This window comes from Lampetra fluviatilis, chromosome 61 (genome assembly GCF_964198595.1).
Source record: "Lampetra fluviatilis chromosome 61, kcLamFluv1.1, whole genome shotgun sequence".
NCBI lineage: Eukaryota > Metazoa > Chordata > Hyperoartia > Petromyzontiformes > Petromyzontidae > Lampetra > Lampetra fluviatilis.
Window position 1 is genome coordinate 4,954,855 of NC_136335.1, and position 51,213 is coordinate 5,006,067.

The window sequence follows — 51,213 nt, forward strand, 5'->3', positions numbered from 1 at the left end:
CCCCCTCTGCCTGTGACAATTGTAACGTGTCACCCATGATCCCACCCCCCCTCTGTTCAGCATCACTCTTCGCATGTATCTTGAACTTCTTTCGCACCGCAGGTAGCCAACCAACCGTGCTAATCGGGGGGGGGGGGGTCCGTGACCCCCTGTGAAAGGGTTCCCTACCAAGATCCGCATCTCCCCCCCCCCCCACCACCACCCCCCACTGAACAGAGCTCACCCTCCGTCTGGATCATCTTCTAACCCCGCCTGCAATTAATGCGACGACGCATGGCCGTCGTCTGGGTTGAATTCGATGACGATGGCAGTAATTGCCACGCAGCAAAGCCGCGTCGATGCGTCCATGCCCCTGGGGGGGGGGAGCGCAACACCGCAACGCTGACCGCAGTGACCGAGGCGGCTATATAAGCGACGGCGTAGGCACAGGGCAGTCAGGCAGGGGCAGGGCAAGCGGAGGAGTCAGGATACAAAGTTGGAAAGGAACGCTTCGAGGTGCGAGCCAGAGCCAGAGCCATGTCTCCTCGTGGCGAGGTGCCCGTGGTACCGTCTCTGCTGTCCATGGTGGCGGTGTTCATGGCGGTTGCGGCGATGGTAGCGACGGCTGATATGTTCCGACCGGGCATCGTGCAGGTGAGCGAGCGGACGCACTTTTCTCACCACCGAAGTTGTGTGTCAATATCTATCTATCGATCTATCGATGATGATGATGATGAAAAATAAGTAGAGATTTTACCCTTTCTCGCATTAAAGGAGGAGGTGCTAAGATGGTAGAACAAACGAATAGATGCATGTTCAAGAGCGTCGAGGCTGAAGTTAGCACACGTATTTTGTGGCAAAATATGCACGCAAACATGCTCGATTATATGCATTGTATTTGAAAGTGATTGGCCTACAACAGAGATATAAATCGGGCTATCCCTCTATTGTGAATTATGTATCGTAAAAGTATCGCTTGTCCATTAAATACGTGCTTTAGAAAGGGTTTCTGCATTCTCTCGTGTGATTTTGCATGACATCTTGGAGCCAAGGCGTTTTCCGTAAGAACGCTCCTCCAGTTCTGCGTTGGGCGTCGATGTGGAAATTGCCTTCAACGCACCGAACGAATGGCAAATGCAGTAACTTGATGACTTGCAATGGGTGTCTATTTGGCGTTTGAACACCTTAACACCTCTCGTCTTACGTGCCAGACATGGTAAAACCTCTACTAATGTTTTCGTCGTTGTGATACTGGTCAAAACGTTCCACCACCACCATCATCATCACGATCCATAGGCAAGATAGCCCCGTAGGTGTCCACTGCACCTTTCGTAATTTTCTTCCACTTTCCTCTCTCTGCCTTGCGCCACGATGCTCAAGTAGTGGGCCACATTTTTCTGGAACCGATCTCTGATTGCCGTCGTCGTCATCAAGCCATTCTATGTGAGGTATTCATCTCTTTCCGGTTCCTTCCATTCTTCATTTGTATCCCACCAGCAGGTGGGATACAAATGAGCGGGCGTGACGATGTCGGCGATGACTCTAATGCCCTTGTGGGATTATTTGGTGATCCCTTTTGGTTGTAATTATTGGAGGGTCTGCCTTGTGCTCACTCGCAACTTGGGGCTATGAGTGTGATGGGCCGAACATGATCTAGTCCGTATGAAGGCGCCGACTCACTGACGATACTAGAACCAGTCATAACAGCAACCATACATGATAATTGTCAATATATGTAATATATGTACGGACTGAATATTGGAATGACCAAATTAAATCCACAGGCTGAGAATTGACAAATCTCACCGGCTGTCGTCAAACTCGATTTAAGACGACTAAAATAAAATAAAACATGAAACGCTTATTAATTGTTAATAAATTCTCCACAATGACGATGGTGATTTGGAGTCACTTCTGAACTAACACTATAAAACCATTCCTAATTTTACCAGGTAAGGCCCACTGAGCTATGTAGCTCTTTTTCAGAAGCGACCTGACCTTCATAAATGATAGCCTCAACGAAGTGGCTTATCAAGAGTATGTTTTTTTAAATTTAATTTATTTTCTTTTTTTCGTTACTTTACCGAAAGAACCAAAGTGTAATTCCTGCAGTCACGAAAGCTTCAAATCAAATCTTAACACCTGTTTTGTTGCCAGATAAAAGGGGAACCATAATCTCATATGGAAATGTATAGCAGCAGCCAACTGCTCTAAACGCATGTCGATTATAAATGTGGAGGGGAAACCCCGGAAGACCCGGAGAAAAATCCACGCGACCAAGGGGAAAGAGAGAGAGACATGCAAACTCCAAATATAAAGGCGTACGATTCTGGATTGAACCCATAACCTCCTGTATACCAGGAGAGGTAGTTAACATCTCTGTAGCGCTGCACTGATGCTTTCTCCCCAGGCTGTCCGGTTGCATCTCGCATGATGATACAAATGAACGTTCGGCTTCAAGTTCGACCGATCTTTGTTTAATAACTGCGCCTCTCCAAATAAATTGGCCTCGAAGCGCCGCAGAGGAAACATCATAATATCGGCAATAAAAGTGTACGAAAGAAATAGATTTAAACACAACTATGATGAACATATGGCGATTAAATTTTGTAGGTGTAATAAAAGACTCCGTCAGACACTGCTGGTCTCCGCTTGTCTTTTATTCAGGTTCTTCTCCGCACCCCGCTGGTCTCCTCCACGGACCAGCGTCGTCTCGCGCGCGCCCCGCGCACGCTCCCTCTCGCGTGCCACACACGCTCCTCCGTTAGCTCCTCTACTCCCGCACTCTGCTGGCCGACGGCGTGCTGAGGTCCTTCGGCCACGTGGCCGATGGCGCGGATCTCTCTCTCACCACCCAACGTGGCTCAGACTCTTAACTTCCCCGACTGCCCCGATCTCTTCCGGGCTCCCACTTATATCCATTCCCCCCATGTGACCCTGACTCCTCCCCTTCTGGATCGTCAGATCCGGCCTTCCCATACTACCCCCGCTGGCTCTGCCCCCATTCACCTCGCCTCCCATTGGAGCCGAGGTGAACGGTGGCCCCTCCCACACGCCCCCAGACCAGGCTCCGCTCCCCAATACCCCGGGCCGTGTGATTGGACCAGAGCCCAGCAACAACCACATTTACGCTCGCATTACATAGGAACATTTCAAAAAGATAGGTTTAAAAAAACAAGTGTATAATCTTACTATACATAGATAAACTTGAAATACAAAATATGAAATAAGAGTCATCGGGGGAATACCCGCGGAACCAACGAGGGTGGGTGTCACCCCACGTGGACTGGGACTTCTCTGGGTTCTGCGATTTCATCTCAAGGATTTTATCTCATCTCGATTCATATCGCAGACTCACCTCGCCCCATCGCCTTCCCTCCACGACCATGTTAGATTCCAATAATAATGATAATAGACTCCGGAATAAATTAATCAATCAAAATGTTGTTGTTGTTGTTGTTGGAAGCGTACCATGCTTCGGAAAAATAAAGAAAATGTATTTCTTTTAAATAAAATAAAGATAATTCCTTTCGAATCAGGGGAAGGACACCAAACTGAACACAAGAAGCAGTGCTAAAGAAAAGAGTTTTCAATTTAGCATAGTAGTTCAGTGTATATGTATAGTAGTGTATAGTGTAGTGTATCGCATAGTCTGTGTAGTGTAGTGTATAGTGCAGTATGTATGTTGAACTTCTTTCGCACCGCACGGAGCCAACCATGCTAATCGAAGGTGCGGGGGGAAGGACTAAAAAACCAAACACAAAAAGCAGTTCTAAAGAAATGAAAATGATGATGGCTCTTGTGATTTGTACGTTTTGTTTAACCTCAAGCTATTTATTTTCTTGATTCCAGCAAAACGACGACGAACACATCATCTCTCGACGCAGCCAGGGTAAGAATCCCTGCACGATTCATGATGGCCCTTAGCACACAAGTCAGGGTCAACATTGGGGGGGGGGGGTGGGGGTCACTATTTGCCCACGCACTGACCGATCGAAAGCGAACACGATATGGATCACCGGGGGAGATGCAGGGCTAGATTTGGGTGTCATCGCTTCTGGGACACCACAGCGGAAAACCTGGAAATTGAACAAAACCAAACCTGGAGGTCCAGGACCGGTTCTGAAATTCACCACCGTTATTGGCCATGAAAGGGAATCAAACGCGGCTCGCCTGGTTCTTAGCACCGCGCGTATTACGGTAAATGTTCGACCTATAACGAACTGCATCATATTCGCTCACTCTCGAAGCGAGGGTGTGAGTCGGGGACGCGAGGAGGAACCACAGACGAGAAGCCGCCAGGCGGTAACCCAGTGCCAAGCATTGCCGAAGCCCTCTGTGGTCCCATAATATATGAAGATGTTTTCAGTCAATTAATGGGTATTTATACACCATGCCCAGCCGCCTTTGTCTCCCCAGTGGCAATGTTTTTAAGCACCGCATCAGATACTCATTTGAGGCTGAGTTGACCTAGGGGAGTCCCAGGATCGGTTCAGATAATCGCCGCTGGTGTTGGCCGTGAGCGGGAATCGAACTCGGGTGGCCAGGTTCGTAGCACAGCGCGCTGACCTCCACACTGCCGCTATGCTACCTGCGCGTCTCAGTCTTTGTTCGGCCTGCATCACGCATCTCACGTGTTGTCGTGGACTGTGCTTTACCCCAATGTTATATATCATTATTATAACGCGATTTTTCCACAATGTGGTGTTCTTCAGGAACACAACGACCAGATTATAGGAGAGCAGACAGTAGAACCTATCGTACAACTTTCAACCATTAATCTTTGCTACTTTTGACAGCACGTTCTACGCTACCCCCCCCCCCCCCCTTCGATAGAGCCAAGTGCGATTGTTTATGAAAGGGCCTTACACGTGTCTCGGGAAGAGATGCCGGGTTGGCCACCGCCCTGACCCTTGCTGCCCCCACTGTGGCACTCACAGACTGCAGCAACAAGCAGACGGCCGACGTCTACCTCCTGGTGGACGGCTCTAGCAGCGTGGGGGCTGGCAACTTTCAGCTGGTGCTCAAGTTCCTCTCCAAGCTGGTGGACAAGCTGGACATCGGCAAGGACAAGGTCCGCGTGGGCATGGTGCAGTACAGCGGCAACATGAGGAGCCCCAAGATCAAGACGGAGTTCGACCTGGGGCAGTACGCAGACAAGGGGAAGCTCAAGGCCGCCATCGAGGGCACCAAATACATGCGCGGATTCACGTTCACCGGAGCGGCGCTGCAGCACACTCTGCAGCTCTTCAAGAGCCAGGGACGCCCCGGCGTCGGCAAGGTGAGAACGCAGAGGACAGGGTGTGAAGGGATCCAAGACAAAAGCTCGCAAATCCACATTCACAAATGAATACAAGCGTAGACCCGTGACGTCACAAAGCGACAATGCCACACGTGCCATTCGTTGCTCTCTGGTGTGCTTTTAGTGTAGTAAAGAACGTCGCTTAGAAACAGGTCCGACGTTTTTTCTGCACGTGCTGGGAGCTTTCTCAGGATGATGATCAGACGATATGATGACGATGACAATAATTACGATCGGTATGAGATAATGATAACGATTGATTATGCCGATGCTGCCGTATCTCCCCCCCCCCCCCGGCTCAGATCTTGGTGCTGGTGACAGACGGCGAGGCCAACGACAAGGTGAAGAACCCCTCAGACGACGTGAAGTCGAGCGGCATCGTCCTCTTCTCCGTGGGCGTGGGCAAGGCGGACCGCAAAGAGCTGGCCATCATGGCGTCTCCGCCCATCGACAAGCACATGTTCCACGCCACCGACTTCACAGGCCTCGACTCCATCATCACGGCGCTCACCTCCACCGTCTGCACCGTCGCGCAGGAGGCCAAGGTGGCGGTGCCGGTGACTGCGGCGACCCAGGCCGTCGCCTTGCCGAGTAAAGGTGCGGGTGGTCTGTGCGGCGCCGTCTCGCATTGAAAAAGGCATTTTCTTAAGTCAGTTTATTCTAACTAGATTCGAAGCTTTCGTGACTGCAGGAATTACTCTTTGGTTCTTTCGGTAAAGTGACGTAGAAAGAAATTTTATAATAATAGAATACGACGTTTCGATTGCAACACAAGCAACCATCATCAGGTACAAATGAAAGAGAAAACAAACATAGTAAACTTGGAAATATAATGCAATACAACACAGAGAGTCGGCCAATACAACAGTCAACACTCCACCTGGTTGATGACGTTCTTCCAAAAAATTGCTAAATTTGAGAGAGAGACAGAACATAGACATGGAGTCCCACAGACAGACACACAAGCAGAGAAAGAGACTCACACAGAGACACAGAGAGAGAGGCATACAGAAAATACCCAGGAAGGTCCTTTGTTTTTGTGGGAAGTATGGTAAGACCTCACATATTAGTGGCATGCTCCAGGTTCATCAGACGAGCCTCCAACTCATTAAGAGTGAGCAGCGATTATTTGATCAACATACATAACTAGATTGACCAATACAGAACCACCCCCTCACCGCACCTAGGCATACATCATTATCCCATTACATCTGTACTACGCGGAAATTCATCCAATACAGCCATGGGTAGCCTCTCGAACGACATGGCCAGAGAAGATGTTAAATCGTGTATGGATGGGTAAGAGGACATCGCAAGGTGAACAGGGAACGGCTGCAACTCCCAGCCAGGGGCCTGCCTAACATAATGAAGGTCCTTAACGATTGTGAGCAGAGGGGGTCAGCGACCCCAGAGAACACTGGACTATTGATGGTATCGTAGGCCTTGACCAGGTCAATGAAGCAAGATGTAGGTAGGTCCTGTTTACATTTCCCTACGCCTATGCTGTAGCAGATAAACAGCGAATATGGCATCTGCGCAGGACCTCCCTGGTCTGGAGCCACACCGGGGCTCCTCCACAATGTTGTGCCCTCGACGAAGGTTACGTTTGCCCCCCCCGCCTCCCCAACTCCCACCCCCCTCTAATCAATGGAACTTTGATTAGAGGGGGTGGAACTATGTTGCGAAAGTAAGAATAAGTGGTCGTACGGCTGCCTCGGCATAGCGTCGCACACAAGGCATTGGGATGCTGCTGAATGCTTCTAGATGCTACCTGCGCGTCTCAGTCTTTGTTCGGCCTATGTCACGCATCTCACTTGTTGTCGTGGACTGTGCTTTATCCCTATGTTATATATCATTTATTATAACGCGATTTTTCCACAATGTGGTGTTCTTCAGCAACACAATGACCGCATTATAGGAGAGCAGACTGTAAAACCTATCGTAAAACTTTCAACCATTAATCTTTGCTACTTTTGACAGCACGTTCTACACTATTACGCCCCCCCCTTCGATAGAGCCACGTGCGATTGTTTATAAAGGGCCTCACATGTGTCTCGGGAAGAGATGCCGGGTTGGCCACCGCCCTGACCCTTGCTGCCCCCACTGTGGCACTCACAGAGTGCAGCGACAAGCAGACGGCCGACGTCTACCTGCTGGTGGACGGCTCCGGCAGCGTGGGGGCCGGCAACTTTCAGCTGGTGCTCAAGTTCCTCGCCAAGCTGGTGGACAAGCTGGACATCGGCAAGGACAAGGTCCGCGTGGGCATGGTGCAGTACAGCGGCCCCAAGATCAAGACGGAGTTCGACCTGGGGCAGTACGCGGACAAGGGGAAGCTCAAGGACGCCATCCAGGGCACCAAATACATGCAAGGAGCCACGCTCACCGGAGCGGCGCTGCGGCACACTCTGCAGCTCTTCAAGAGCCAGGGACGCCCCGGCGTCGGCAAGGTGAGCCTCGCGATGGGAGTGTCACAGGAGGCAAGCAGAAAAAGATTTGATCATTATAATGGGACTCCCTCCCCCCCCCCATACACAATTGGGAAGAAGCACTGGAATACGATTTACCACCTTTTTTTGTCGCACCTCCGGTTAGCCCGGTTGGCTACGTACGGTGCGAAAAAAGCTCGACACACACGCACACGAACGCATTTCTCAGTCAGGAAGAGGTCTGTGAGCGAAACCGTGCTCGTGTCCTGTGTGACCGGGACCAAAATTCTAGGTACAAATAAATTCCTGCCACCCGAACGCCGATGCCAATTCCTGAATTACTTCGGGTCAAAGCCGGCAGAGACAGATGGCAACTCTAATTCTGAAGATGCTTGACTCGTGCATGGCGCTCTGGGATAAGCTGTATCCTTGTATTGCCTTTGGGCCGTCCATAAATGACGTCACGCACCTGGGGGGGTGGGGGGGTCAGACATTTGTGACGATGTGTGACGGGGGGGGGGGGGTTGAGAAATGTGACGTCACATCAAAATGCGCAACTTTAAATAAATATAGACAACACGTTCTGCTTAATAAAATAGACTTTTAAATAAATGTTTTCTCCTACAACATCAGAGTGCAGCGCCACATTAAATGCTTACTACAATGACAATAGTGTAAAGCGATTTGAAGCATGTTTTATTTTTTTGGAGGGGGGAGGGGCAGAGCTTTCTGACGTCATATTTGAGGGGGGGTCTGACTTTTTGTGACGTCGTGTGACGAAGCGGGGGGGGGGGGGTAAAAATCGTCCAAAATCGCGTGACGTCATTTTTGGACGGCCCTCTTGGGACATGCGGGGAGGTGGTGGTGGTGATAATGCTGATGGTGACGATGATGAGAATGGGTTGTCACGGACTGCATTGCTGATATAACAGTGCATTGAGGCTGCTGGGGAGCAGTGTGGCGCTCATGGTTTAGCGAACTGCGTTATGAGCCTCGCTACCAAAGTTCGATTCCCACTCACGACCATGACCGGTGGTGATATTCTGAACCAGTCCAGGGCCGGCCATCCCTCTTGTTGAACTCAGCCTTAAACGAGTCTCTGGTGCGATTGATTATGCCGATACAAGTTTATCTCCCCCCCCCCTCCCATGATGATTGATGTAATGAAGATGCACAGTGTTCGACGATGATGTTGGTGATCATATGATATGATGACGATTATGACAATAATTATTATCAGTATGGGATAATGATGACGATTGGATATGTCTATACTGCCATATCTCCCTTGCCCCCCCCCCCCCCCAATGATTGATGTAATGATGATGATGTGTTAGATGAGGATAATGTTGTTGTCGATGATCATATATGATGATGTTGATGACAATAATTACGATTGGTATGGGATAATGATAACGATTGATTATGCCAATACTGCCGTATCTCCTTCCCAATGATTGATGTAATGATGATGCTGTGTTAGATGATGATGATGATGATAATGTTGTTGTCAATGGTCATATATGATGATGACGATGACAATAATTACGATCGGTATGAGATAATGATGACGATTGATTATGCCGATGCTGCCGTATCTCCCCCCCCCCCCCCGCCCGCTCAGATCTTGGTGCTGGTGACAGACGGCGAGGCCAACGACAAGGTGAAGGACCCCTCGGACGAGGTGAAGTCGAGTGGCATCGTCATCTTCTCCGTGGGCGTGGGCAAGGCGGACCGCAAAGAGCTGGCCATCATGGCGTCTCCGCCCATCGACAAGCACATGTTCCACGCCACCGACTTCACAGGCCTCGACTCCATCATCACGGCGCTCACCTCCACCGTCTGCACCGTCGCGCAGGAGGCCAAGGTGGCGGTGCCGGTGACTGCGGCGACCCAGGCCGTCGCCTTGCCGAGTAAAGGTGCGGGTGGTCTGTGCGGCGCCGTCTCGCATTGAAAAAGGCATTTTCTTAAGTCAGTTTATTCTAACTAGATTCGAAGCTTTCGTGACTGCAGGAATTACTCTTTGGTTCTTTCGGTAAAGTGACGTAGAAAGAAATGTTATAATAATAGAATACGACGTTTCGATTGCAACACAAGCAACCATCATCAGGTACAAATGAAAGAGAAAACAAACATAGTAAACTTGGAAATATAATGCAATACAACACAGAGAGTCGGCCAATACAACAGTCAACACTCCACCTGGTTGATGACGTTCTTCCAAAAAATTGCTAAATTTGAGAGAGAGACAGAACATAGACATGGAGTCCCACAGACAGACACACAAGCAGAGAGAGAGACTCACACGGAGACACACAGAGAGAGGCATACAGAAAATACCCAGGAAGGTCCTTTGTTTTTGTGGGAAGTATGGTAAGACCTCACATATTAGTGGCATGCTCCAGGTTCATCAGACGAGCCTCCAACTCATTTTAAGAGTGAGCAGCGATTATTTGATCAACATACATAACTAGATTGACCAATACAGAACCACCCCCTCACCGCACCTAGGCATACATCATTATCCCATTACATCTGTACTACGCGGAAATTCATCCAATACAGCCATGGGTAGCCTCTCGAACGACATGGCCAGAGAAGATGTTAAATCGTGTATGGATGGGTAAGAGGACATCGCAAGGTGAACAGGGAACGGCTGCAACTCCCAGCCAGGGGCCTGCCTAACATAATGAAGGTCCTTAACGATTGTGAGCAGAGGGGGTCAGCGACCCCAGAGAACACTGGACTATTGATGGTATCGTAGGCCTTGACCAGGTCAATGAAGCAAGATGTAGGTAGGTCCTGTTTACATTTCCCTACGCCTATGCTGTAGCAGATAAACAGCGAATATGGCATCTGCGCAGGACCTCCCTGGTCTGGAGCCACACCGGGGCTCCTCCACAATGTTGTGCCCTCGACGAAGGTTACGTTTGCCCCCCCCCGCCTCCCCAACTCCCACCCCCCTCTAATCAATGGAACTTTGATTAGAGGGGGTGGAACTATGTTGCGAAAGTAAGAATAAGTGGTCGTACGGCTGCCTCGGCATAGCGTCGCACACAAGGCATTGGGATGCTGCTGAATGCTTCTAGATGCTACCTGCGCGTCTCAGTCTTTGTTCGGCCTATGTCACGCATCTCACTTGCTGTCGTGGACTGTGCTTTATCCCTATGTTATATATCATTTATTATAACGCGATTTTTCCACAATGTGGTGTTCTTCAGCAACACAATGACCGCATTATAGGAGAGCAGACTGTAAAACCTATCGTAAAACTTTCAACCATTAATCTTTGCTACTTTTGACAGCACGTTCTACACTATTACGCCCCCCCCCTTCGATAGAGCCACGTGCGATTGTTTATAAAGGGCCTCACATGTGTCTCGGGAAGAGATGCCGGGTTGGCCACCGCCCTGACCCTTGCTGCCCCCACTGTGGCACTCACAGAGTGCAGCGACAAGCAGACGGCCGACGTCTACCTGCTGGTGGACGGCTCCGGCAGCGTGGGGGCCGGCAACTTTCAGCTGGTGCTCAAGTTCCTCGCCAAGCTGGTGGACAAGCTGGACATCGGCAAGGACAAGGTCCGCGTGGGCATGGTGCAGTACAGCGGCCCCAAGATCAAGACGGAGTTCGACCTGGGGCAGTACGCGGACAAGGGGAAGCTCAAGGACGCCATCCAGGGCACCAAATACATGCAAGGAGCCACGCTCACCGGAGCGGCGCTGCGGCACACTCTGCAGCTCTTCAAGAGCCAGGGACGCCCCGGCGTCGGCAAGGTGAGCCTCGCGATGGGAGTGTCACAGGAGGCAAGCAGAAAAAGATTTGATCATTATAATGGGACTCCCTCCCCCCCCCCATACACAATTGGGAAGAAGCACTGGAATACGATTTACCACCTTTTTTTGTCGCACCTCCGGTTAGCCCGGTTGGCTACGTACGGTGCGAAAAAAGCTCGACACACACGCACACGAACGCATTTCTCAGTCAGGAAGAGGTCTGTGAGCGAAACCGTGCTCGTGTCCTGTGTGACCGGGACCAAAATTCTAGGTACAAATAAATTCCTGCCACCACGAACGCCGATGCCAATTCCTGAATTACTTCGGGTCAAAGCCGGCAGAGACAGATGGCAACTCTAATTCTGAAGATGCTTGACTCGTGCATGGCGCCTCTGGATAAGCTGTATCCTTGTATTGCCTTTGGGCCGTCCATAAATGACGTCACGCACCTGGGGGGGTGGGGGGGTCAGACATTTGTGACGATGTGATTGACGGGGGGGGGGGGGGTTGAGAAATGTGACGTCACATCAAAATGCGCAACTTTAAATAAATATAGACAACACGTTCTGCTTAATAAAATAGAGCTTTTAAATAAATGTTTTCTCCTACAACATCAGAGTGCAGCGCCACATTAAATGCTTACTACAATGACAATAGTGTAAAGCGATTTGAAGCATGTTTTATTTTTTTTGGAGGGGGGAGGGGCAGAGCTTTCTGACGTCATATTTGAGGGGGGGTCTGACTTTTTGTGACGTCGTGTGACGAAGCGGGGGGGGGAGGGGGTTAAAAATCGTCCAAAATCGCGTGACGTCATTTTTGGACGGCCCTCTTGGGACATGCGGGGAGGTGGTGGTGGTGATAATGCTGATGGTGACGATGATGATGAGACTGGGTTGTCACGGACTGCATTGCTGATATAACAGTGCATTGAGGCTGCTGGGGAGCAGTGTGGCGCTCATGGTTTAGCGAACTGCGTTATGAGCCTCGCTACCAAAGTTCGATTCCCACTCACGACCATGACCGGTGGTGATATTCTGAACCAGTCCAGGGCCGGCCATCCTCTTGTTGAACTCAGCCTTAAACGAGTCTCTGGTGCGATTGATTATGCCGATACAAGTTTATCTCCCCCCCCCCTCCCATGATGATTGATGTAATGAAGATGCACAGTGTTCGACGATGATGTTGGTGATCATATGATATGATGACGATTATGACAATAATTATTATCAGTATGGGATAATGATGACGATTGGATATGTCTATACTGCCATATCTCCCTTGCCCCCCCCCCCCCCCCAATGATTGATGTAATGATGATGATGTGTTAGATGAGGATAATGTTGTTGTCGATGATCATATATGATGATGTTGATGACAATAATTACGATTGGTATGGGATAATGATAACGATTGATTATGCCAATACTGCCGTATCTCCTTCCCAATGATTGATGTAATGATGATGCTGTGTTAGATGATGATGATGATGATAATGTTGTTGTCAATGGTCATATATGATGATGACGATGACAATAATTACGATCGGTATGAGATAATGATGACGATTGATTATGCCGATGCTGCCGTATCTCCCCCCCCCCCCGCCCGCTCAGATCTTTGGTGGCTGGTGACAGACGGCGAGGCCAACGACAAGGTGAAGGACCCCTCGGACGAGGTGAAGTCGAGTGGCATCGTCATCTTCTCCGTGGGCGTGGGCAAGGCGGACCGCAAAGAGCTGGCCATCATGGCGTCTCCGCCCATCGACAAGCACATGTTCCACGCCACCGACTTCACAGGCCTCGACTCCACATCATCACGGCGCTCACCTCCACCGTCTGCTACCGTCGCGCAGAGGCCAAGGTGGCGGTGCCGGTGACTGCGGCGACCCAGGCCGTCGCCTTGCCGAGTAAAGGTGCGGGTGGTCTGTGCGGCGCCGTCTCGCATTGAAAAAGGCATTTTCTTAAGTCAGTTTATTCTAACTAGATTCGAAGCTTTCGTGACTGCAGGAATTACTCTTTGGTTCTTTCGGTAAAGTGACGTAGAAAGAAATGTTATAATAATAGAATACGACGTTTCGATTGCAACACAAGCAACCATCATCAGGTACAAATGAAAGAGAAAACAAACATAGTAAACTTGGAAATATAATGCAATACAAACACAGAGAGTCGGCCAATACAACAGTCAACACTCCACCTGGTTGATGACGTTCTTCCAAAAAATTGCTAAATTTGAGAGAGAGACAGAACATAGACATGGAGTCCCACAGACAGACACACAAGCAGAGAGAGAGACTCACACGGAGACACACAGAGAGAGGCATACAGAAAAATACCCAGGAAGGTCCTTTGTTTTTGTGGGAAGTATGGTAAGACTCTCACATATTAGTGGCATGCTCCAGGTTCATCAGACGAGCCTCCAACTCATTTTAAGAGTGAGCAGCGATTATTTGATCAACATACATAACTAGATTGACCAATACAGAACCACCCCTCACCGCACCTAGGCATACATCATTATCCCATTACATCTGTACTACGCGGAAATTCATCCAATACAGCCATGGGTAGCCTCTCGAACGACATGGCCAGAGAAGATGTTAAATTCGTGTATGGATGGGTAAGAGGACATCGCAAGGTGAACAGGGAACGGCTGCAACTCCCAGCCAGGGGCCTGCCTAACATAATGAAGGTCCTTAACGATTGTGAGCAGAGGGGGTCAGCGACCCCAGAGAACACTGGACTATTGATTGGTATCGTAGGCCTTGACCAGGTCAATGAAGCAAGATGTAGGTAGGTCCTGTTTACATTTCCCTACGCCTATGCTGTAGCAGATAAACAGCGAATATGGCATCTGCGCAGGACCTCCCTGGTCTGGAGCCACACCGGGGCTCCTCCACAATGGTTGTGCCCTCGACGAAGGTTACGTTTGCCCCCCCCCGCCTCCCCAACTCCCACCCCCCTCTAATCAATGGAACTTTGATTAGAGGGGTGGAACTATGTTGCGAAAGTAAGAATAAGTGGTCGTACGGCTGCCTCGGCATAGCGTCGCACACAAGGCATTGGGATGCTGCTGAATGCTTCTAGATGCTACCTGCGCGTCTCAGTTCACGCATCTCACTTGCTGTCGTGGACTGTGCTTTATCCCTATGTTATATATCATTTATTATAACGCGATTTTTCCACAATGTGGTGTTCTTCAGCAACACAATGACCGCATTATAGGAGAGCAGACTGTAAAACCTATCGTAAAACTTTCAACCATTAATCTTTGCTACTTTTGACAGCACGTTCTACACTATTACGCCCCCCCCTTCGATAGAGCCACGTGCGATTGTTTATAAAGGGCCTCACATGTGTCTCGGGAAGAGATGCCGGGTTGGCCACCGCCCTGACCCTTGCTGCCCCCACTGTGGCACTCACAGAGTGCAGCGACAAGCAGACGGCCGACGTCTACCTGCTGGTGGACGGCTCCGGCAGCGTGGGGGCCGGCAACTTTCAGCTGGTGCTCAAGTTCCTCGCCAAGCTGGTGGACAAGCTGGACATCGGCAAGGACAAGGTCCGCGTGGGCATGGTGCAGTACAGCGGCCCCAAGATCAAGACGGAGTTCGACCTGGGGCAGTACGCGGACAAGGGGAAGCTCAAGGACGCCATCCAGGGCACCAAATACATGCAAGGAGCCACGCTCACCGGAGCGGCGCTGCGGCACACTCTGCAGCTCTTCAAGAGCCAGGGACGCCCCGGCGTCGGCAAGGTGAGCCTCGCGATGGGAGTGTCACAGGAGGCAAGCAGAAAAAGATTTGATCATTATAATGGGACTCCCTCCCCCCCCCCATACACAATTGGGAAGAAGCACTGGAATACGATTTACCACCTTTTTTTGTCGCACCTCCGGTTAGCCCGGTTGGCTACGTACGGTGCGAAAAAAGCTCGACACACACGCACACGAACGCATTTCTCAGTCAGGAAGAGGTCTGTGAGCGAAACCGTGCTCGTGTCCTGTGTGACCGGGACCAAAATTCTAGGTACAAATAAATTCCTGCCACCCGAACGCCGATGCCAATTCCTGAATTACTTCGGGTCAAAGCCGGCAGAGACAGATGGCAACTCTAATTCTGAAGATGCTTGACTCGTGCATGGCGCTCTGGGATAAGCTGTATCCTTGTATTGCCTTTGGGCCGTCCATAAATGACGTCACGCACCTGGGGGGGTGGGGGGGTCAGACATTTGTGACGATGTGTGACGGGGGGGGGGGGTTGAGAAATGTGACGTCACATCAAAATGCGCAACTTTAAATAAATATAGACAACACGTTCTGCTTAATAAAATAGACTTTTAAATAAATGTTTTCTCCTACAACATCAGAGTGCAGCGCCACATTAAATGCTTACTACAATGACAATAGTGTAAAGCGATTTGAAGCATGTTTTATTTTTTTGGAGGGGGGAGGGGCAGAGCTTTCTGACGTCATATTTGAGGGGGGGTCTGACTTTTTGTGACGTCGTGTGACGAAGCGGGGGGGGGGTTAAAAATCGTCCAAAATCGCGTGACGTCATTTTTGGACGGCCCTCTTGGGACATGCGGGGAGGTGGTGGTGGTGATAATGCTGATGGTGACGATGATGAGAATGGGTTGTCACGGACTGCATTGCTGATATAACAGTGCATTGAGGCTGCTGGGGAGCAGTGTGGCGCTCATGGTTTAGCGAACTGCTTTATGAGCCTCGCTACCAAAGTTCGATTCCCACTCACGACCATGACCGGTGGTGATATTCTGAACCAGTCCAGGGCCGGCCATCCCTCTTGTTGAACTCAGCCTTAAACGAGTCTCTGGTGCGATTGATTATGCCGATACAAGTTTATCTCCCCCCCCCCTCCCATGATGATTGATGTAATGAAGATGCACAGTGTTCGACGATGATGTTGGTGATCATATGATATGATGACGATTATGACAATAATTATTATCAGTATGGGATAATGATGACGATTGGATATGTCTATACTGCCATATCTCCCTTGCCCCCCCCCCCCCCAATGATTGATGTAATGATGATGATGTGTTAGATGAGGATAATGTTGTTGTCGATGATCATATATGATGATGTTGATGACAATAATTACGATTGGTATGGGATAATGATAACGATTGATTATGCCAATACTGCCGTATCTCCTTCCCAATGATTGATGTAATGATGATGCTGTGTTAGATGATGATGATGATGATAATGTTGTTGTCAATGGTCATATATGATGATGACGATGACAATAATTACGATCGGTATGAGATAATGATGACGATTGATTATGCCGATGCTGCCGTATCTCCCCCCCCCCCCCGCCCGCTCAGATCTTGGTGCTGGTGACAGACGGCGAGGCCAACGACAAGGTGAAGGACCCCTCGGACGAGGTGAAGTCGAGTGGCATCGTCATCTTCTCCGTGGGCGTGGGCAAGGCGGACCGCAAAGAGCTGGCCATCATGGCGTCTACGCCCGTCGACAAGCACATGTTCCACGCCACCGACTTCGCAGGCCTCGACTCCATCATCACGGCGCTCACCTCCACCGTCTGCACCGTCGTGCAGGAGGCCAAGACCCCGGCGCCGACGCCACCGCCCGGTGAGTGATCACACTGTGCCCGCCGGCTCTCGGCATCGTCGTCGTCATCAACCACCTTCCCTTTCCCCTAAGCCATAACGGGTTTTTAAAAAAATATTTGCTGGTTTATTCCAGGATGTTTCTGTTACGCGTTGTCGCTTTAAGATGTTCTGTGTTCATATTTTGTTTGTTGAGGTCGCACCCGACTTAAGAGCTGCATGGCTCATAGGGCTATACCTAACAAATGAACTTGAACATCTACAATCTGAGTACGACGTCTCGCCAGTAATTACAACTAGCGGAACGTCGTACTTGGCTTTGCTTTCCAACACACAACCGGTGCGTGCTGTACTAGTGACGAATTGGCCACGTTCTATTTACGTGACAACCAGAGCCGGCCCAGCCACTAAGCGACCCTTGCAATTGCAAAGGGCCCCGTGTCCAGCAGAGGGCCCCCTAGAGTCACTGCGAGCAAGTGGGTGAAAAAAATCATACATCAAAGGGGCCTCCAACCAAATTTTGCTTAGGGCCCCTAAAGGTCTAGGGCCGGTTCTGGTGACAACCCTTACTAGTTGGCTGTGTCGGGTGGTGGCGGGTTGAAACGACACATTTATATATTTACGCAATCTAACCCAAAAAAAACTCTATTATGGATGATATTGGTCGCGAAAGTCTACGGTGCTCATCTGTACCCCCTCCTTCTCCCCCGTCGCTTGCCGCTTTGTAAGAAAAAAAAACGTCTTCATCACTGCCGTCGCTATCTCCACCGCCAGGTCCGTTCGCCAAGCTGGACGTGATCTTCGCCATCGACGGCTCGGCCGGCGTCGCGGCCGCCGACTTCGCGCTCATCAAGGGCTTCGTTGCGCAGATCGTGCAGGGCCTCAGCGTCGGGGCGGCACAGGTCCGCGTGGGGCTGGTGCAGCTGAGCGGCAAGCAGAGCTCCGAGTTCAAGCTGGGGCAGTTCTCCAGCCAGCAGGAGGTGGTCGCCGCCGTGGGGAAGGTGTCCGCGCACGGTGGCAGCAGGGCCATCGGCGCCACCGTGCAGTTCGTGCTCACGACCGGGTTCTCGCAGGCAGAGGGCGGCAGGGCCGGAGATGGAGTCCCGCAGGTGAAGCAACGTGGGGGAGTGGTGGGGAGGGGTGGGGTGGGAGTCCGTTATTGACCGGGGGGGTCCGTGATTGACGGGGGGGGGGGGGTGGTCCGTGATTGACAGGGGAGGGGGGAATGTGATTGACAGGGGGGGGGGGCGTGATTGACGGGGGGTTCTGTGGTTGGAGGTGACGATGGCGGTTTTCGTTCGCGCTGCAAGGATGATGACGGTAAGTGCCGGTGGACACGACGATTGTGGTGAATGGTCTGTGACTAAATCTTGACTTAAAGTTTTCATGACTGCAGGAATTTACATATTCTATGGGTCTTTCGAGAAAGCCACGTAGATAGAAAATGTCAAAGAATATCACGACGTTTCGATCGCAACACAAGCAATCGTCTTCAGGTGTTCTGTGATTGTAACAACAACTCTCCAAGTCTGACTCGGGTGAGGCCGCAATTCAGAGTCAGGCTGACAGAATGTCCATAATTTAGGTTACATGATTAAATAAGACATCAAACACATTTCGACTGGAACGCTGTCCTCGGGCTAATGCAGCAGCGTGTGGTCGAATGCAGCATCAATCCACATGCATCAGTAGATGATCATCGATTGTTTTTTTTATCTAGATTGAAAACACATTTCTTAAGAACTGCTTTGTTGTTGTTGTCCTTCCTCCGCACCTCGGATTGGCGCGGTTGGCTACGTGCGGTGGTGCGAAATAAGTTCAACACACGCACACACATACACTAAATTCAACATACGCACATACATACACTACATTCAACATACGCACATACATACACTAAGTTCAACATACACATACATACACTAAGTTCAACATACACACACATACACTAAGTTGAACATACGCACATACATACACTTACTTGAACATACGCACATACATACACTAAGTTCAACATACACACACATACACTAAGTTCAACATACACACACATACACTAAGTTCAACATACACACACATACACTAAGTTCAACATACGCACATACATACACTAAATTCAACATACGCACATACATACACTAAGTTCAACATACACACACATACACTAAGTTCAACATACACACACATACACTAAGTTCAACATACACACACATACACTAAGTTCAACATACGCACACATACAATAAGTTCAACATACGCACATCGTCAAGTCTTGACATCGTCAAGTCAAGTAAGGAGACTATCGTGGCCAATAAAAAAACGTCGAAACCACGACACCCGGGGCACCCACCTCAACCTGCAGTGACCAGCGTGCCTGCAGTGTATTGACAGACTGCTGACATGGCAGCGACACCACATTGTGTCAAATGTCGTGCTGCTCCTGCTGGCGATAATGCTGCTGCTGCTCCAGATGCCGTTGCTGCCCCCTGGTGCTGCCGCTGTCCGCTGACCATTCCCACCGCCGCTCCCACTCTGCCCGCAGGTGCTGGTCATCATCACGGGCGGTGCATCGTCTGACGCCGTCGCCCAGTACCGTGGGCTGATGCGAGCCCAAGGGGTGCGCTCCTTCGTCGTCGGCATCGGCGCCTTCCAGCTGCTCGACCTGCAGCGCCTGCCCAGCGACCCCATCGGCATGCACCTCTACGCCGTGGGCGGCTACGGGCAGCTGTTGGGCATCGCCGGCCAGGTCACATCCGTCATCGTCAGACCAGGTGAGGGACGTATTTTTGTTCGTGACTATGTTGTTGTTATTTTCATTGGTAGGTGTCAACTGAGCGACGTAGCTCCTTTTCGGAAGCGACCTGGCCCATCGCGGATGATGGATGGCCAGAGGGAGTGGGTTATCATCATCGTGCCGGACATTTATATCATCATCATGTGGACATTTAGAACAGACAAATACTCTAAATGCACGTGGATTCTAAATGTGGGGTGGGGGGAATCGGAGGGCCCGGAAAAAAATCCATACGGCCATGGGAAGAACACGCAAACTCCAAATATACAGCAGGCATCAGCATGGAGATTGAACCCACGACTTGCTGTAGACCAGGCGAGGTAGTTAACAACTCGCCAACGTGGGAACGAAGCCTTGGGGCCGCGGAGGAAGATACGGGCGTGCCTCGATATACGGGACAGATACGTTCGTGAAAATTTGCCTGCAAAGTGAATAGATTCCGTACGTTGAAGCCTGGTTTCCCATCAGTGTTCAATATACAACTGGAGTAGCGTTCCTATGGAAAACGTTTTGGCTCTGAGTTGTAATAAAACGACACTTGAAAATGCATGCAAACCTTTTTGAAGCACATGTTTAATGGGAAATCGAAAGTCTTACGATAAATAATTCATAGTGCAGTAATGCCCAGATAAACGACGCCCCCTATTAACGTCGTTTCGCAAATCCACCACTACGTGGTTTGCCCGCATTGAAACGGCTGTACGCCATACGGACCTGAAAACCTAATTTCTCCGCACAACAATACGAGGTGAACCGTGATGGGTTGACACGGTACGCTTTCACGAGACACCGCTGTGACATTCACCGAAGAAACGTTCAAACAAAGGGTGAACCCCTGCACAGTGCAGTACGCTATGTTCAACTTCCTTCGCTGCCCTACGCAACAGACCGTGCTAATCGGAGGTACACGGGCGTGATAGGCACGAGGGGACGCAACCAAAACGAGGCCGAGCTTCGGCTGCAATAACTCGGGAAACCCCAGCGCGGCGTGGAAAAAATTCCCACGCGCAAAACCCACCGGGAGAGGCACGAAATGCACGTTCGGAAAAACGATAGGCCGTTCCAATCGTTCGATTTATTCCCCCCCCCCCCCCGACTCCCCGAAAGCATTTGTATTTTTTCTCATTTAAGAGATTCAAAATGCCGTTAATTCGAATTTAACGTAACATCAATTTCGTTCCCGAATTTACAAGTTGCGTTCGAAAGGGACATTCTGCGTATTGAGTGGACGTGTAACGAGGGAAGAACGTCGATCTTATCCACCAGCGCAGCCTCCTGCTATTTCCATCCTTTAGAACTGCTTTCTGTGTTCAATTTGTCGTCCTTCACGCACACCTCCGATTGTCGCGGTTTAGCTACGTGCACTGCGAAAATAAGTTCAACCTTAATTCGAGATTTGAAGTTTTCGTGACTGCAAGGTTTATTCGGCAAGTTCAACATTCCCAGCTGCGCTCCTGTGTCTTTCCAAGTCACTCATCGCCGTTCTTCACTCCCCCATGTCCTCCCGTTGTCTTCTGTCTCTCCCTCGTCTTCTCCCCCCCCCCCCCACAGCGATTTCCCTGGACTTGGTGTTCATGGTGGACGGCTCTCTGGGCGCTGCGTGGGGGGCCGTCAGGGCCTTCGTGTCCCACCTGCTCCTCTACGTGCAGGGCGGTGGAGGTGTCCTGCGCGTCGCGTTTGTCCAGTTCGCTGGCGATGTCACCGTTGAGGTACGCGCGTGTGTGTGTGCGTGTGTGTGTGCGTGTGTGTGCGTGTGTGTTGAACTTCTTTCGCACCACCATACGTAGCCAACCATGAAAATCGGATGGTGCGGGGGAAGGACAACAGACACAACACCAAAATTCGATCTGAAGAGATGTTTTTAATCTAGATGATTTAAAAGCGCATGACTCCAGCAGCAATGCATCAAGGGGCAAGTGCTGTTAGCGAGCACCTATAAAGGCTGGCACGGCACACGAGGGGGTGGGTGGCCAGCACCACGCCTGGCCGCCTTTGTCTCCCCCAGTGGCGATGTTCACACACCGCACCGGGGTACTCATTTGAGCCCGAGTCCACCTAGGGGAGGTCCAGCACCGGTGCAAACTCGTGTCGCCCCCCCCCCCCGCTCCCCGCGCGTCCCGTGCAGCTCTACCTGGACCAGGGCACGGACGTGGCTGCGGTGCTCGCCAAGCTGCAGTCCGTGCAGCAGCTGTCAGGCGCCGGCGGACGCAACCTGGGCAAGGCGGTGAGCTTCGTGGGCGGCACGGTGCTGTCGGCGGCCAAGGGCGGGCGCGGCGACGCCGGCGTCAACCAGGTGAGCGCGACCGGTCACACCACACCGACAGCCGGTGGCGGTAGTCAGGACGTTATCGATACAGGGGGTGCGGCCGATAGGTCAGGTGGCCGCCCCCCGCCCACCCCCCCCCCCAATATTTGATTCAACCACAAATCGGGACACGTCCAGTAGGGGCACGGGGTCAGCAAGTGGCAACAACAAAGAAATCAAAAAGGGTCACCTTCGACGTCCTTAACGTTCGCGTGTGAACACCGTTAATTACCCGCGGCCCATCGGCTCACGCGCACGGAGCCCCTCACAATTCTTACCGGAGCGCCTCTCTCTCACCTCGACGACCGCAACGACCTCCGTGTGCAGGTGGTGGTGCTGTTCATGGCGGGCCCCTCCACGGACGAGCCATCCCAGGCGCTGTACGCGCTCAAGGCGTCTGGCGTGCGGGTCCTGGTGCTGGACCTGGGCGGGCTGGCACTGGCTCAGCTGGGCGGCCTCGTTAGCACGCCCTTCAATCTGCACTACTACAAGCTGTCGGGCGGTGCACAGGTGTTGCCACTCGCACTGGGCAGGATCCTCCACACCTCGCTCTATACAGGTGAGAACTACAGTTGATCATCGATTATCCGACCGGGCGATTATCCGGCTGCTTCCAAGCATTGTCCGGCAGTCCCGGGCCGATCCGGCGAAACCGACAACATCTCTCCAAAGGCTGTAGCCCAGTCCGGCGATCGTCAAACTCATGGTTGTTGAAACAAAAGCGTAGTGCATACATTACCCCATGCAGAGTCTTCGAGATTGGAGTGGTAAGTAGGGTACAGTCAGAAGAGTAACTTTTTACAGAAGGTTATTTATTTTTGTATAGTAAACTATTTTAAATCACAAAAAAACATATACAAAACATCAAGAATGTACATGACATGTTTTTTTAATAATGATGTAGTGATTATTCGGCGTTTTTGCATATTCGGCACCCCCTTCCCATTGAAGCCACTGGCTAATCGATGATCGACTATATCATTGTCGTCATCACGATCCATGAAGCAGATAGGCCTGTAGATTTTTCTCTGCACATTTCGTCATTTACACCATTGGAGCCTCATTTGCCAGTAAAAAACATGATAATTGGTTTTTTACCCTTCCATCTGGCAAAAAAACTGACACCTTTTTTTACAAGGAGTCATGTTTGCATAGACCACAATACCTGCAGTCATAATGCAAACAAAAAACACAACTCTGATAATGTGCACTGTCCTTGAAGTTGATTGGTCCATACCCGAGACAGCTTTCCTTAGAGCCTAGTCTCACATGGGTTGGACCAGATGACGCCTTTTGTCGCCTTTTGGCGTCATCTGGTCCAACCCATGTGAGACTAGGCTCTAAGGAAAGCTGTTTCGGGTATGGACCAATCAACTTCAAGGACAGTGCACATTATCAGAGTTATGTTTTTTGTTTGCATTATGACAGCAGGTATTGTGGTCTATGCAAACATGACTCCTTGTAAAAAAAGGTGTCAGTTTTGTTGCCAGATGGAAGGGTAAAAAAACAATTATCATTTCGTCATTTGTTTCCACTTTACTCTCTGTCTTGTGTCAATATGCTAAAGTAGTGGCCACATCTTTCTGGCACAAATCCATGCCGTGTCAACACGTATAGTTTACCCCGTATTTGTAGGGGCTACTGCCCCCCGATTCCTCTCTGTGAGACATAACTCTCGACTGGCTCCTTAGCCACTTTGTCCATTCAAACACCCTCCGCGTGCCTTCCCTCACACAGCCCCGCGCAGCAATCACACGCTCTGAACGGGGGGTCAGGGGTCGGAGGGCGAATGACGTTGCTCGCACACGCGCGGCCGCCGCGAGCGGGTAATAACGCTCGTTTAAAGGGGCCGTAGAACAGGTGTTTACGGTGGGTGTGAGCCCTCACGCAGCACGAGTCTCCGCGGCGACAGAACGGAGCGCACACCCGCGAAAACACCCACCACCCACGTTACGAGCGCACACACACAGCACCACGCGCTTTCAACACACTCGTAGAATCCATACGAGACTGTGATTAGTTATTAACTATTTATTACCGGCCGACTGTGAGCCACTGTTGAGTCAGTAGGAATCGGCGAGGCAGGCTTACACTATTTCCCGATGGTCTGTACCCGATTTATCTAGTTTGATACGATCTAAGCTGCTTTGGTTTTTAGACTAAATCTCAATACTCTGTTTTTAGACCAAATCTCACCACTCTCTTTCCCTCTTATTATTACTCACAGTTCGATGCGTACGGCACTCCGGCGAGCTCGTCCTCCCTGCTCACCTCGACGCGTCACATGGACGCTCGAGTGGCCGAACTGGAGACCGTCCCGAGGGCTGACTTTATGAGCAAGAGAAAGCTCTACCTGTTTGCGCTCCCCTTTTATCATTAACCTACATCAAAGACAGCCGACCCGAGGGCCTTCTCGGCCAATCAGGTCGCCGTACCGGTTCAGCCGCATTCCCGGTTTCCCTAACAATGGGCCCCCGCTGGCTGCGGCGCCGGCGGTGGTCCACGGGCGCCTTTGCTATGCTAATCAGCCGCGGTTTCCGTAACAAAGGGCTCGCCGTGGGCTGCTGCGCGGCGGCGGTCCCCGAGCACACCCGCTATGCCAATCAGCCACCCCCCTGGCTTCTCCCTTCGTTCGTGGCTGCGGACCCCTGCCTGCCTTGCCGATACGTGTGTGTGGGGGGTGCGTTTCAACCGTGGTGGCTGGACAGCCCCCGCCGTGACCATGCAATCTCAACCCAGGCCACAGCGCCGCGGTGCGAATTAGCATTGGGGGAGATCGCTCAATTCCCTGGCCGCAGGAAACCGTGAAGATTATCCCTATGAGGGCTTTCGGGTGAAAACCTGCCGGCCAGGTGACCTCCCCTCGGAACTCTATGGGGGGGAAATGTGTGGGGGTGTGTTTATGTGGGGGGCGGTGAGGGGGAAGCGGGGTCGGCCCCGTCGCTTGGTGGTGGCGAGGTCGTAGATGGGGCGCCGGCCGAACGGCTTTGCGGCAGCGGCATCACATATTCTTGTGCAGGGAAATTGAGTTTTCATGTCCATACGGCGTACAGCCGTTTCAATACGGGCAACAACATGTTTTTTTTGTCTATTTGCGTTTCTCCCTTGTGGTGGGACTTTGTAGGATGAATGTTGAGATTTATAGGGGCACGGGGTCACCAATAAGGTCTGAATTGTCTTTGAGACTACATTATCAGAGGATGTTTGATTGCATGTTCACCACAAGTACGTGTGATTAATGCAGCACATGATTCCTTGCAAAAGGTTTATATTTGGTGTTTGAACATCTTAACACCACCTGTTTTATTGCCAGAAAGGGTCAAACCTATTCTTATGACACGACACGAATTCTTTCTCTGCTGAAGCCGTCTCGTCGTGGCCAGCAGCGGACCTCGACATTTGCATCGAGCTCCTGAACCACCTCGCCGTTGCACCTCCAATTAGCACGGTCGGCTACGTACGGCGCGAACGAAGTTCAACGTGCGTGCATACATACACGAGGGCCGAACACAATGAGAGCACAGGACGGGAGATGCAACAGCTCCACCAAACGAGATGTGCGTCCCCCCCCCAACCACGTGCTCAGCGTACCCCTCCCTGTCCTCCCTCCACCACCCCCCATCCACCTTGCTACCGACAGGCGTGACGCGCGGCGCCCAGTACGCCGACATCGTCTTCTACCTGGACAGCTCGGCCACGCTGGGCGAGGCCGGCTTTGTGTCCCTCAAGACGTTTCTCGTGCAGGTGCTCTCCTACCTGCAGGTGGGGCGCTACACGGTGCGCGTGGCGGTCGTGCAGGTGGGCGGCGCGCCCGTCGCCGCCTTCCAGTTCGACGCGTACTCCGAGAGGAGCACCCTCGTCGCTGCCATCTCCCAGCTCAAGGTTGTGGGCGGGGCCAGGAACGTGGGCGCGGCGCTCTCCTTGGGCTACACGACCTACTTCTCGCAAGCAGTCGACGCTGGCATACAGGTGCGTCCTGGTCCTGTAGGGATCCTCCAGCCGTCGGGCGGGGGCCCTTTCCCATCGTCCGCTTTGGGTTTTGTGCTTTCGTAATCCAATTGGCATGGTCGGCTACGTTCGGTGGTGTGAAAGAAGTTCAGCAAACAGACGTACATCAACATACATACATACAATTGGCCCACACGCACACGGTGACCTCGCGACCTCTGTGCGTGCAGCGTACCCAGGTGGGGATCCTGCTGACGGGCGGAGCGTCGGCCGACAACGCGGCCAAGGCTGCGGCGCAGCTCCAGGCGAGTGGCGTGCGCCTCTTCGTGGTGGGCGTGGGATCCGGCGTGGACCAGGCCCTGATCCAGGGCGTGGCATCGTTCCCATACGCTCTGCACTCCTTCACGGTGACGGACTACAAGGGGCTCAGCAACGTCGTCGTCACCAGCCTCGTCAAGTACATCTTCCGGCCCGGTGAGACCCCCGCCCCCCCCGAGAGGCCCAGATTCTAACCCTTCGCGTGCAAGGAAAATGGGCGGCACTCGCAAGTTGCTTTCAGACTCCTCCGCTGCCGGAAGGGGTCGTGTATATATATAATGTGTGTATGTTGAAATTCTTTCGCACCGTTCGGAGCCAACAGTGCTAATCGGAGGTGCAACGTATGAAGTACAACAACTTCTATTTGGTCTCCGGCAGATAAATGTTCCCATTACGAACTACCAGTAATTCAGGGCTAAAAGCTGAGATTCGGATAGAACAGACTGCAGCAAGGATGAATGTTTACACGTGCCATCGATTTTAAGCATAGCCTACTGCGTGCGAAAATAATTTGTTTGTCCTTCAAACAACCAGGACGAATATACCATGCCTGTGTTAGACACCACACCTACAGTACACCTGGGTCATAGACCACGCCTACAGCACACCTGTATCACAGTCCACACCTGCAGCGCACCTGTGTTCAATACAGATCACACAAGATTGTCACAGCTGTACCCTGAATGCAACTGAAAATTACCCCCCGGTTCCCGTGTGTATCACCCCACCCTGGCAGTGGTCTCTGGCGACCTCGTGTTCCTTATCGATGGCTCGACAAGCGTGGAGCAGCAGACGTTCCACTTGATCAAGAAGTTTGTGGAACGGATCATCACCCATTACTACTACATAGGGGGCTCTCTGCGGGTGGCCGTCTACCAGATCGGCGGCGCGGGTCGCCTCGAGGTACCTTTGGGCAATCAGAAAGACGTCGACAGCCTCACGCAGACTATCGTCAACATCCAGAAGGTCTCGGGGCCACGGAACCTGGGTGCGTCGCTCACCTACGTCCTTAGCAACATCTACAAGGAAACCACCACCGCCAAGCTCTCCCAGGTGCGTGCAACGTGCCGATACTACACGCCACGGTGGGGAGATGTTAACTACCTCACCTGGTATACAAGAGGTCGTGGGTTCGATCCCGACCCTGACGGCTACATATTTGGAGTTTGCATGTTCTTCCCATGGTTGCATGTTTTTTCTCCGGGTCCTCTGATTTTTCCCTCGACATTTAGAATCAACAGCGTTTAGAATATTAGGTCGCTATAATTTTCCATGTGAAAAAGCCACTTCGCTGAGCTATAAATTGTGGCCACGTTGCTTCTGAAAACGAGAAAATAGCTTAGTGGGCCTTACCTGGTAAAATAAAAAAAATAGGTCAATATCATTGTCCGTGAAATTTGCGATTCACGAGTGTCTCCAGAACCTACCCCTCACGAATAACAAGGGAAACGCTACGCCTCTCAAAGAGTACAATGCTGAGAAAAACATACAACGATGGTAACCCTATGAGACACAATGAGCGGCCTAAACTAAGCAATTTTTCTATTTTACCAGGTAAGGCCCACTGAGCTATATAAATATTTTTAAGAAAGCGACCTGGCTATCACACATTTCAGCTCAACCAAGTGGCTTATCATCACGTGGAAATGTACGGCGGGTCTGATGTTGGCGTGTCGGAATCGGTGTCGTGCAGAGCATTTTCATCATTTCCGGTGGGAAGTCGGACGACGACGTGACGGGGGCGGTGCAACTGCTGCGAGAGCGCGGGATCACGGTGACGGGTGTGGGCCACAAATCGTCCCAGCTCGACACCGTCGTCAGCACCTCGTCTCACTGGTTCCAATTCACGGAATCCAGCACCATCCTCAACAGCTATTACAAGATCATCAGCAGTCTCTTCTTCACGGGTACGTGGTTTAAAGATGAGGATTTGCATTCATAGAGGGGGCTATGTCTTTGCAACTCAAAGTACCTTGCATCGCTTGCAACCATTCCGAAACGAAACTTAATGATGTTTATTTAGCCAGGAAAGGCCCACCGAGCTATATAGATATTTTTCAGCAGCGACCTGGCTATCAAAAATGATAGCTCAACGAAGTGGCTTATCATGTGCAAATGTATTGCAGCCAAATACTCTAAACGCATGATGTTGATTCTAAATGTGGAGGGAAAAAACTGGAGGACCCAGAGCAAAATCCACGTGACCACGGGGAGATTATACTAACTCTAAATATAAAGGAATCAGAGTCGAACCCACAACCTCCTGTATACCAGGCGAGGTAGCTAACATCTAGCCACCGTGGGAGTGTGCATCAGGGGAAGGGAAGCTGTTCCGTACTGGGAGCTGAAAAAGGTTTCGAAATACAAACGAACCTCACCTTACTTGACACTAAACTCTGATCAAGCTAAGTCTGGGACGTGTTGACTGTGTGCTCAAAACGACCTAAAAGACAGCCGGGGTGCATTGATTGGGCCAAAGTGCTCTGCCGTGGTGGTGGTGGTGGTGTTACTTGGCGGACGTTGGCTCTCGGTTGAACTTTGCTCGAGGACGCCGAGAGCCTCGCAACAGCAGTGTGACGTCATGGGTCCGCTCAGCCAATGAGTACGCGCGTTGCATCTGCGAATCGAGAGTTCACAGGAAGGTAGGGCGCCACCCTCGTCCAATTGGCTGGATTGTGACACGCCCCCACGACCTAACGCTCAGCGAAGAAGCTCCTCGGACCAAAAGCTCCTGTTACGATGACGTGTTCTGGGCTGCTCATAATTTGTTCAAAAGAAAAGCACTCTGGAGTGCTCTGCCCATTGATGAACGAGCATTCTCGAATTTCATACACAATGCCAGCTCGAACACAATTCCCTCTATTACCAGATTGGCTAGTCAATCAGCAGGCTGCCTCTAGTGGGGTAAAGTGTGGGTATACCTCTACCAAGATGTCTGGCCATTGTAGAATACCCTCTCGATGGTCCCTTCCTCCGGAAGTGGCATGAACAAGCAATTACTGGGCTTCACCTTTACCTAGCACTTTACGAGTGCGGCTAAAATATTTTCATAGGTGGCAGGCGTCGTGTCGCCGGAGACAATATGAAATGTAGTTCGACCAAAAAACGCGAGTTTGCCCATCCCTGTCCTACTCTTCAGGAGTGCCCTTCTCTCCTTGCCCCCCATGGTGATGGCGTCTTCTTGATTTCACAGTGCCTGTCGTCCCGATACCCAAGACCACGCAGGCTCCCACAACCACAACCACTACCACAACCACTACCACAACCACAAAAGCACCAACGACTACTACGCTAGCACCGACCACTCCAAAACCCACAACGAAGCCTGCTCCCGTCACCACAGTCGTTCCGGTGACTGTTCCGTCACCATATAACATCGGTGAGTGAGGATGTTTAGATAAATGTGCACAAAAGCGTCGGTTTGATGTATGTATGTTGAGCTTCTTTCACATTGTACGTAGCCAACCCTACTAATCTGAGGTGCGGGGGAAGGACAACAAACTAAACACAAAAACAGTACTAAAGAAATTAGTTAAAATCTAGATTTAGAAGTGTGTAGCTCCAGTAACTTCCTAATATCGGAAGAGCATTCCAGGTTGCTGCAGAAGTGCGTCGGAAAACGTGCGATACGTTGGCCATCTTTGTTCGATGGCTTAGCCAAAAGCCACTGCGAGGATGACCAGAGTTTCATGTGATGGTTTATGGTCCTTGACAAGATCGGCAAGGTATTGTGGTTCATTTGCGGTAAGCAATGATGATGCCCGAGGTGCACTGCCATTGTTATTTATTTTGTTACCGGCGTCAGTTGAAACGATGGGGCAAGATTTTTTATTTGTTAAATTCTCCACCCACATTCCTCTTCCCATCAGTATAAATTGGTACACTACAGCCGATCAGCAAGTTGCCTACGTTTCGGTCAAGATGTCGGGACTCCCGAGAGCTTCCTCTAGTCAATGGTCTTCCATCAGCACTGGTGTGAGCAAGCAATTGCAGGGCTGTATCTTTTTTCTGATAGGCCTCATCAGGATGAGGATTTTGAGCAAATAATTTCACTTGCCTGTTTCTGATGTTTGTAGAGTGGATCAGTTAGCCAACGTGCATGAGTACCACCGGACATGCCGGGATCGTTATTCTCGCCACTTTACAGACAATCGCTACGGTGACGTGGTGTTCGTGGTGGACGGATCTTCCGGCATCTCGGCGGCCGACTTCGGGACCGTGCGAACGATCGTCTCCCAGATAATTGCGGGGCTGCAAGTGGGGCCGGACAACACGCGTGTTGCGCTCGTGACCATTGGGGGCACTCCCAAAGTGGACATCTTCCTCAACTCGTACTCCGGAAAGGCCGAGCTGCTGACGGCCGTAGAAAAGTTGGCGCCGGTTGGAGGGCCGCTCAATGTGGGCTCAGCTCTGCAGCTGGTGGTCAACAGCGTCCTCAAGCCTGAGAAGGGCTCCCGCATTCAGCTTGGAGCTCCCACGGTATGATCGGTCTTCCTTTGTACGGGAAAAAGTGTACAGCTCTCCATTTAACTGCTTTTGTCTTTAGTTTGTTGTCCTTCCCCCGCATCTCCGATTAGCGCATTTGGCTCCGTACGGTGTGAAAAAGTTCAACATATACGTACATAAATTAGCTGAATTACATCTGCATTGCTGAGGGTGATGCTCTAACTGGAACCAGTGTCTACTGATCTTCGAGGCAAAATAGTTTGAAGGAGTATTTTCTGGGGCCAAAAAAGTGAATCTTCCTCTCTTTCTAGATAATAATAGCTATTCAAGGATCTGTACGGTCTACTCGTGGTTGATTGGAACTTGCGCAAAAAGAGTACCGCAGATTGGGTAGCCAATAGGAACAATCTTGTCTTGTAGACGAACTGGCCCAGGTTGAAGTTGAGGAATGGACTGGAATGAGGACCAGGGTCTTTTATCCTCAGATCATTGTACAAACTGGAACTCTCAAACCGATGGAGTTGTGGTAATTACGCGGTGCTGAAGTTGACCCGCTGGTGATGTACTGCAGATGCTGGTGACGATCCTTGGCGGCAAACCAGCCGACGATGTTTCGGGGTCGGTGGTGACACTGAACGGGCTGGGGGTGCGTCACGTAGTGCTGTCGGGCGGGTACCAGGACACAAAGGTGCTGAACAGCATCGCCACCTCCTCGCGCCTTGTCAAGACCTGGTCCTCATTCCAGTCCATCCTCAACTTCAACCTGGGCCAGTTCGTCTACAAGACAAGTGAGTTCCACGTTGTCACTTTTGTCTGCATTAACGAAAGCGTCAAGCTCTATAGCGCCGTAACATGGCCAGCCGTTAGAAGGGTGCTGAACAAAAAAAAACATTGAACGTTCATCATGAGTCCACTGCAGTGAGAAAGTTGATGCGGTGACACTTGTGGCTATTCACAGTGTTGCGTAGTCTTGAGCGAGCTTCTGAATGATGGCAGTTGCCCGCGCGCCGGCAACGCCAAAGGTGCGGTTTCCGAACGCCGTTTTCATCTTTCGGAACACGCAGGTCACTGTGTGCAGCAGATCAGGGGGTGCTGCCACAATTATGTCATGAAGCTGTTAACTATTTTCTTTTTATTTTACCAGGTAGGTGCCCACTGAGCTATGTAGCTCGTTTTTAGAAGCAACCTGGCCACAGATTATAGCTCAACGAAGTGGCTTATCATCACGCGGATAATTTCTAACAGCCAAATACTTAAAATGCACGTCGATTCTAAATTTGTAGGGAAACCCCCCGGACCACCCGGAGAAATATCCACACGACCACGGGGATAGCGAGAGACATGCAAACTCCAAATATACAGCAGACGTCAGAGTCGGGACCGAAGCCATGACCTCCTTCTTGCATACCAGGCGAGGTCATTAACATCTCGCCACCGCGGCTAAAATGGCTAGGCGAACAGAAATTGCAATCCAGAGGAGGTTGTCAGTTCGATCTCCTGGCGTGGCAGTTGAAACAACAGGCCCACAGTTATCTTAGATCCCCGCTGCTACTCCCCAGCAAGCAGCATACATGGGTTCACCACAGCCGCAATCAGACATAAGGTCGCGTGTGGCGAGGTAGTCCCACGTCTCCCGGAACTTCTCTACCTGGTGTGGTTACTAGGTTACCCGTACGGTACTCACAACAGCCCCACCAGCAACCTATTGGCCAGAATAGATCTGTGATTGGTGGCGGGAGATGAGAAGATGTGGTCCGAGATGTGACGATGTGTATGATTGGTGGCTGGGATTAAGGTGACGGGGATGAGGTTGATGGGATGGAATGGGATAGGTGACCGAATGAGGGACAGGAGCAGAAAGCTGTGGATGTTGGAGGGAGCTGTCGATGATCTATGCTCGCACCTCGGATTAGCACGGTTGGCTACGTACAGTGTGAAATAAGTTCAACATACATACGTGCCTGCTACATAGACAGGTCCAAATTATCCTTTTGTTACAAAAATACATCATTGTGGTAGGGGGGTGCTCTTTTCTATTGTACCACAGGTAAGTATCTACAAAGAGTTAATTACGTTTTGGGTTCTGTATGTCTGTAATTAAGAAAACACCAAAACCTAACTCCAACCTACGGGCATCATTTATTATATTAATGCATGAGTCTGTGTGAGAAGTCTGCCGATCATGCTGCCACAAACTGTAAATTACAAATGAGAAAATGTGTGTGCGTGCAGAGGAAAAGGCGAGCGTGGTGTTTGTGGTGGACACATCGACCATCACGGCCGATGAGCTCAAGGTGGTGAAGACATTCATCGTGGGCATTGCCCATCATCTGAACCTGGCACCCGACAGCGTGCGGCTGTCCGTCGTGAGCTACGGAGCCAACTACCAAAAGCTGGTGGGTCCGGCAGAGATCAACTCGCCCAAGGACCTGGAGACCAAGCTGGGCAGTGTCCTCGTGCCCACGAGCGGCGCCAAAAACACTGGCAAGGCCCTCACCTACACCATCACCGATCTACTGGCCAAGGAGCCTGCAGATGTTAGCAAGGTGAGTAACGTTTGGCATTGTGAGGTTCATGTATCAGGTAAGCTCCTGACAAACTCAGCCCCTATTTCTACGGTATTTAACATATGGCACTGTACGTGGCAGAACTTAGTCGTCGTCGCAGGAAGAGTGCAGGTAACGGAGGCTCGTTTTATTCCATCAGAGCGTGGTGCTGATAACGAGCGGACCTTCGAGTGACTCCGTGGCCCCCATCCCGGAGCTGTTGCAGAAGAACGTGGTGAGCCTATTTGCAGTGGGCGTGAAGTCCAGCGACCTCAAGCAGCTCCAGACCCTCGTCTCCCGCGGAGGATACTACTACCAGCTCTCAGACTACTCACTGCTCTCAATGATCCAGAGCCAGATCATCATCAAAGCCCTCTACCTGCCTGCCAGTGAGTGTGCCCTTCGTATCTACCCCACTATCCAATGATCTACCACCAATAGGATTCACTTCTCTGCTCATGATAGTAACTGTTCTTCACTCATCGCACACACTCACAGATATATAGAGAGAGTCTCCACCTGTCCTGGTTTACTCTTTTTCAGGGAGATTTTCTGGAAAATCTGTAAGTCTTCCCAGGGACACGAGACGTCCCAATTTGTTGTCAGTTGTGTAAAGGTACACCACTCAAGGCAATGCTAGTACATGTAGCTCTCCCCTCTGCCAGTGATGTGAGGTATTCTTCTTTCTATGATATGTAATTTTTTGTGGACCTCCGGTGACAAACATACTCACATAGCACGTAGAAATGTAGAGATGCTGAAACTTCACTATCAGTTGCCACCAAATTGAAAGGAATCTCTTATTGCGGAAAACGTTCTACATATCTCATGTAATTTCAAGAAATCCCAGTTAACACTTACATAATGTAAGTTTGTCAATAGCACGATTCATCCAGTTATGTTTGATTATGTTGATCCTATCCATTGGTGAACAAAAATGTGATAAGGTCGCACTGATTCACACAAAGTGCTTGCCACAAATTAACCACAAGACCTTGTTGATCTCGTCGAGGAGCATACATCATCATGAGAAGTCCGATTATCCTGCCAGTGGCCTTTGGCTAACAAAAAAACAAAGACGGACACTACATCATGCGCTTTCAGGTGCACTTCTGTCACTGGAGCTATGCACTTTCAAATTTAGATTGAAAATAATTTCTTTAGAACTGCTTTTTTGTGTTTAGTTTGTTGTCCTTCCGACACAGCTCGGATTAGCAAGGTTAGCTTCGTACGGTGTGAAAGAAGTTCAACACACGTAAATATTGAAACCATAAATGAGCTAGGCATGTCCGTTTCTAAGTATACGTCATAGAATGTTCCTCAATCTGGCGAAGGAGGTATTACAAAAACCCGGTTTCTCTTTTGTATTATTTTACAAAAATGCACATTTACTCTGGAATCTAATGGAGTGTTTGGCGTGTGTTTCAGTTCAACAAGCTGTCACAAGTAAGTGCTGTTTCATTATCTTCACTGTTCGTCAAACACCGTAAACTCCGAACATTGAAGCTTTGTCACGTTGTGTTGTGCATGCTCCATGTTCATGCCATCAAATCGTGTAACCCTCTATTCCAATTCACAGCTACGGTGGTGACAACCGGGTTCCAGTACAAGTTGGTGCCAGGTGAGATGCTCCCTCCCGTGCGTGCCGTCGGTGAAGAAGTTTTAAGTTGTCCTGCCCATTGTCGTGTTACTCTGCTGGTGTTGTAGAATGTCGTTGGCTAGGCCTGGCTGTGATGGTCTCTGTGTCTGTGTGTGGCCGTCGAACAGGAAACCGCGATGCGGACGTCGTGTTCATCGTGGACGGCTCATCCGAGGTGTCGGACGCCAACTTCGCACTAGTGCGGACGCTCGTCTCCCAAATAATCGCGGGGCTGGACGTGGCACCGGATGCGACTCGCGTCGCACTGGTCACCGTAGGGGGCACACCCAGAGCGGATATCTCATTCAACTCGTTCCCTGGAAAGGCCGAGCTCCTGGCCGCGGTGGGAAAGCTGGCGCCGGCTGGGGGACCGCGCAATCTGGGAGCGGCGATGCAGCTGGTGGCCAACAGCGTCCTCAAGCCTGACAAGGGCTCGCGCAGTCAACTGGGCTCTACCACGGTACGGTCGTTCTTCCTGTGTAGAGGGGACAAAGCTATGCAGCTCTACCTGATGAAATACGCTACTCGAATCACATCTGCAGCCATGAGAATCATGACCTACAGGCAACTACTGTTCGCACCTCGGATTAGCACGGTTGGCTACATACGGTGTGAGAGAAGTTACACATACATACAGTGCTCTTTCATGTGAATGTATTTTACACGAAGATAAACTTGGGCCTAAAAATGTCCAATCTCTGTATCCTTTCAATAATTTTGACCAACTGTTATTCTGGGTTCTGATCAGCTCTGTCTGGTTTACTACTGGGTTGCCTGCATCCCAGCTGAGATAGGAATGCAGTTCGATCTCCCGGCACTGTCCTCTTATACTCTCAGATCGTTTACACAATACTGGGTGGCAAGCCCGCCGACGATGTGACCGCGGGAGCAACCCTGCTGCGTGGTATGGGCGTGCTCGTGTCGGCGTTCGGAGCCGGCTACCAGGACTCCAGCGTGTTGTCCAGCATCGCCACCTCCAGCTCACAGGTGTTCACCTGGTCCAGCTTCCAGGACCTGGTCACCAAGAGCAGCTCCCTCACGGGGAACAGCCTCTACCTGCCGAGTACGTTGGGCCAGCCTACTGGCCTGGACCTCACAGCTGCACCCTAAAAGCCTTGTTGAAGGATTCTTGTTAGAAATACTAACTGTCGTTTGTCCTACACATATTGTTATTGTTGAGCCATTATATTTATGCGTTGTGTGGAAAGTGTACCCTTATGGAAGAACCAAGTTGTTGCAAAAAGGCGTTTTGAGATGCCATATTTTCCATTATTTTTGTGCATCGTATACAGCATACCGCACCTGCAAATCCGATCGATTAAAACATCACAGGTCAAATATGTGAGCATAAGCCTTTACCAGCAATAGTAACAAGATAACCACAGCGATGTGAGAGCATAAAACAACGTGGACTGGTAAGGACAAATGCTGAGTTGGCAAAGGGCACGGACGGACAGGTAGAGGACAAGCTGAGTGACTTATCATAAAGAGCTGGGTGGGCTGGGCTGAAGGAGGTGGAAGCTCTACGGGCAGCAGAGGGATGAATATAAATGTATCTCTTGCACCAACATGGCAGAAATGGCTACAGATTTGCATGTTGCAGAATTGAATAAAGACAAATCCTTAAATCTGTATGTTTGTCTGCAGAGAGGAAAGCAAGTGTGACGTTTGTGGTGGACACATCGAGCACCATCACGGCCGATGAGCTCAAGGTGGTGAAGACATTCATCGTGGGCATGGCCAATCGCCTGAACCTGGCACCCGACAGCGTGCGGCTGTCCGTGGTGAGCTATGGAGCCAACTACCAAAAGCTGGTGGGTCCGGCAGAGATCAATTCGCCCAAGGACCTGGAGGCCAAGCTGGGCAGTGTCCTCGTGTCCACGGGCGGCGCCACAAACACTGGCAAGGCCCTCACCTACGCCATCACCGACCTGCTGGCCAAGGAACCTGCAGATGCCACCAAGGTGAGTGGCGCTCATGCACTGTGAGGCAGTTGCTTGTGGTGACTCAACATTCTAGACTTCTCATGATTTACCACTTCGTCACGATTCTGGATAACGCTTCTGGTTCTTACCCTCGGTTTGCATTCAGTTTCGTTTGTACATTTGTTCACTCCACGAGCTGGAATTTAACGGCGTAATTGACAAAATTTGTAAGCGATCAATTCCTAGACATGTAATTCAATACTTGCGTTGTTAATGTGAGAATATGTTATTGTATTGCTGCTTTAAGAGGGATTCTCCTCATTTTCATGAAGCCGCTCTACCCCGACTGTCACCCCCCACCAAAACCCCCAATGACTCCCCCCCACCACTACCCCCACTGATCCCAGGTGCCCTAACTCCTACTCATTACGCCTACCGCTACCATACTATCCCTACCCACCACTCCCTGCTACTACACCCCCCCCCCTTCCACAATTCCCACCACTACCCAAACCAGCCCAGCCTCGTATCAGGGGGGGGGAGGGGGGGGATGCACCTTTTCTCCCCTAACCCATCCTACTACTACTCGCTGCCTCCACCCCCCCCCCCCCAGTTATCACCAGGCCTACCCTAACCCCTATCAGTATCCTTACGCCAACCCCTCCTTAACCACTCCTGCCTGTTCTCCTGTCACCACAACTGCACGTCCCGTTTTAATGACACCCCCACTCTTTATTTCAATCATCATCTTATGTACATCTTGTAATGCTCCTTGTAAAAAGGTGCTATGTAATTATATGTAAGATAAGAAGAGGCAGCGCGAGGGGAGGGAAGAGAATGGGCATTGGGGGGAGAGGTGAGGCTTTAAGAGAGTGAAGTTGTGACTGCAAAGTCTGGGAACTTGACAGACTCGGCCTTGAATGTTTCTTTTCCACTGTACAACTGACTCCTACTGGAGCCATGCCAAGTCAAATAAGCTGTGGCTCAGGAGGCCCCAGGTCGTTTTTTGCTGCAGAAGCTGAACCTTGCTTCCGACGTCGCAAGCAATGAACGCGTCATTAGCTCCACAACTGGCCCATCTTAGCCCTGAGCCAGATTCACATATCTCGTTTGGCCAACATATCAGGGCTCGGTTCTGGCTCAGCATGACAAATAGCCTGTCGAAAACAACCGTTCTCGTGAGGGACTCCACGCTCGCTCAGCTCACATGTGCCGGCGGTAAAAGGCGGCCATAATACTTTTTTACCGTTCGCACACTCCAAGACGCATTCATCTTCCCCAGAAATAACTTTGTAACCCCGGGTGATCGTTTATTCCATCAGAGCGTGGTGCTGATAACGAGCGGGCCTTCCAGCGACTCCGTTGGCCCCATCGCGGAGCTGCTGCAGAAGCACGTGGTGAGCCTGTTTGCGGTGGGCGTGAAGTCCAGCGACGTTAAGCAGCTCCAGACGCTCGTCTCCCGTGGAGGATACTACTACCAGCTCTCAGACTACTCTCTGCTCTTCCGGCTGCAAGGCCAGATGGTCAACAAGGCCCTCTACCTGCCTGCAAGTGAGTAATCTCTTTTCACGTAGACCTAGTTTTTTGCAGGAGGGCAGCCCGGGGGAGTTTTAACTGGTGGCCCTTTGATAATTGTGGTGACCCACAGGTTATGTCAGTGACTTGGCTTGAGCAGCGGCCTTTCGCCATGTTATTAAGGAAAATATTAGGTGACCGGCTTATGGAAATACACAGTTACACTTTTCGCCCTCGACCTTGCTTCCATCCGAGTAGTGTGGTGAGTATGGCGGTGATGTTTATTGACATTCACCGGGGAGTGCGCACACAATAATAATTGGACTGGTCGCATAGAACATATGAATGTTAAGGTTTTCAGCCAGTACCCTTCATACCGGAGTTTCACTCGGGACGTTGGGCAATATCTGGTCACGAATTATGCACGAGGTGTAATGTGTGTCAATGTCACGCTGGTGTGATTGGTTAGCACGCTGGACGTACAATCCACAAGTCACCAATTCAGTCTCCCCGGTGTGGCAATGGAAAAGACCAAAGCTAATTGAGCGGCACAAGTTGTGCATGTTTGGGCAAAGTTTGGGTACTTCCTCTTACCTATTCCACGATATCTGGCCAGCATTGAAGAGTAGGCCCTCTACTTGAGGCCTTTCCGTCAGCAGTAGCGTCAGCGAGACATTGCAGGGACACACCTTTGCTTTGTTATTACAGCGAGTGCATCGGTACACCAGATCCATTATTCGTTGTAAAAGAAAAAAATGACGTTGCACACTTGGCTCGCAGATAAAAGAGGGACCTCCTGACGTTCCTCCGACACCGGAGGAACGTCAGGAGGACAGGAGCACAATTTGGAAGAATACGACAGAGAGAAAACAAAAGCTCCCCCCCTCCACCTCCGACAAATAATGGGAAAACACAAATCACGTCTTTTGGAGCAAACGACGCCCGGCGGGCCGGAGCAATAGTAACTAATCAGCACCACGTTATGTTTCGATTTAAAGCTTTCGTGACTGCAGGGATTCATCTTTTTGGTTCTTTCGGTAAAATCACGTAGAAGGGAAATAATAAAATAATAAAAATAAAACATAATAAAATAATTCTCACGACGTTTCGGGCATAATGCAAGCAGCCATCCTCAGGTGAAGAACAGGTCTGTCGGAAAGACAGCGTCTGAATGAACACCACCAGGCTTGGCAGCGTATATTTAAGCTAGGTTGGAGGGAGAAGAGCGCCTTGACAAAAGAATTTGCAAATCAAGAGGAATTTAGCATATTTATGGGAAATGCAGATATGGGATTAGTCACTACTTGTGGAATGCGTAGGAGGTGGGCGGGGGGTTTCAAAGTCATATTATGCCCGTGCATTATGCAGGATTAGCAGCATCAAAGGGAGGGAGTAGGGTTAGCATTCATAAAGGGAAGGAATGTTAATAGTATAGAGCTGCAGCAACTAAACCATCACGTAAAAAACTAAAATATAAACTACATCAGTATCATCAGTATACTAAATATACTCTCCAATAAGCTGAGCTACTAACAGTAAGTCATACATTACAATTCTACGTCGCAAAAAACAATATGCCTCCAGCTAAACTTTTTTCTTTTACATCACACTGGTCTACCCCGTACTATATACTGCCATAGACAAACCCAACATTAAATTATATACTGTATTACTATACACCACCCTATACCTTAGACCAGGTATGTCAAAAGTCCGGCCCGCGGGCCAATCACGGCCCGCGGTCAGATTTCATACGGCCCGCAGCTTTGGTCTAATGCTATCTGGCTCTGCATTCGTGCCGCGAACCCTTGTCGAGTAATTTCTGCCATGGCGACTGCAAAAAAAGAGAAAATTTGACAGTGAGGGCCGCCGCTTTCAGGAGCGGTGGGAATTACAATACTTCTTCACTGAAAATCGAAGCAATTGTGTTTGTCTAATTTGTAAAGAGACGGTTGCCTTGTTTAAGGATTTCAACGTAAAGAGACACTACGAGACTAAATATGCTACAACATACGACTAGCTAACAGGGAGTGATCGTGCTGAAAAAGTGAAACAACTCCAAGCTGCTCTGGCATCGCAACAGCGATTCTTCACGCGGGCCATTGAGTCAAAGAAAACATCACCAAAGCCAGCTATGAAGTGGCCATGTTAATAGCTAAACATGGCAAACCTTTTACTGAAGGTGCGTTTATCAAAGACTGTGTCATGAAAATGGTGGAGAACATTTGCCCCGAGAAGAAGCAAGAATTTAAGAATGTTTGCCTGGCACGCAACACTATGGCATGGAAAGTTGAGGACATATCGTCAGATATTCAGAGACAACTGGGGGACATGGGAGTGGCTTTTAATTATTTCTCATTAGCCTGCGATGAAAGCACCGATGCATCTGACACTGCACAACTACCTATTTTTTAAAGAGGAGTTGATGACAACATGAATGTGACAGAGGAGCTGCTTGACCTCAAAGCCTTAAAGGGCAAACCAGAGGAACAGATTTATTCGTTTTTGTTTGTGAAGCTGTTGATGATATGAAACTACCATGGAGTAAAGTTTCTGGGATCATTACCGATGGTGCACCTGCCATGGTTGGTGAGCGAAGTGGATTGTCCACACTGATCTGCAATAAAGTCAGCGAAGAAGCAGGTAACGCTATCATACTTCACTGTATCATTCACCAGCAGGCTCTCTGCGCCAAACATCTCAAATTTGACGATGTTATGAAACCAGTGGCAAAGGCAATCAATTCTATTCGCTCTAAAGCTCTATACCACCGACATTTTCAGCAGTTCTTGCGTGACATCCAGGCAGAATACGGTGACGTAATATATCACAACGATGTGAGGTGGCTAAGTTGGGGGTCCGCACTGCAGCGATTTTTCTCTCTCAAAGAGGAAATTGGACATTTTTTGGGTGAAAAGGGACAACCAATGTGTAATAAAGGACTCGTTCACTGTGTCTGTCTCCGTTGTCCTTTATTCGGGTTCTTTACAACTTGTCCCACACGGCCCTCGCTCAGAGCCTCCCCGCTTGGCAGCTCGATGCTGCCATCGCTCCCGTAGCCTCTCTCCACTCCGATGCAGCTCCGCTGCTGGTTCCCTCGTGCAGGCCTCCGGCTGCCCTCACTGCAGCCCCACCGCTGCTCCCCGTTCCTCCGTGCTCGGTCACCGCTGGCCGACGGTGCTGAGTCTTACTCTGTGTGTGGCGATCTCGCCACTCTCCAACCTCCGCCCTGCGTGGCCTTACTCTGTCTCTATCTCCAACTCTCTCCCGTCTCTTCCGGTATCTCTCCCTTAAGACCTCATCCCTCTCTCTCACGTGACCTAACTCCTCCCCCCGTGACGTCATATCCGCGAGGCCGTTTACGCCCGCATTACACCACCCTCCCCCGTAGAGAAAAATCCAGCCGACCTCGGCTGAACAATAACGACAACAAGTAATGCGAGCGAACACAACCATCACACATGCAAGGACAACGAAGCATACAATAAATATAACAATAACAACAAGAACACAACAGTAAAAATCAACGAAATGTAAGGGATTTCGACCGCGTGCGGGTCGCAAGGCCCGTCCCGGGCGGGCGGCGGCCCTCCTGCAGACCGGGAACGTGACGGGGTTTTAGGAGCGACAGGATGAGGTCCTCTTGTCGCTATTGGAGGCCCGCCAACGTCCCGGTCCCGTATCCCTGAAGGCCCAGCGTCAGAGGTGTCCCGCAATCGTGTCTGCGGCGGGGTCAGAAGGGCTGCGGGGCTCGGAGTTCCCGCAGTCGTGGTAGGCACACTCCGAGCAGAGTCCCCTGTCTCCTGCAGTGTCACGGCCGGCTTGTCTGTAAAAGGCACGACAGGCGCTCTTGCAAGGTCAACAGGCACAGGCAAGGGTGAGTCGGCAGCAACAGACCCCGGCAAGGCAACATCAGGAGATGACGCATCAGGTCGAGGGGCCACATATGGTTTCAAGCGAGACGTGTGAATGAACCAACGCCGAGATCCAAACCGAACACGCGCCGACTGTGGGTTGGGAACCTCGATGAGGCGAACCGGCCCTTGCCATGGTTTATGTATTTTAGGAGAGGTACCTGGCCGCACCTGTGGGCAATAGAGCCAGGCCAGGTCCCCCACCTTCCAGGGGCACTCCCCCTTAGAGCGTCGAGCACACCGCTCGTTCCGGGCCTGGGCTTTGGCCGTAGCCATGCGGGCCCCTTCCCGCGCCTCAGTAACACGGCGAACGGTGTCCCGAATGTAATCAGGAAGAGGCTTAGCAGGTCCCCTCACTCCAGTTCCCAACTGCACATCCATCGGCGGCACGTTTTCATGATCGTACATAAGGAAAAACGGCGAATATCCTGTAGCCGCATGCGGCGTTATCTGGTATGCCGAAAGTACCCCAGGGATATGCAAATCCCAATCTGATTGTTTTTCACTCACCGTGTGACACAACATGGCGGACAAAGTCCTATTTAGCCGTTCGACCATACCATCCGTTTGTGGGTGGTAGGGAGATGTCCGTATTTTCTTAGTTCCAAGAGCCGCACACACTTCCCCCAACAATTTAGAAGAAAAATTCCGGCCTTGGTCTGTGAGGAGCCTCTCCGGCGCCCCCTTGTCCATAACGTACCCAAATAGAAAGGCGTCTGTAATAGACGCCGCCGACTGGTCGGGCAACGGCCAGGCCATCGGCCAGCGGGAGAGGTATTCCACCCCAACCTGCAAGTATTTATTACCCTTAGCGGATGGCGGGAAGGGTCCCAAAATATCTAACACCACCAATTCATTAACTCGAGACACCTGAATAGACTGTATCGGCGGCACATATGGATGTTTAGGTGGCTTTCGCCGGGCACAATCGGGACACGCGCGAACGTGACCGACGACATCTGTTGTCATGCCGTGCCAAAAGTAATCTCGCTGCAACGTCAATAGGGTCTTCTGCACCCCCAGATGTAAGAGCGTGTCGCAATGCAGAGTCCTAATCAATTTGTACCGCAAGGATGCCGGTACAACCAGATGCCAGCATTCCTGTAACCCTTCCCTCCACATCAGCAGACCATCGCGGAGAGCGGTTTCCGGCACACCCCCCATACCCGGTCCCCCACTCTCCTTCGCAGGCCGCTTCCGTAAAGTCACCAATGAATTATCCAACATTTGTTCCCGAATACACACAGCCCTTGGAAGATTCAAAATCCCATCAGCCGGTCCCGGCTCCATTGGAGCTTCAGGCACTTCGACTGCCAACGCAACAGGCTGAGGGGGATGCTGAATCGGCGCACATCTATGCGTCCCAGACGCGCACGCACAAGGGGATCGCTGCGGCAACCTAGAAAGCGCGTCCGCATTCGCGTGACGCACCCCCTTCCGATGGTGAATTTGGAAGGAAAATTCTTGCAGCGTGTCCAACCACCGCGCCAACTGGCCGGATGGTTGGTCCATCTTAAGAGCATACTGCAAGGCCGCATGATCCGTGCTTACAATAAACGAACGACCGTAGAGATACGGTCGAAATTGGTGGAGAAAAAACACAATAGCCAAAAGTTCCCTGCGAGTGACGCAGTAGCGGGTTTCTGCGGGAGACAAAACTCGGCTACCGTACGCCACCACGCGCTCCACACCACCTTTGGACTGAGACAACACTGCCCCAATGCCTGTGTCACTCGCGTCCATATCCAGAATGAAGGGGTGATCAAAATCTGGATAATCCAACGTCGGCGCCGTAGCCAATCGATCGCGCAGGCCTTGAAACGCCACCTCTTCTGGCGGTCCCCAAGCAAATTTCCGTCCATTACCCGTAAGGAGGTGCAAGGGCCTCGCGATCATTGCAAAATTCGGAACAAACCTCCGATAGTATGAGGCAAACCCCAAAAACCGACGCACATCCCCCACCGTGGCCGGGGTTGGCTGTTTTGTCCGGATCCGTGTCCACCCGTCCGCACTAACGATATGCCCCAAGTAACGCACGGACCGTTGCTATAGGTGACATTTCTTAGGCTTAAATTTCAAATTAGCGGAACGCATCCTGGCGAACACAGCCTCCAACCGCAGTAAATGCTCGTCAAATGTGCGGCTGAAGACGATAATATCGTCTAAATATATCAGACATGTCTCCCACTGCAACCCCGTTAATACCAGCTCCATCAACCTTTGAAATGTGGCAGGGGCAGCATTCAACCCCATCGGAAGACAAATTGGAATAACCCCTGCGGCGTACGGAAAGCAGTCTTCTCCCGTGAGGGCTCATCAAGGAGAAGCTGCCAGAATCCCGAAGAGAGATCTAGCGTTGAAAAGAACTTCGCCCCCGACAAGGCATCGAGGGAGTCGTCCATACGCGGCAGGGGGTACGCATCTGCCACAGATACTTTATATAATTTCCGGAAATCTACACAAAATCCCAATTTGCCGTCTTTCTTCTTAACCAAAACAACAGGCGCGCCCCATGGGCTGTTAGATGGAGATATTATGTCCGCAGCCAACATGTCATCCACTGCTCCTCGAACGTGATCTCGCTCCGCCGGACTCATCCGATGCGAGTTTAACCGAATAGGGGCAGCGTCCCCTGTGTCAATATGATGGTAAAGCAACGAGGTGCGTCCCAAGTCCAAATCGTCGGAGCTAAACACATCAGAATAACTCAATAATAATTTACGAATCGCGCAACATTGTTCCCCGGAAAGGAAAGGATTTTCCCCACACAATTCGGCGATCAAGCGATTATCTGCAGCCCCAGGGCCTGAAACCCCAGCAACCACGCCCTGGCTGCCCAGATAATCCTGTGCCATAAACGCCGTAGTGGCATGTGCCACAACCGTACCAGCCGGCACACACACATTTTCGGTACTCGCATTAAGCACCTGCAGAAATGGCTGCTGGTCTGGCCGGACAATAGTTTGCGCCCCGACGAGCGCCGATCCGCCTGTTATGGTGGCGGACGGCGACAACAAAACCCCAATTGCACCTTGACGACCAGGCACAGGCTTCCGATATCGCAAAGGGATAAGCATCTGTGAGCCAGGTGGAATGTCAACAGATACCTCGGACAGCGCCTGCACCTGGGCGACCGGAGCAGGTCGCCCCCAGGGCGACGGCAGAAATGTAATTTTACGGCCACCCGGTAATTCAATGCAGTTTTCATTAATTCTAATTAGAATGGGCATCTTGGCCAGAAAATCAGTTCCCAACAAACAAGGAACTGCAAGGGACCTCGAAATTAACACAATTCCCGAGGCTGACACTCCCCCGATAGATATTTTAGCGTCCACCTGGCCCACAATGCCCATGCTACCCCCGTTCGCAGCGACGCAGGAATCGTAAACCGGACGCACGGCCTCTGGTGGGATGCCCAACAGATGGAAAATTACATGCAATATAATGGTCGCGGACGCTCCGGAATCCACTAAAATACACACGTCCACCCCTTGTATAGAACCAGGTACAGTGGACGAACCAGTAGCGGCCGCGACGACCTGCCGTGCCAATTTACGCCACTGCGTTACCGAGCGACATGGCCCAGTCGATGGCCTCCCGTTATTAACAACACCTGGATCGCACGACAAGGGTGATGAGTGAGGTGTCAAGCCTTGCCGGGTGTCTGGTGCGCACCGACTTGCCTGTCCTGGAGGATCCTTCCGTGGCGCGTCCGCTGTCGAGGCCTCCTGTTGGGGCGGACCTGGGACACGAGCCCAGCAGTCCCTGGCGTAATGGCCCTTACGACCGCAGCGGAAGCAGTCGATGTCGTTGCGCCGCGCCGCAGGCCCCCCGTCCCGACGCTCCCGTGTCGGCGGCGCAGATCGCGGCCCCGGCCTATTGTCAGCTCCTGCGGGCCCCCCCCGTCAGGAACGTACACCGTCTTCTTGGGATCCCAACCCACGGCACCTCCTTCGACGATGGGCCCCCCGTCCACGCCGTGACTTGCTTCCAACGGCGCAGGTTGAACTGGGCATCCAGACATTTAGCGGTCGCCCGGGATGTCAGCTTTTCGTGGCCACACACCGGCATAGGAATCCCCAAATCCCGGGACAGCTCGAGCATCTTACCCAAAATGAGAGGTTCGAGCAGGTCAGGCTCCGTCTCCGGGTATGCGACCATGGCCAACTCTAATACCGCACCCCTGTATGCCACCGGCGACTCCTCGGGTGCTCGCTGGCGTTGAACAAACCGGCGATGAGCATCATCCGGTGGCTCGTATGCATCTGCCATCTCGTCGAAAACTCCTCTCAATGTTTTCTTCTTCTCGGCCTTTATAGAACGGAAGAATCTCACCGACTCGTCATCGAGAAGAGTCGGTAGAACCTCCAATGCCTCAGCGTCAGTCCACCTTGCAGAGCGTACCGCCGCCAAAAATCTGCAGGCGAAAGCACTCCAATCGCCACTGATGGAGAATTCTTTAACAGTTGTGAGATGACGACTGCGACTCCTTGTTGCGCCGTCCTCAGCCGATGACTCATCAGGCGGCATATTCAAAATGGCGTCGCATCGCAACGTGTTCAAGATGGCGGCCTCCCGCCGCGGAGAGCGCAAGATGGCAGCTTCCCGCCGTTCTTCTCCTGCCACGCCCAAGATTGGCGTTTTCGTGCCGCGTGGCCGATGGCGCCGACAGCGGAGGCAAGGCGGCGGCCTGCGGACCACCATCGGCTCTCCCCAACGCCGTCCTCGGCGTGACGAGCTCGCACAATTGCGCCAGCACGATTTTCAGTGTCTCCAGCTGCACCGCCATCTGTCTCCATCGCAAGTCCGCATCCTCCGGCGCAGACGGGTCCACCGACGCGGCGACATCTTGGACTCCCGGACCCGTGCTCGTTCCCGCACGGATCTCCTCCTCCATCGCAGGCAGGTCCACCGCCTGAGGAAGGTCGTCGTCGTCGGATGATGTAGCAGATGATGGCGCAGGAATATTCTTTCTTCTGAGCTGTTTTGACATGCCGTTTCACTTCTGACACCAGTGTAATAAAGGACTCGTTCACTGTGTCTGTCTCCGTTGTCCTTTATTCGGGTTCTTTACAACTTGTCCCACACGGCCCTCGCTCAGAGCCTCCCCGCTTGGCAGCTCGATGCTGCCGTCGCTCCCGTAGCCTCTCTCCACTCCGATGCAGCTCCGCTGCTGGTTCCCTCATGCAGGCCTCCGGCTGCCCTCACTGCAGCCCCACCGCTGCTCCCCGTTCCTCCGTGCTCGGTCACTGCTGGCCGACGGTGCCGAGTCTTACTCTGTGTGTGGCGATCTCGCCACTCTCAAACCTCCGCCCTGCGTGGCCTTACTCTGTCTCTATCTCCAACTCTCTCCCGTCTCTTCCGGTATCTCTCCCTTAAGACCTCATCCCTCTCTCTCACGTGACCTAACTCCTCCCCCCGTGACGTCATATCCGCGAGGCCGTTTACGCCCGCATTACAAATGGAAGAACTGTCCGATCTGTATGTATGGCAAATCTGGATTTTTTGGTTGACATAACGAAGCATCTGAATGCACTCAATGTTAATCTTCAAGGGAAAGATACAGTGGTGAGCCAGCTATACACTCACAACAAGGCCTTTGGAACCAAACTGCAACTTTTCCAAAGACACTTGTCCCATACAGAGCCCTGCACCGCGCACTTCCTAGCTTTGAAAGAGGTCATTGACAGTTTCCCACAGGACAACATCGGTGCGCAAATGAAGAGTTATGCAACAGCTATCGCATCTCTTTCTGTGGAATTTAACAAACACTTTAACACGTAGGCTTTCGCGACCAATATTGTTCATAATCAACGATTTTTGGGTTTAGATCGCGTTATTTATAAATGTGTCGTAACCCTCCACCACCCGACACGGCCAATCAGTAAAAAAAGTGTCACGTTGACAAAAGACAAATAGTTCACTGCTTTAGCCCACCGGTGTGTTGAAGCGTGAAACCACAACATTTACAATTTGAGTACGACGTTTCGCTGGTAATTGCATCCAGCATCATCGGGCAATTCGCCAGAATGGTGAGGCTCTGCTGTGTCTCCCGTTCTTATATAGAGCAGCAGCAGGGTTAATGATGACGTCACCCTGCTGCTGCTCTATATAAGAACGGGAGACACAGCAGAGCCTCACCATTCTGGCGAATTGCCCGATGATGCTGGATGCAATTACCAGCGAAACGTCGTACTCAAATTGTAAATGTTGTGGTTTCACGCTTCAACACACCGGTGGGCTAAAGCAGTGAACTATTTGTCTTTTGTCAACGTGACACTTTTTTTACTGATTGGCCGTGTCGGGTGGTGGAGGGTTACGACACATTTATAAATAACGCGATCTAAACCCAAAAATCGTTGATTATTAACAAACACTTTCGGGACTTTGCAGTTATTGAAAAAGACATGTTGCTTTTCTCTTCTTTCTTCTCCGTGGACCCTAATGATGCTCCTCCACAGCTGCAGCTGGAGCTCATTGAACTGCAGTGTGACGATGAGTGGCGCGGAAACCATCAGCAGTGTTCTCTTGTTGACTTTTACCGGCAGCTGGACAAAAGCAGGTTTCCATAAATGCGGTCATTCGCTAAGAAAATGCTGAGCTTATTCGGCTCCACATATTTGTGTGAGCAAACATTCTCAGTCATGAACGTAAACAAGAACCTATTGAGGTCAAGGATGAGTGACTCCCACTTGCGTGACATTTTACGCATCTCAACCACTGCCCTCAAGCCAGACCTGGTCTCTTTAATTAAATCTAGATCTCAGTATCAACCTTCTCATTAGTGTCAGCAAGTTATCTGTTCCTTGATCAATTTGAAATTGAGTGTTTTGAACGGTAACATCTGTCACTATTAACAGTGAAAAGCCTAAAGCACACTAATGCACTTGGACTTATGGCACTTGTTTTATTAAACTCTTGAATACGATTTGGTTATAACTGTTGATGTTATGTACCTGTAGATGTGACACAAACGATTTATTTCTGAAAGATCTTGTAAAAGACAAGGGCAACATTCACTTGCTTTAAAGTTTAATGATAACAGACCACTTTGTATTACTTATAACTCCTGCTTAAAATGTTCATGAGGCAAAGATATTTAACTCATGTAAATGTAAGGTTTTCTATACAGTTTGTTCAATGTTATCTGACTGAATGAAAGGCAGAATTGTGTTTTTAGAGTTATTCACGTCTGCCGGAGGGGCTTATAGTTGGTTACATTGTAATTTGAAAAATAAAGGTAATTGTAACAATGGAAATTGTTTTATAACAGTGTGTATTTTCACGTAACTTTTGTAGTTACAAAAATGTCAGAAGGAAATATTGGCCCCCAGGCATCTTCACTTTATCAAATTTGGCCCTCTTTGCAAAAAGTTTGGACACCCCTGCCTTAGACCATATATTGTAATATATTGTAATATTACACTATGTATTATTCTACCCACCCTGCTGTATATTCACTATACCATTACGATACTATATATTACCTTATACATTATATTAAACATTACACTTTTATACTATTTATTACTATACAATCTGCTATACACTATACCATTGACCGTCGCGTGAAAGGTGCTAAGAGGAAGAAACGAAATATGTCAATGGGAGAGTGGCAATAGGAGACTTGCAGCGGAGCAAAGAATCCATTCCCTGCGGAGAATAAAATAGATATAGTCAATGCCAGTGAGTGGACTGCGGTCTGAAAGTCACCGTAAACGTGAACACAATCAGTTAAGATCCGAAATAGTTTATTACGTTCTTCCAGTGATTGCTGAGCCAGAATCCATCTTCTCGGTTGAAATTGTCTCTGTGTTTGTATATGTGGATCGCCTCATGAACGAATCTCTCATGGTAGCCAGATGGCTTGCAGAGAACCTCTGTCTTGGAAAAGTCAATGTCATGTGAGCCCACTGAATTGTAACAGTGCTCTGCCATGGCTGAGGTGTTTGTCCTACCGTGTTTCAGGTCTGCTTTATGTTCACGGATGCGGTCCGAGACATGTCGTTTGGTTTCTCCAATGTAACTGCTACGACAGAGGCAACTTAGTTTGTAGACGCCAGGGTACTGTATGTCTGGAACCACATCTTTTACAGACGGGACCAGATCACGGATTGTATGTATTGTGTTGAATCGGACCTGGATCTTGTGTTTAATCAGGATTTTGGAGATCTTTTTTGTGACCCCAGCAATATAGGGTAAAGTGATGGTTTTGAAAGGCTCCTCAACAGGATCCTTCTTGATGGTTGGAGTGATGACATTGCGAATTGTGTAGTCGGAGTAACCATTAGCCTTAAGAGCTTGGCGTACGTGCTTGAGTTCACTGACAATGTGTTCCTGGTCGGAGATGCATTGGGCTCTATGGTGTAGAGTCTTGATGAGGGAATTTTTCTGGGATGGATGGTGGTGGGAATCCGGTTTTAGGTAAGCATCCGTATGGGTGGCTTTCCTGTAGACAGAGTGGCTCATTGAACCATCAGGTCTCCTTTTAATTAGGACATCTAAACAGGGTAGCTTGCCATCTTTTTCGACTTCCATGGTGAATCTGATGGCTGGGTGTATGGAATTGATGTGGTCGAGATATTGGTCCAGAGCAGGCCGGCCATGTGGCCAGATGACAAAAGTGTCATCTACGTACCTCTTCCATAAAGTCGGGCGTAGAGTGGCAGTCTGGATGGCGTCAGTCTCAAATTTCTCCATGAAAACGTTGGCTACAACCGGAGATAGGGGGGAGCCCATTGGGGTGTCCTCACTTTGTTTGTAGAAAGTTCCATTCCAGGTGAAGT

At 50.7% G+C, this 51,213-nt stretch overlaps 1 protein-coding gene across 1 annotated transcript; it reads left to right on the forward strand.

Annotated features, from left to right (window-relative positions):
* The first annotated feature begins 448 nt into the window (after positions 1-448).
* On the forward strand, positions 449-42,288 carry LOC144951238 (collagen alpha-3(VI) chain-like). The gene is made up of 32 exons (XM_078881388.1): positions 449-633; positions 3,832-3,871; positions 4,920-5,260; positions 5,584-5,878; positions 7,400-7,728; positions 9,332-9,626; positions 11,152-11,475; positions 13,094-13,276; positions 13,333-13,392; positions 14,905-15,233; positions 16,832-17,099; positions 17,852-18,186; positions 19,620-19,848; positions 21,423-21,580; positions 21,997-22,164; positions 22,504-22,735; positions 25,817-26,145; positions 26,355-26,598; positions 27,179-27,495; positions 28,136-28,349; positions 29,636-29,821; positions 30,590-30,921; positions 31,460-31,676; positions 33,121-33,434; positions 33,595-33,823; positions 34,863-34,880; positions 35,014-35,055; positions 35,202-35,533; positions 35,911-36,136; positions 36,721-37,037; positions 38,321-38,549; positions 42,251-42,288. The coding sequence occupies exons 1-32, from the start codon at positions 517-519 to the stop codon at positions 42,286-42,288; spliced, it is 7,287 nt and encodes a 2,428-aa protein (XP_078737514.1). The 5' UTR covers positions 449-516.
* Positions 42,289-51,213: the final 8,925 nt, after the last annotated feature.

Coding starts and splice junctions, on each gene's coding strand:
- LOC144951238 (XM_078881388.1), top strand. CDS start 517: ATGTCTCCTCGTGGCGAGGTGCCCGTGGTACCGTCTCTGCTGTCCATG. Junction 30,922..31,459: donor TTCAGCTTGGAGCTCCCACG/GTATGATCGGTC, acceptor GATGTACTGCAG/ATGCTGGTGACGATCCTTGG. Junction 38,550..42,250: donor GGCCCTCTACCTGCCTGCAA/GTGAGTAATCTC, acceptor CGGCGGGGTCAG/AAGGGCTGCGGGGCTCGGAG.